General features: G+C 49.2%; 2 protein-coding genes and 1 long non-coding RNA gene across 3 annotated transcripts; all 3 read left to right on the top strand.

Moving 5' to 3' along the window:
- Window positions 1-2,166: 2,166 nt before the first annotated feature.
- Window positions 2,167-14,224, top strand: LOC146019624 (uncharacterized). The gene is made up of 3 exons (XR_014450623.1): window positions 2,167-2,382; window positions 3,742-3,902; window positions 13,899-14,224. It is a non-coding gene; the product is annotated as an uncharacterized LOC146019624 (long non-coding RNA).
- Window positions 14,225-20,433: 6,209 nt separating this feature from the next.
- LOC146019625 (protein Hook homolog 2-like) lies at window positions 20,434-21,703 on the top strand. The gene is made up of 2 exons (XM_083152131.1): window positions 20,434-20,837; window positions 21,480-21,703. The coding sequence occupies exons 1-2, from the start codon at window positions 20,690-20,692 to the stop codon at window positions 21,566-21,568; spliced, it is 237 nt and encodes a 78-aa protein (XP_083008257.1). The 5' UTR covers window positions 20,434-20,689; the 3' UTR covers window positions 21,569-21,703.
- A 5,568-nt stretch (window positions 21,704-27,271) lies between these two features.
- Window positions 27,272-28,490, top strand: LOC146019626 (protein Hook homolog 2-like). Its single transcript, XM_083152132.1, has 2 exons — window positions 27,272-27,568; window positions 28,211-28,490. The coding sequence occupies exons 1-2, from the start codon at window positions 27,421-27,423 to the stop codon at window positions 28,297-28,299; spliced, it is 237 nt and encodes a 78-aa protein (XP_083008258.1). The 5' UTR covers window positions 27,272-27,420; the 3' UTR covers window positions 28,300-28,490.
- Window positions 28,491-71,696: the final 43,206 nt, after the last annotated feature.

The raw sequence follows: 71,696 nt of genomic DNA on the forward strand, positions 1-71,696 counted from the left end.
CGGCCAATAGAATCATCCAGAGGAAAGGTGAGGAAGATGAAACATCTCTGTGCCTCTCCAGTCCGTGAGCGGGTACCAGCCCACCGCCCAGGGGCATCGGGGACAGCCCCGGACTTTCAGCATGGGCTGGTAAGTCCTGGAGGGGGGGACCCCTTCATTGGGGGGGTCCCCACTTCCCCAGGACCCCTGCCCATGCTGACCAGCCACGGGGATAATGCTTTGGCCGCGGGACCTTATATAATAAGTGTCCCCCGGCTGTGGCATTACCCTGCTGGCTGGTTGGGTCTGGTGCTGGTTCTTGAAATGCGGGGGACCCCTAGTCATTTTGTCCCCCATATTTCGGGAACCAGCGCCGGACCTTGAGCCTGGTACTGGTTTCATTAAATCAAGGGGACCCCTCTTTGTCGGGGACCGTGATTTTATGTCACCAGCACCGGGTCAATTAGCCCGGGGCTGGTTATGCTCTGGCGGGGGACCCCGCGCTGTTTTTTTTTTTATTTGAACTGTTTAACCTTTTTTTTCCAACAGAACCCTGCACAGATCTCAATGATCTGTGCAGGGTTCTGGCTAATTCGCCCATCAGAACCTGGTCTGATTTTTGGGCGAATTTTAGACACATTTATACAAATCGCATACCATTAAATATGCGATTTGTATACTTTTAAATGTGAAAACATCTGGATGCGATGTGCTGTGAAAAACAGCCATCGCATTTCCAGAATGTCAAATTTGTTGGCCAAAATCGCACTTTTTTCACATTTTCGCAGCTCATTAAATATGCGAAAATGGAAAAAACATGCGATTTCGGCCGTTTTTGAGAAAAAAATCGCAAAAAAAAAAATATGCATCCCATAGAATGTCACCCTATGTCTTCAGAAGCATGGCTCCTGTGGGAAGCATGATGGCACCAGTGGTAGGAATGATGGGTGGGGGTTGCTATTTTACAGCACAGTGTAACTGTCTATTCTGAATACAGGCAGTGTGGAACGAGGCCCCCTTGACCATTTGACACTTCCTTTTGTTGTTTATGTAATAAGCATTGAAGGAACAGGGAGCACAATCTTTATATTGTTTTTTTTTTTTTTTTAAAGTCATGTCAGAGCAAGACTTATCTAGTCCTGCAGTCTCCTGGTTTGCAGGCAGCAAGGAAAAATGAACGGGGAACCTTGTTACATAGGCAGCACCCTATCCACTCTGTAGAACTCAAAAAAATCTACATAGTCATATTATTATTTGTGTTCTGCAGCACCTGTCAATTTTATGTTTCGATCAATCTTATTTGCATCTTCCTCCTCTTTAATTACCTAACCACCATCATCTACTCCTCACATCTCTAAGCACCTTCAGCGACACATTCCTTTACTCAAGGCACACAATTCAAAAGACGAGCATACTTCCCAAACAGAAAAAAAAAAAAAAATTGCGCCATGAGCAAGGTGTCTGACTGCAATATGGAAGGTCGTGGGTTTGAATCCTGGATATGACAATATTTTGAAATGTGCACTTTAAATAAAGAAAAATGTTGATCCTATGACCCATACCCAATGCAAATATCAAAAGTTTTGGGGATCTGTGAGAGTCAGAGGCTTAGGGGGAGAATTATCAAACCTAAAGAGGGCAAGTGGAGGTGGTACAGGTAACAACCAGATATCAGTGCAAAATGTGTTTTCAGGGTGAGAATAGGATTGGGGAAGGCGACTGCTTCCCAATTTTATTTCAGAATAATATGGGTTAATTCTGAATTACATGCTAATGATATACATCACACCACCATATAGCCCCACGCCAACACATCCTCATCATGCATTTTATAATCCTTTGCATTGCAAACATTATAGGCCTGAACACCTGTTCCATATCCTGCTCATTGCCAGAGGTTCTGCTCCCATTAAAAATGTGTCCCCCCACCCTCTCAGGTGGTGGCCATTTTGGGAGGTTCTGCTCCCATTAAAAATGTCGTCGTCCCCCCCGTCTCAGGTGGTGGCCATTTTGGTAAGAACATTTTCAATGGAGGCAGGTGTGACAGGACTGCAGACAAGTATCTGCAGGTCCAGGCAGTGGCGTAAAGTAGACCCCCAGCACCCACTGCGGGGCACACATGCCTACCCTCCCGCGCGTCCGGAAACGTAGGGGGCGGGGCTTGCGCGGCAACATAACTAACTGCCGGCCACCGCGGTGATATGAGTGGCCGAGCTGCTGTCAGGAAGTCGGGAGGAGCACTGCAGGAGAGTCACCATAGCAGCAGCCAGAGCTTCCGGAGTTGGCTCCGCCCACCACACTCCGTGCCTCAGCCCTACTCCTGCGGGTCTGCCTGTTCCTGTCACCGGCTGCCCCCTCACCACACTGCCTGCTCCCATCACACACACGGTTCAACACAGCCAGGTGAGTGCTGTGTGTACTGGGGAGTGTGGGCTGTTATATATGGGAGAGAAACTGTGTGTGTGTGGGGATGTTTATAATGTAATATAGGGGAAGGCTGTTTATAATGTATTATAGTATCAGGGAGTTGTATATAATGTCATATGGGGGAGTAACTGTGCAAATTGTGCAATGTGTGTGTGGGGTTGCTGTGTATATTGTAATATGGGGGGCTGTGTATAACATACATCCCAACTTCTTGGGAGCCGGAGGAAGGACAGGGGACTGCGCGCAGGAAAACGTTGGGGGCGTGGCCTATACTAACGGGTCACCCGCGAGGCCACGCCCCCGTTTTGATGCTATGGGGGCATGACCCAGGGGCTCTGTGAACCTCTAGCCATGCCCCCATCCCCCTGGCTGCGGGAATAGACGCTGTGCTTATGTGCACAGCGTTTATTCACCGCTGCTCACCAGCCAAGAGGGGCAATACTCCCCCCCCCCTCACCGCGGGACACTGCCGGCCGCGGGAGGGACGCGGGAATGTCCCCCGAAAACCGCGGAAAGTTGTGAGATATGCTATAGGAGTCTCCCTGAAACTGGTTTTCAAAAGTAGGCAAGTATGCTGCGGGGGCCATTACAATGCCACTGCTTCCGAGAGATTCTTCTCATGCACATCCTCTTCTGGGGCTGAGTGGGCATTAATGGGTGTACACAGGAGAGACCTCCCTAGGACGCTCCATGGGCATGTACCCAGCATTGTGACCTATTGTCCTGCACATGCATAGCATCCGCCATTTTCATCGGCATCTCCTACACCAAACACGGGCAAGGTGTAAGTGCCATGACCGGTGCTGATGGCTTTTGGCACCCATTATTGGCGCAGCATTACTCTCGCCCAATGCATTCCCCAAACCTTTGCTGTCACTTCTCGGAGTGCGAAGGCTGCATTCCCATTGGTTTCTTATTAAGAGCGCCAATTGTCTGCAGTTTTTCCTTGCGAGTGGAGCGTACAATGTGATAAGCTTTGCTCCTAGGTGACAGTTAAACATGGTATTAAACTGTGTGTCACTCACTGGAACTCCAAGATGACAGGTCTGCAGAGCCGCTGAGCCGCATGCGCCACCCTGCAGCACAAACAAATCAGGCAATGGTCAGAGAAAAATGATCCTGTACTGCAGAAATATGATAGCTGGATCCCGCCGTCAATAATTTCTACAAGTTAACGTCTTATTGGCTCGTTGTGTAAATACCGGTTCTAAGCTGTGCATGTGCGTGCGTCTTACAGCAAAATAAATCTCCCACCCCCCTTCCTAGGATTTAATCTCCCTCCCAAATGTTGGCGGACAATCAAATCTCATTTATTTCTCTGTATTATTCTTACAGAATGGCTCTCTGACCAGAACCTTGGCTGTTCCCAGAACATTCCGCGCAACGGCTCAACAAAGACGGGGTGCAGAGACTGCTCCTAAGCCGCAGGGCCGGATTAACAATGGGCCTGATGGAGCTAAAGCTCCAGACCCACTCTCCAAATAGAGAAAAATCGAGTAGGTTCTTTTGAGCGCTAGGGACAAGTGTGCTGTGTATTGTACATAATGCTGCCCTCTGGTATAGGGATGCCGCCCTCAACAGAAGAAGCTTTACAGAAAAGAGAACCAGTGGGCGCCTTCTGTACACTAAAATGGTTTATTCAACAATACACATAACATATATCACAATTCACAAAAAACACATTAACAATAGCTTTGCATTCATGCAAAAAAGTATATATGTACTCTAAAAATCGCTTCAATGCAATTGCATAGGAATACAAATCTGCAGCAGATATTTACCAAGTCCCAATTGGATGGTGTGGTTGTTGGGGTAGAACCGATAATTAAAGTCCCACATGTGGTCAAGATCTTTCCAAGAGAACAAGTAGTAATATATGCAATATTGGATAAGTCCCCAAATGGATCAAACAGGGGCAAGCAGATCACTTACTCGTCGCTCTGTGTGGAAAGCCCAACAATGAATGGTGGCGTATGGGCTGTAAATCGAATGGCACTGTCTCTCACAAGATAGGTAGGTACATCAGGTAAGGTGCTTTGTGGTGTCCAATTTTAAGCAGTTGCTGCTCCGGCCGACCCGCCGCTTGCAGATGAGGATACACCGTCTCCTGTGATTGTACCTCCTTAGTGCAGTGAGCTAGTGCTCGGCTCTCATGTACAGGCGTGGGCGCACAGTCCTCCGTGTATGCGGCAGGCTGTGTGGAGATGCGCTGTAGTAGCTGGGGATATCCGTAGCAGGGATCAAGTTCTCGATGGAAGATGTGACCAAGGACCGGTGAATAATGCCGGTCGGGTGACACTGGTGTTTCCCACAGATCCTTTAGCTGCAGTGACCAAATAGTACTCCTCACGAAAACGCGTTTCGCCGCGCTCAGGCAGCTTTTTCAATTCAGGAATGAGGAGTTCCATGCTGGGGGATGGTCTTATACCTGTTAGGTGAATATACGCAGGTGGATGTCTCATTACTATAGTCCATTGTTTCATTGGCTCTAAAACTCTGTCTTTCATTTAGTATGGAAAGCAACGGTGACATATCGCAATTCTTATATCACAGTGCAATATAACCACACAAATTCTTAAAAATATATATGTACACGCATAATGTTGCACTGACAGACTAACGTTTAATTTGATATTTTATTTTTGTATATAGATTTAATTTTTGTATATAGATTTAGTTTAGTAGGAATCACCACAGGATATGAGTATATGTCATATGTATGATATATAATGTATTTAGTACGTTTAGTCGTTGTCAAATATAAATGTGTAGGTGTGTTCTAACACTCTGTATGTGTCAGACCCATATCAGTTTGATTCTGGTGGGAAGATTTCTATTTCAGAGGTTTTAATCTTAAAGGGACCTTCACTTGTCGACATAAGAATGGTAGACACAAATATTCAGTGTCTATATCCACTTGACAGCGGAGTATATATATAGCAATTGTCCTTAATCTAAGGGTAGATGCTAGTCTAAGTGTCTATGCGGCAGGACGGCTTAGATCTTCGGGAGAGAAGGAAAACTGTACAAGTATTTAAACAATTTAAAGGTATATATCCACTCGTTTATGAGAAGTCATAGAGAGTGCTATCCAAACGGATGCTCGGTGGGAGATGATACAGAAATAGCAAAAAGGCCTGACAGCATAATAACAATGAAACTAATACTAGAAATAATCAGTAATAATATTGATCATAATGAAATAAAATAAAAATACAGTAATAATATAAAAATATACATAAAAAATACACATAAAAAATATAAAGATTTATATAAATAAATAAAAAAAAAAAAAAAAGATAATAAATAATAAAAAATAAAAGTAAGAATAATACTGCTGCATAAATACAGGGAGAGGGGAGAAGGAGAGAGGAAGGAAAGTACATCTAGGGTGACATTCTATGCTATGCGAGTATCGTTATTTTGCGGTAATTAGACCACAAAATGGCGATATCGCATTTTCCCATTAAATCGTTGATTTAATGGGATGCGCACAGGGGCTGAAATCGCATATTATGTGCGTTAAGGTCTGGTGAATAAAAATGCGAGATTAATTCGCATTTTTATCGCTTCCAGATGTTTTCGCACAGAAAAGTATACAAGTCGCTTATTTAATGCTATGCGCATTTGCACATCGCATTTTTTAAGTGACTAATTATCGCACTTATTTCAGACCAGGGTCTGTTAGGCGAATTAGCCAGAACCCTGCACAGATCGCAATGTTCCGTGCAGGGTTCTGCTGTAAAAAATAAAAGAAATGGTTAAATACAAAAAAAAACGAGCGCGGGGTCCCCCGCCCGAGTCTAACCAGCCCCGGGCTCACTGAGCCGGTGCTGGTGACATAAAATCAGGGTCCCCGACAAATAGGGGTCCCCTTGATTTTATGAAACCAGCACCGGGCTCAAGGTCCGGCGCTGGTTCCCAAAATACGGGGGACAAAGTGACTAGGGGTCCCCCGTATTTTAAGAACCAACACCGGACACAACCAGGCAGCAGGGTAATGCCACAGCCGGGGGGGAGACTTTTTATACAAGTCCCCCCGGCCAAAGCATTAACCGCCTGGCTGGTCAGCATGGGCAGGGGTCCTGGGGAAGTGGGGACCCCCCCAATGAAGGGGTCCCCCCCCTCCAGGACTTACCAGCCCATGCTGATAGTCCGGGGCTGTCCCCGATGCCCCTGGGCTGTGGGCATGGGGCTGATGCTTTGTGTAAAAAAAAGAATGAAAACTATTGTTTTACACTGGCGAACTATGAGTCCCAGCAAGCCTACCCCGCATGCTGGGACTTGGGGAACCACAAGTCCCAGCATGCGGGGCATTAAAGGGCCCGCTGGCACTTGTAGTTCTGCAGTGTAAAAAATAGTGCACAAAATCACACTGACACCCTGTAAAATAAAACTTTAATACACACAAAACACACATACACTGATACTTACCTACCTTGAGCCCGTAGGTCGGTCCCTGGATCCTGGGTCCGTCCTCCGGGGCTCCAGGGCAGAAGAGTCCGGTTCCGGGGCCTTGGTCCTGGTTCCGGGGCTGGTCCTGGGGTTCCGGGGCTCCTGGCATGAAGAATCCGGGGTCCGGGATCCGTGGTAGTCCCCAGGGGTACCTAAGGAGGAAAATCCAACTCACCTGCTCCCCGGCGGCGACCTCCGGTGACAGCGCTGCTCCAGACTGGTACCCAGCTTGCAGGAGTTTGTCCGGCGCTGAGATGTTTCCTCCTCGCCGTCTCTGCACAGAATGATTTCTCGGCCAATCAGGAGCCGAGAAAGTCGGCTCCTGATTGGCCAGAAATCATTCTGAATAGAGACGCCGAGGAAGTAACATCTCAGCGCATCCAGAGCAGAGATGTTACTTCCTCGGCGTCTCTATTCAGAAAATTTCTGGCCAATCAGGAGCCGACTTTCTCGGCTCCTGATTGGCCGAGAAATCATTCTGTGCAGAGACGGCGAGGAGGAAACATCTCAGCGCCGGACGAACTCCTGCAGCCGGGTACCAGTCTGGAGCAGCGCTGTCACCGGAGGTCGCCGCCGGGGAGCAGGTGAGTTGGATTTTCCTCCTTAGGTACCCCTGGGGACTACCACGGATCCCGGACCCCGGATTCTTCACGCCAGGAGCCCCGGAACCCCAGGACCAGCCCCGGAACCAGGACCAAGGCCCCGGAACCGGACTCCTCTGCCCTGGAGCCCCGGAGGACGGACCCAGGATCCAGGGACCGACCTACGGGCTCAAGGTAGGTAAGTATCAGTGTGTGTGTGTTTTGTGTGTATTAAAGTTTTATTTTACAGGGTGTCAGTGTGATTTTGTGCACTATTTTTTACACTGCAGAACTACAAGTGCCAGCGGGCCCTTTAATGCCCCGCATGCTGGTACTTGTGGTTCCCCAAGTCCCAGCATGCGGGGTAGGCTTGCTGGGACTCATAGTTCGCCAGTGTAAAACAATAGTTTTCATTCTTTTTTTTACACAAAGCATCAGCCCGATGCCCACCGCCCAGGGGCATCGGGGACAGCCCCGGACTATCAGCATGGGCTGGTAAGTCCTGGAGGGGGGGGACCCCTTCATTGGGGGGGTCCCCACTTCCCCAGGACCCCTGCCCATGCTGACCAGCCAGGGGGTTAATGCTTTGGCCGGGGGAACTTGTATAAAAAGTCTCCCCCTGGCTGTGGCATTACCCTGCTGGCTGGTTGTGTCCGGTGCTGGTTCTTAAAATACGGGGGACCCCTAGTCACTTTGTCCCCCGTATTTTGGGAACCAGCGCCGGACCTTGAGCCCGGTGCTGGTTTCATAAAATCAAGGGGACCCCTATTTGTTGGGGACCCTGATTTTATGTCACCAGCACCGGCTCAGTGAGCCCGGGGCTGGTTAGACTCGGGCGGGGGACCCCGCGCTCGGTTCTTTTTTTTACAACCTTGCGCTGTCCTGCAAATGTTCGATTTTCAGACATGAAAATCGCACATTTTCAGGACTAAAAACAGCGCACCACTTCGCTGCAAATCGCCCCTATTCGCACTTTTCAGCCTCCAATGCGCATCACATTAAATATGCGCATTTAGGCTGAAAAATGCGATTTTAAAATAGGCGATTTGCGGCGATGTGGTGCGCAAATAAAACATGCGCATTTAGCGCATAGCATAGAATGTCACCCCTAATGTTTTTTCTGGGTGCCTGGCATGGGCCCAATTGTAAGGGGCACATGTCGCGCACTACCTAAAGGACTATTCATAGATAACAGTGAAGGACTGGTCTACTGAGAGATGTCAGACATCAGGAGGGCAGGGTTCAAATAAATTCAAGGTCTATAGTTTCGTTTAGGCCATGGGGTTAGTGTCTGCAGCTTCAGTATCCATGCCGCTTCCTGTCGGCACATATTCCTGGACCGATCTCCTGCACGGCTTGTTGTAACTATATGTTCTAAGCCCACGACTCTTAGGTTAGAGGGGTCACTATTGTGAGTCTCCGCGAAGTGGCGGGGGACACTGTGGTTTGTACATTTCTTTAGGATATATCTCCTATGCTCCAACACTCTAACCTTGAGAGGTCGAATAGTGCGGCCTACATAGTACATATTGCAAGAGCATATGAGTAGATATATTACGTAATTGGTGGTGCAGTTTATAAATGATTCTATATTGAAAGTTTTTTCTAGATTTGTGGATGTAATGTTTTATGTCTTGTTAATTACGTGCTTGTATGCACTGTGTATGGTTGTATCTATGGAATCCTACTATTTTGGGGCCCACGATTGTACTTTGTACTCCTACCTTTTTAGTGTCTGATTTGAAGAAACATGGTGTTAGTATATTTTTTAAATTGCGTGCTCGTTTGAAAATAATAGTTGGCTCTTTTTCTAAATTGCTCATAAGGATAGGATCCGTACTAAGCAATCTATAGTTATTGAAATCTATTTGAATATATTTGAAATCTTGTTAGCCGCCACATTGTATTTTGAGATGAAGCATACTTTACCAATCTTTCCATCCTTACTTTTATTTTTACCACTCTCTCTCTGTTTATTTTTGCTGTCGATTATTGTACTCCTATCTAGATAGGACTTTAAATATCGGTTCTACCTCAACAACCACACCATCCAATTGGGACTTGGTAAATATCTGCTGCAGATTTTTATTTTTATTCCTATGCAATTGCATTGAAGCGATTTTTAGAGTACATATATACTTTTTAATTTTTTTGCATGCATGCAAAGCCACTCTCCAAATAGGACTCCTTTGTAGAAGAGGACTGGGGCTTTCCAATGAGCCCAGCCTCGCGTTGCTAGCCCCCTGTAAACCGGAGATACCGCCGGGCAAACCTGGAACGTTTTCCCCATAGGATAACTTGGTACCCGCTAATTCAGCCACCCCCATCCAGTTCTGAAGGCTGCCAGTTCATCACCTGGCATCACAGAAGCTCAAAGTTGATCTCATTTGAACCCAAATCGCTGGTCCTTCAATACATCTCATATAAATGGGGCAGTTGGTTCCAAAGATATATCTGGTTAAATTATATAGCTGGTTAAAGGGGGGGGGAGGTTTCTCTCCCCTTCATACTAGAAAATGCAGGGACTAGGCTGGTGTAAAAGGGGCCAGCTCGGGAATGTCCCTGCATGATCCTGAGACCATTGGGCCTTATTTTAGTTCACTCTTTCTGATAAAATCCTTCTTAGATGGGCAAAACCATGTGCACTGCAGGGGGGCAGATGTAACTTGTGCAGATATAATTAGATTTGGGTGGGGTTTTTCTTCAAAGTGAGATCTATATTGCAGTGTAAAAATAAAGCAGCCTGTATTTTCCCTTCACAGAAACAAAATAACTCACCCAAATCTAATTCTCTCTGCACATTTTACATCTGTCCCCCTGCAGTGCACATGGGCCCTTATTCTGATCGGTGCGGAAATTCCCGCATGCGGACGGACCGCCGATGTTGATCGTCTGCGCATGTGCAGAGGTCACTCTGCGCATGTGCAGGCGATTTCGCCGCACGGATTCTTTACACGCCGCACAGGGGGCGTAGAGGGGCGTGAGGGGCTACTTGGTCTCATTACCCTATGCATACGCCCCGCGTTTCATGGGCGTTCCCATGCAAACGCGGGGCGTATGCATGGTAATGAGGCCGTGACGCGTGGGTACGGGGCGGGCATCTGACATTGCCGGATGTCAGCTGCCCGCCCCCATACATGATTTCACACGGACAAGTGTCCGTGTGGTCTTGTGTTGCGGGACCTGGTGGAGCGTGCGGCCCTGCATTCGATGTTCGGCGACCATCGAATGCAGGGGCTGCTCCCACCATGGAGGAGGCGTATCCCCGTACACATTCATGCGGGTCGCCACATATCCGCGTACGTACGGAGGTGGCGATCCGTATGGAAGGCGGGGATTCGCCTGCACGGTCCTGGCCGCATATTCTGATCGGGCCGCACCGATCAGAATAAGGGCCATGGTTTTGTCCATCTAAGAAGGATTTTGTCAGAAAGAGTGAACCAAAATAAGGCCCCATATTCCTGGGTAAGTCCCTGTATTTTCTGGTGTGAAAGGGGTATTATTTCAAATAGCCGGGACCTGCAGTGCTCCGAATACAGCAGGGAGGCCCCCGCTCTCTTTTTCCAGCTGTCAATAGCTATCACTTCTGCCTGGTGGCGGCTGTCCCCCAGTTACCACGAGCATGTATTCCCCCTTGGCAATGAGGATGTAATCCCATATGGCACAAGTACCTACCCTCTCACCAGAAATTCACCCAACACATTAGGGCGAATTAGTATAAGAACAGTGGGTACTTGTGGATTATCACGGCTCCCATTGCATGCCATTGCATGCCATATATAGTGGCATGCGATGGGATGCAATTTTTGCCGTTTTAACGTTTTTGACAAAATCGCATGCAATCGCATGCGATCGCATGCGATCGCATGCGTTTTTTAAGAGAAAAGCATCCAAATGCATTGAAATTAGTATCAAACATGTTCAATGGCCCCCAAATGTCATATTTGAGGCTGTACTACCCCCACTATCAACGCGAACCCGAAGCGTGGCGAGCGCAGCGAGCCCGCGAGGGGCGGCGGTACGCTCCCTACGACCTTTTCATACCCCCACTATCCACGTTGGCATGGAGTTGAGAATAGAAAGTGTGGCGAGCCCGAAGCGTGGCGAGGGGATGCGGACACCTGTGAAGCCCGCGAGGGGACGCGTATACCTGTGAAGGTATCCGTGTCCCCTCGCGGGGCTCGATGCGCTCGCCACGCTTCGGGCTCGGTGGCTCGCTGCACTCGCCACACTTTCTATTCTCAACTCCACGCCGACATGGATAGTGGGGGTATGAAAAGGTCGTAGGACGCGTACTGCCGCCCCTCACGGGCTCGCTGCGCTCACCACGCTTCGGGTTCGCGTTGATAGTGGGGGTGGTACAGCCTCAAAAATGACATTTGGGGGCCATTGAACATGCTTGATACTAATTTCAATGCATTTGGATGCTTTTCTGTTAAAAAACGCATGCGATGCGATTTTTTCATGTGCGATGGCCATCGTGGGAGCCGTGATACTCCACAAGTACCGAACAGTGTTTTTAAAGACCATACACGTTATAAAAATATTTTCTTAAAATGTAGATTGGTTACCGAGGGCGAGATTTATTAAGCTTGGTGAAGTGATAAAGATTCTGGTACTTGATCACTGACCAATCAGCTCCTGACTGTTAAGTTACAGGCTGGGTTTAAAAAGGGACAGCCAGGAGCTGATGGGCCGGTGATAAAGGACCAGGCATTTTATCACTTCTCCTCCCTTATGCTTCATACATCTACCCTAGTCTGTAACTTGACAGGAGCGGCTTGGCCGGTGATAAAGTACTAGACACTTTATCACTTCAAGTATCCACAAATGGCAAGAAAAAGAGGGTGGTGAATCCAGCCTGTATTTTTAGGGTCTGAGCACAGGAAACGAGTATTCCAACACCCGGGGGATCCCCAGAAAACACCCCCATGGTGCGAGCGACTAATCTTCGCTCACTACCTTCAGGCGGAAGCCTGAATCGGCCCCATAGTCACTTTAGATCAGGCATGGCCATACTATGGTCCTCCAGCTGTTGTGAAACTACACATCCCAGCATGCCTTGCCATGGTTTTAGAATTCCCTAATAGCATGATGGGACTTGTAGTTTCACAACAGCTGGAGGGCCATAGTTTGGACATGCCTGCTTTAGATAGAAGCAGTGCAAATGTGAAGAATCCATGTATTAGTCTTAGGAAGGCAGACCGGGTCCGCCATGAAGGAAATACAAATCTGGTTGGTTGGCCGTCTTTACCGCTGTTTATAAATGTCGCCCAGTATATATCCGGCTCGCAGTCCGACATCTGCCATCAACAGTGATTCTCTGCTGCATTCATACTGGGATTTCTATCTCTAATAAAGACCAGTCCTGCCAATAATGGCGAGTATTGGTAGTGTAAATACCCGTATATTGTACAGAAATCGCCCAGTGTGGTGTCTGTCCTGTGGTGATCGGGCTTCTAAATCTCCCGCTTCATTGAGTGATTTTACCCTCTAAAAAGGTTTTAAGCTGAGGTTGGTTTGGCCTCTCCGGAGATGTGGGTGAGTTTAATCCCTGCCTTGTTCCTGCAACCTAACTATAACCTCCTGCATGTCTGCCACAGCTACCAGCCGCCACCTAACCCTGAGCATCACCCCCTGCAGCGCTGTGTTGGGGGGGGGGGGGGGTGTGTGTGTGATGCTGAAACGTGCCTTGCCTGTGTATTCTTATCTGTGTAACCAGCCTGTGTCATTCTGCCGTTTACTAAATGATCCAGTCAGGAGGGCTCAGGAAAGATTCATTCATCATTCATTCCAGACTGTTTGAAACCAGTTTACACAAAAGCCATATACATAGTCCGAACCTATAAGCCAGGGGTTCTCAAACTCGGTCCTCGGGACCCCACATGGTTCACATTTTACAGGTCACCCGATAGGTGCAATCATTACTTATTGACACGTTTTAAGAGATCCACAGGTGGAGCAAATTATTTCACTTGTGATTCTGTGAGCAGACCTGCAAAACATGCACTGTGTGGGGGTCCTGAGGACCAAGTTTGAGAACCTGTGCTATAGGCACAGACTTTTTTTTATTATCTTTAAGTATGGTAGGGATCTAAACCTGTGGAACACATGGGATGGGGGTGAAGAGTCTGCAGATTGCTGCATGTACGTTCCCTGTTCTATCCCCCCCCCCCCCCGCTGCATCTTGGAACCTTCATCCTGTCACATGGCCAGTCAGCACTGCTGAGAGTTGTATCTTGCCACAATGTCCTGCAGAGATCACAGTTACTATGTTCATAGTCTTTGGGCCGATCCATTGTTTGAGGATTTGGTAGGGAACCCCATATTTGTTACTACCACTTTCCTCTTAACCCCTTATTTATGTGCTCTTTATAAACCCTTCTTACTCTGTGGGCCTTGCTCCTCTCCCTCCTGTGTTGCCCGATCCCCCCCCCCCCTCATTCGCTTCATCAGGTGTCGGTGCTCATGGAAGAGAAGAGGAGTCTAATGAGCGAAAACAGAAACCTGAAGGAGCAGCAGGAACAGTCGGAAGAGGGCACGGGGACACCAGTGTTTGGCAAGAAGCTGCTTCTGCTGCAGAGTCAGATCGAGCAACTGCAGGAGGGAACTACCGGTAACGGGAGAAGGGTGGGGCCTAACTGTCAAGAGGACCAGCGCTTGCTTTACGCATGGCTGTAGGAGCTTTGCGATCCGGTACATGTGGGGCTTGCTTGATGGCGGTTTTTGCTGCCTATATGGGAACATGTAAATTATAGGGATTATAGCAGTTGCAACATATTTTTATTAACCCCTTCAGTGGTGATCCAGGCAGCTTTCAGGTTATGCTTCAGTGCTAACACTTCCAGGATTGCCATTGTCTTTTCCCCCTCCTTGGCTCTGGGCAGCACCGCTGAGCTGAGCAATGAGCTCCGCTTCAGCCGCTGCCTGTCTGCGGCTGCCCGGCCCCAGCTCCTTCCTTCCTGGCTGTTTGCGGCTTGACCTTGCTAACGTCACGCCATACACAGCCAGGTTGCTGGGGTAAGTTCCGGAAAGCGCTGCCCGGCCTTGGGACACTCATCTGTGTGTTGTTTTTTTTTAGGGAGCCCCCTCCAAAAATCCTGCCCTGTGGGGAGCACTCCCTAAACAAAAACAAACTATGACTATGTGGTTAAATGTCCAGAATGAATGGCTGTCCATGTGCCCCCAGTGGCTTTGGATGATCTCTGTGAGAGGCCGCATAGAAGGTAACTTGTGATGTTTCTGGGCTTACTTCAGGCTGGAGAGCGCGAGAGATGACTACAGACAGCGATGTCAGGATCTGGATCGGGAGGTTTATGATCTGCACATGCGTAACCAAGATGTAACCGGGCTGGCTTATGAGGCGCAGTCCCTCCGGGATGAGATGGACGTACTCAGGTGAGCAGTGGTCCAGGGAATGGGGCTCTCAGGCCTGGAATTGCAGAGAGATCACCTGCTTTATGACTTATTTATCCCTTGCCTGATGTGTGGCCACAACTTGTAATTTAGTGAGACTAGATTGACTCTAGGCCAGTTGGATTATCAGACTATGCACAGCAACACAGAGTATTTCAGGAGTTGAGCTAACCTGTACTTGTTGAAGTCTTGTATTTGTAAAGTAAAACAGCAGGAGTGGAATGGATGCATCAAGAATCCAGAGGCTAAAAGTTGTATGGTAGAAGGAGCAGAGTCCCCAACAGAATAGTGATATGAGGAGGCAGCAGGAGGCCACAGGCTAAAGGCCCCCATACATTAGTCCAACTTGTCCAAGTTGGACCTGATTTCCCCTGCAGCTCCCCCCCTGGAGGGGTCAGACACGATTAGGCACTTGATGTGCCATGTTTTGAATGCGATTTATCATATGCAACTCCCGGGGATCTGCAGGGGGAGAGGCGGACAAAGAGGCAGCGGATAGGGGACGCTGGTGAGCCAGGCAATTGGAGAGGCGGGGCAGCGGACACAGATGCAGCGGGTGGGGGATGCCGGGGGGGGGGGGGGGGACTGGGAGCTGGGCAGGAGGATCAGGAAACTGCAAGGGGAAAAAACACCCCAATACTAATTAATGGACCGAATCAAATGAATCGGCAATTGGTTGAGAGAGCAATCAGCCAATCACTGGGTGCCCATTCATTTGTATTGTTTTTTTTTTCTTTCCTTGCAGCTCCCTGATCGTCCTGCCCAGCTCTCCGTTCACAGGCGTCCCCTGCCCGCTACCGCTGTTTTCGCTGCCTGCTTGTCACTGCCCTTGCAGTGTCCCCCCGCCCAGAGGCTGCACATAAGTTTTAGAAAGTGTTATGTGCAGCCGGCCCGACTCGGATCCGGTGCGCAGAGTTACATCAGAAGGAGCAGGGTACCCAGCAGCACATAGTAATGATATGAGTGGGGAATAGTGGTAGCAGGTAGACTAAGAGCCAAACAGGCACTGTATGTACTAGAAGGGTAACAGAACTGAAAGAGGCCACCTTCCCTGTCAGTTCCATGTGTTCTATACAAGGGCGTAGCTACTATAGCGGCAGGGGGTGCAGCTGCTATGGGGCCCAAAGCTAAGAGGGGACCCCTTCCCTGTCAGTTCCATGTGTTCTATACAAGGGCGTAGCTACTATAGGGGCAGGGGGTGCAGCTGCTATGGGGCCCAAAGCTAAGAAGGGCCACCTTTCATGTCGGTTACGTTTATAGGTATGTAGGTGTGTTTTTTTTTCTTTAATACAATGTATTAAATGAATCGCCATAAAATTCGACACAACACAACAAAATACAGTAGCAGTAATATCACAATAAGTCAGATCCAGTTTTATTAGACTTAAAGATAAGGGGAAAAATTCTCACAATGACCGTGCGGCGAACCGTCAAAGGCAATAGAACCAAGATTAGGTCGAGAAGGAGAAGACATAAGGAAAGAGTGTGTGTGTGTGTGTGGGGGGGGGGGGGGTGTTTTGAGAAGTCGGCATGGAGACCAGATCTTGTTAAATGTTTTGGAAGTATGTATTATGGCAGCCATATATTCCTTAACACTTTTGTTGGTAAGCTGCTCAATCAGAGGTGTGTCACTCAGGTGCCAAAAGGGAGGGGCAATTCTGTCTAGGAAAAAAACATTTGGTATCCCAATTGCACACTGAGTGAAACATATGAAGTTATGTTTCACTCAGTATGCAATTGGGATACCAAATGTTTTTTTCCTAGACAGAATTGCCCCTCCCTTTTGGCACCTGAGTGACACACCTCTGATTGAGCAGCTTACCAACAAAAGTGTTGTGCAGTTGAGAGGCATAGATGGGTCAGCATTAGGAGGGATTGCTGACACCTGAGTGCCATTGGAGAAGCCAGGGGTATCTCCAGGTAAGCTGTCTCTCAGATGTAGTAAGCCATTATCATGTGGCCTTATACTGGGCTATTAAGCCCAGACATATATGTTACTGCGTATGGGATGGGTTTGGGAGTGTGGTCCCCCTCATGTTGATATGGCTGGTCTGCTCCAGGTTAGCACACCCTAACACTTTTCCTATCACATTGTATATATTTTGTATTTTAATCACACCTTCACTTCCCTACATAGCACCTACGTGCTTCTTATTAACCCCTACTAATTTTCATTTGTGTGCTGCCCTGGAGTACTCAGCCTGTGTCGGCATGTTGGGGGCCCACACCCCAGACCCATACCCAGTATTAGGGACCCCCAGTGACAGAGATGCCTTGACGTACGGCCTGGGGGCTTAGCCCTATATCTGCAGATATACGCAACCAAAATCTCTGTGTTATGAAGTTATGTTTCACTCAGTGTGCAATTGGGATACCAAATGTTTTTTCCTAGCCATATATTCCTTACCTGGTATGTTTAGAAGATTGAATATAACGGCCTGCATGGGGAATGTGGGGGATTTTTCCAGCTGCATAGTTATCATTTATAGATCTGAATGAAGCTAAACATTTCTCCACTTTCCAGACGATGCTGGTCTAGAGCGGTAAAGTGGTTAAATAGCCCCCCCCCCAACAAAAAAAAATTTGTAAGCTCCGCTGAGGCAGGAACTAGGGTGTACCCAGCTTAATTCTTATCAATGAGATGGGTGTAACTATAACTATAAACCTTTCAAAAATAATTAACAGCTCTTCCAACACACCCATGAGGTGGCTGCCCAGTGTCGTTTTTTTTGTGGGGTGTCGCCAGTAGCCCTAATCCCCAGATGACATTGTAGTTCAGACCAAACTACAGACAAGGAAAGTCGTGACTGCTTAGAGTCGGTTAGCAGAACTGTACCGGACAGGTGGAACACGGTACATCTCCGGAGAAGTAGCCGAGGACGGAGCAGGCAACAGGTGCAACAGGTGTCTATTCTTTGTCGTGCAGTTCGCCATTAACTGATGATATGGTATCTAGCTCCATTGGCACGTTATGATAGCTTTTACCCCATTTAGGGCACACAAATTGAATGTCATCAAAGAGGCTTTGGTCCATGGCAGGAATCGGTTCTTTGTAGGCTTCGCTGTAAGACACGGGACATTGTTGATCTGTACCATGCACATGTGCCTTGCACATGTGCCGTTTGAGTGGAGACGCTGTTTTTCCAGTCTCTATGTTTTGCCATGCAACTGAAGAGAAGTAGGGGTGTTCTCGCACGTTGCCGTTTACCCCGAGCCGGAGGGTCTGGTCCTTGCACAGGAGTTGGGATATAATGTCCTTTGTTGCGGGATCAGTAATACCTGCGTACGACGGTTCTTTCTTAAGGGTATTTCTCATGATCTCTTCCTTATCCTTTCCAGGAAAAGGGTGCATTCGTAGGGTGAGCATATATAATATCACACCGAATGCAAACCAGTCCACGCCTGCACTAAATGGTGCACCTAATAAAACTTCTGGAGCCTTATAGCCACGTGTCCCAACAATCATACTGTCCTTGGTTTCTCCATATACATTCAACGTGGCCAGACCAAAGTCTGTGATCTTTACATGTCCACTCTTTGTCAGCAAAATGTTCTCAGCTTTTAGGTCTCTGTGGATTATTCCTCTGGAGTGCAGGAACTGCAATCCACAGACCAGTTCTGTGGCAATAAATTTTATTGCCAATGGGTTCAGCATGTTCGTGACCCCAAAATCGAAGAGGTCCCCTCCGCCAACCAGTTCCATTACATAATAAAGATAGCTGTTTGTTTGGAAGGCTGCGTATCCACGGGTCAGGAAAGGACTCTCATGTGCCACTTGAAGTACCCGACACTCGGTCATAATGTACTCCCGTTCCAGTGATGCTCTCCTCTTTGCACTTTGAATGAGTGCTCTTTTCTTTAGGATCTTAACTGCTACTCTTTTCTTATGAACAGAGTCTGTGGCGAGCATCACTTTGCCGTAACCTCCCTTTCCAAGAAGCGAGTGGAAAGTAAATGTTCCCACTGTTAAGGGGACAGTAACGCTCTCTTCTGCAGTTTGCTGACCTTCTGCAGTTTGCTGACCTTCTGCAGTTTGTTGACCTTCTGCAGTTTGCTGACCTTCTGCAGTTTGCTGACCTGGTAGGGTGTCTGGTTGTCCTCTGCCAATTGCTGTTATAAATTGACTCTTTTTCTCTTTAATAAAACCAGCAAATCTATTCCAGTTTCTTTGCAAAGCTACATTCCTTAACTTCTTATCGCACCTCTTTTCCTCTGGTAAGTTTGTCTGGCCTGCCCAATGGCTGCATCCTTCCCCTGGGTCTTCAGCAATGGCCATGTTTCTCGTTTTTCTCACTTGCCAAAATCTGGGACATCTGCGACATGATTTAAGGAACTGATCTCTTTTCTTTGTCATAAAGGCTACCAATCTCTTCCAGCCTCTCTGTACACCTGGTACCAATGAGGAATTTCTTCTCATGTGTCTCGCTGCCTGCTTTGTTTTCCTGCTCACTTTCCTTCTCCTCTGCATTTTCTTTCCTTTCTTTATCCATGCTTTCTTTCTCTTAATAGGACCCATGTTATGTCACAAGACTAGGGCTCTTAGAGAAAAAAACAAATTTGCACTATCGCAAAAACAAATTCGCACTATCGCAAAAACAAATTTGCACAAATCGCAACTGTGACCTCCAGTAAGAACTGTATATCACATCTGAGACTCTGTGTCTTCAGCAGCTGTGTGATGTCATCAAAAACTGTGATGTCACAATGGAGCATAGTTCTAAAGGTCACCTACATTATGACAGCTGATATGAGGTGTTTTTTTTGTTTGTTTGTTTTTTTTCTTTACAAATTCTAAAACTTATTTTCACCAGTTATGAAATTAACTATTAGAAAACCTAAATGTGTTCTTTAATATTGCCAATGTTTTCCACCAGTCCTACAAGGAGTTATTTGCTCAATGTAGCTTATATCTATCTAGTGCTTAGTGCTGCTTCAGTAATCCGGAAGCCCTATTTGGCTTAATGGGGACAACCGATAATGGGGCAGATGTATTAAGCCTGGAGAAGAGATAAAGTGGAGATCAGGCAAAAGGAGATAAAGCACCAACCAATCCAATCCCAACTGTCATTTTCAAACACAGTTCATTGGCCATTTACTAAATGGTCCAGTCAGGAGGGCTCAGGAAAGATTCATTCATCATTCATTCCAGACTGTTTGAAACCAGTTTACACAAAAGCCATATACATAGTCCGAACCTATAAGCCAGGGGTTCTCAAACTCGGTCCTCGGGACCCCACATGGTTCACATTTTACAGGTCACCCGATAGGTGCAATCATTACTTATTGACACGTTTTAAGAGATCCACAGGTGGAGCAAATTATTTCACTTGTGATTCTGTGAGCAGACCTGCAAAACATGCACTGTGTGGGGGTCCTGAGGACCAAGTTTGAGAACCTGTGCTATAGGCACAGACTTTTTTTTATTATCTTTAAGTATGGTAGGGATCTAAACCTGTGGAACACATGGCATGGGGGGATGGGGGTGAAAAGTCTGCAGATTGCTGCATGTACGTTCCCTGTTCAATCCCCCCCCCCCCCCCCCCCCCGCTGCATCTTGGAACCTTCATCCTGTCACATGGCCAGTCAGCACTGCTGAGAGTTGTATCTTGCCACAATGTCCCGCAGAGATCACGGTTACTATGTTCATAGTCTTTGGGCCGATCCATTGTTTGAGGATTTGGTAGGGAACCCCATATTTGTTACTACCACTTTCCTCTTAACCCCTTATTTATGTGCTCTTTAATAAACCCTTCTTACTCTGTGGGCCTTGCTCCTCTCCCTCCTGTGTTGCCCGATCCCCCCCTCATTCGCTTCATCAGGTGTCGGTGCTCATGGAAGAGAAGAGGAGTCTAATGAGCGAAAACAGAAACCTGAAGGAGCAGCAGGAACAGTCGGAAGAGGGCACGGGGACACCAGTGTTTGGCAAGAAGCTGCTTCTGCTGCAGAGTCAGATCGAGCAACTGCAGGAGGAAACTACCGGTAACGGGAGAAGGGTGGGGCCTAACGGTCAAGAGGACCAGCGCTTGCTTTACGCATGGCTGTAGGAGCTTTGCGATCCGGTACATGTGGGGCTTGCTTGATGGTGGTTTTTGCTGCCTATATGGGAACATGTAAATTATAGGGATTATAGCAGTTGCAACATATTTTTATTAACCCCTTCAGTGGTAATCCAGGCAGCTTTCCAGGCTATGCTTCAGTGCTAACACTTCCAGAATTGCCATTGTCTTTTCCCCCTCCTTGGCTCTGGGCAGCACCGCTGAGCTGAGCAATGAGCTCCGCTTCAGCCGCTGCCTGTCTGCGGCTGCCCGGCCCCAGCTCCTTCCTTCCTGGCTGTTTGCGGCTTGACCTTGCTAACATCACGCCATACACAGCCAGGTTGCTGGGGTAAGTTCCAGAAAGCGCTGCCCGGCCTTGGGACACTCATCTGTGTTTTTTTTTTTTTTAGGGAGCCCCCTCCAAAAATCCTGCCCTGTGGGGAGCACTCCCTAAACAAAAACAAACTATGACTATGTGGTTAAATGTCCAGAATGAATGGCTGTCCATGTGCCCCCAGTGGCTTTGGATGATCTCTGTGAGAGGCCGCATAGAAGGTAACTTGTGATGTTTCTGGGCTTACTTCAGGCTGGAGAGCGCGAGAGATGACTACAGACAGCGATGTCAGGATCTGGATCGGGAGGTTCAGGATCTGCACATGCGTAACCAAGATGTAACCGGGCTGGCTTATGAGGCGCAGTCCCTCAGGGATGAGATGGACGTACTCAGGTGAGCAGTGGTCCAGGGAATGGGGCTCTCAGGCCTGGAATTGCAGAGAGATCACCTGCTTTATGACTTATTTATCCCTTGCCTGATGTGTGGCCACAACTTGTAATTTAGTGAGACTGGATTGACTCTAGGCCAGTTGGATTATCAGACTATGCACAGCAACACAGAGTATTTCAGGAGTTGAGCCAACCTGTACTTGTTGAAGTCTTGTATTTGTAAAGTAAAACAGCAGGAGTGGAATGGATGCATCAAGAATCCAGAGGCTAAAAGTTGTATGGTAGAAGGAGCAGAGTCCCCAACAGAATAGTGATATGAGGAGGCAGCAGGAGGCCACAGGCTAAAGGCCCCCATACATTAGTCCAAGGGGTCAGACACGATTAGGCACTTGATGTGCCATGTTTTGAATGCGATTTATCATATGCAACTCCCGGGGATCTGCAGGGGGAGAGGCGGACAAAGAGGCAGCGGATAGGGGACGCTGGTGAGTCAGGCAATTGGAGAGGCGGGGCAGCGGACACAGATGCAGCGGGGGGGGGGGGGGGGGACTGGGAGCTGGGCAGGAGGATCAGGAAACTGCAAGGGGAAAAAACACCCCAATACTAATTAATGGACCGAATCAAATGAATCGGCAATTGGTTGAGAGAGCAATCAGCCAATCACTGGGTGCCCATTCATTTGTATATTTTTTTTTTCTTTCCTTGCAGCTCCCTGATCGTGCTGCCCAGCTCTCCGTTCACAGGCGTCCCCTGCCCGCTACCGCTGTGTTCGCTGCCTGCTTGTCACTGCCCTTGCAGTGTCCCCCCGCCCAGAGGCTGCACATAAGTTTTAGAAAGTGTTATGTGCAGCCGGCCCGACTCGGATCCGGTGCGCAGAGTTACATCAGAAGGAGCAGGGTACCCAGCAGCACATAGTAATGATATGAGTGGGGAATAGTGGTAGCAGGTAGACTAAGAGCCAAACAGGCACTGTATGTACTAGAAGGGTAACAGAACTGAAAGAGGCCACCTTCCCTGTCAGTTCCATGTGTTCTATACAAGGGCGTAGCTACTATAGCGGCAGGGGGTGCAGCTGCTATGGGACCCAAAGCTAAGAGGGGACCCCTTCCCTGTCAGTTCCATGTGTTCTATACAAGGGCGTAGCTACTATAGGGGCAGGGGGTGCAGCTGCTATGGGGCCCAAAGCTAAGAAGGGCCACCTTTCATGTCGGTTACGTTTATAGGTATGTAGGTGTGTTTTTTTTTTCTTTAATACAATGTATTAAATGAATCGCCATAAAATTCGACACAACACAACAAAATACAGTAGCAGTAATATCACAATAAGTCAGATCCAGTTTTATTAAACTTAAAGATAAGGGGAAAAATTCTCACAATGACCGTGCAGCGAACCGTCAAAGGCAATAGAACCAAGAGTAGGTCGAGAAGGAGAAGACATAAGAAAAGAGTGTGAGGGGGGGGGGGTGGTGTTTTGAGAAGTCGGCATGGAGACCAGATCTTGTTAAATGTTTTGGAAGTATGTATTATGGCAGCCATATATTCCTTAACACTTTTGTTGGTAAGCTGCTCAATCAGAGGTGTGTCACTCAGGTGCCAAAAGGGAGGGGCAATTCTGTCTAGGAAAAAACATTTGGTATCCCAATTGCACACTGAGTGAAACATATGAAGTTATGTTTCACTCAGTATGCAATTAGGATACCAAATGTTTTTTCCTAGACAGAATTGCCCCTCCCTTTTGGCACCTGAGTGACACACCTCTGATTGAGCAGCTTACCAACAAAAGTGTTGTGCAGTTGAGAGGCATAGATGGGTCAGCATTAGGAGGGATTGCTGACACCTGAGTGCCATTGGAGAAGCCAGGGGTATCTCCAGGTAAGCTGTCTCTCAGATGTAGTAAGCCATTATCATGTGGCCTTATACTGGGCTATTAAGCCCAGACATATATGTTACTGCTAATGGGATGGGTTTGGGAGTGTGGTCCCCCTCATGTTGATATGGCTGGTCTGCTCCAGGTTAGCACACCCTAACACTTATTTTTTCCTATAACATTGTATATATTTTGTATTTTAATCACACCTTCACTTCCCTACATAGCACCTATGTGCTTCTTATTAACCCCTACTAATTTTCATTTGTGTGCTGCCCTGGAGTACTCAGCCTGTGTCGGCATGTTGGGGGCCCACACCCCAGACCCATACCCAGTATTAGGGACCCCCAGTGACAGAGATGCCTTGACGTACGGCCTGGGGCTTAGCCCTATATCTGCAGATATACGCAACCAAAATCTCTGTGTTATGTTTCACTCAGTGTGCAATTGGGATACCAAATGTTTTTTCCTAGCCATATATTCCTTACCTGGTATGTTTAGAAGATTGAATATAACGGCCTGCATGGGGAATGTGGGGGATTTTTCCAGCTGCATAGTTATCATTTATAGCTCTGAATGAAGCTAAACATTTCTCCACTTTCCAGACGATGCTGGTCTAGAGCGGTAAAGTGGTTAAATAGCCCCCCCCCAACAAAAAAAATTTAGTAAGCTCCGCTGAGGCAGGAACTAGGGTGTACCCAGCTTAATTCTTATCAATGAGATGGGTGTAACTATAACTATAAACCTTTCAAAAATAATTAACAGCTCTTCCAACACACCCATGAGGTGGCTGCCCAGTGTCGTTTTTTTTTGTGGGGTGTCGCCAGTAGCCCTAATCCCCAGATGACATTGTAGTTCAGACCAAACTACAGACAAGGAAAGTCGTGACTGCTTAGAGTCGGTTAGCAGAACTGTACCGGACAGGTGGAACACGGTACATCTCCGGAGAAGTAGCCGAGGACGGAGCAGGCAGCAGGTGCAACAGGTGTCTATTCTTTGTCGTGCAGTTCGCCATTAACTGATGATATGGTATCTAGCTCCATTGGCACGTTATGATAGCTTTTACCCCATTTAGGGCACACAAATTGAATGTCGTCAAAGAGGCTTTGGTCCATGGCAGGAATCGGTTCTTTGTAGGCTTCGCTGTAAGACACGGGACATTGTTGATCTGTACCATGCACATGTGCCTTGCACATGTGCCGTTTGAGTGGAGACGCTGTTTTTCCAGTCTCTATGTTTTGCCATGCAACTGAAGAGAAGTAGGGGTGTTCTCGCACGTTGCCGTTTACCCCGAGCCGGAGGGTCTGGTCCTTGCACAGGAGTTGGGATATAATGTCCTTTGTTGCGGGATCAGTAATACCTGCGTATGACGGTTCTTTCTTAAGGGTATTTCTCATGATCTCTTCCTTATCCTTTCCAGGAAAAGGGTGCATTCGTAGGGTGAGCATATATAATATCACACCGAATGCAAACCAGTCCACGCCTGCACTAAATGGTGCACCTAATAAAACTTCTGGAGCCTTATAGCCACGTGTCCCAACAATCATACTGTCCTTGGTTTCTCCATATACATTCAACGTGGCCAGACCAAAGTCTGTGATCTTTACATGTCCACTCTTTGTCAGCAAAATGTTCTCAGCTTTTAGGTCTCTGTGGATTATTCCTCTGGAGTGCAGGAACTGCAATCCACAGACCAGTTCTGTGGCAATAAATTTTATTGCCAATGGGTTCAGCATGTTCGTGACCCCAAAATCGAAGAGGTCCCCTCCGCCAACCAGTTCCATTACATAATAAAGATAGCTGTTTGTTTGGAAGGCTGCGTATCCACGGGTCAGGAAAGGACTCTCATGTGCCACTTGAAGTACCCGACACTCGGTCATAATGTACTCCCGTTCCAGTGATGCTCTCCTCTTTGCACTTTGAATGAGTGCTCTTTTCTTTAGGATCTTAACTGCTACTCTTTTCTTATGAACAGAGTCTGTGGCGAGCATCACTTTGCCGTAACCTCCCTTTCCAAGAAGCGAGTGGAAAGTAAATGTTCCCACTGTTAAGGGGACAGTAACGCTCTCTTCTGCAGTTTGCTGACCTTCTGCAGTTTGTTGACCTTCTGCAGTTTGCTGACCTTCTGCAGTTTGCTGACCTTCTGCAGTTTGCTGACCTTCTGCAGTTTGCTGACCTGGTAGGGTGTCTGGTTGTCCTCTGCCAATTGCTGTTATAAATTGACTCTTTTTCTCTTTAATAAAACCAGCAAATCTATTCCAGTTTCTTTGCAAAGCTACAGTGCTTAACTTCTTATCGCACCTCTTTTCCTCTGGTAAGTTTGTCTGGCCTGCCCAATGGCTGCATCCTTCCCCTGGGTCTTCAGCAATGGCCATGTTTCTCGTTTTTCTCACTTGCCAAAATCTGGGACATCTGCGACATGATTTAAGGAACTGATCTCTTTTCTTTGTCATAAAGGCTACCAATCTCTTCCAGCCTCTCTGTACACCTGGTACCAATGAGGAATTTCTTCTCATGTGTCTCGCTGCCTGCTTTGTTTTCCTGCTCACTTTCCTTCTCCTCTGCATTTTCTTTCCTTTCTTTATCCATGCTTTCTTTCTCTTGATAGGACCCATGTTATGTCACAAGACTAGGGCTCTTAGAGAAAAAAACAAATTTGCACTATCGCAAAAACAAATTCGCACTATCGCAAAAACAAATTTGCACAAATCGCAACTGTGACCTCCAGTAAGAACTGTATATCACATCTGAGACTCTGTGTCTTCAGCAGCTGTGTGATGTCATCGGTAACTGTGATGTCACAATGGAGCATAGTTCTAAAGGTCACCTACATTATGACAGCTGATATGAGGTGTTTTTTTTGTTTGTTTGTTTTTTTTCTTTACAAATTCTAAAACTTATTTTCACCAGTTATGAAATTAACTATTAGAAAACCTAAATGTGTTCTTTAATATTGCCAATGTTTTCCACCAGTCCTACAAGGAGTTATTTGCTCAATGTAGCTTATATCTATCTAGTGCTTAGTGCTGCTTCAGTAATCCGGAAGCCCTATTTGGCTTAATGGGGACAACCGATAATGGGGCAGATGTATTAAGCCTGGAGAAGAGATAAAGTGGAGATCAGGCAAAAGGAGATAAAGCACCAACCAATCCAATCCCAACTGTCATTTTCAAACACAGTTCATTGGCCATTTACTAAATGGTCCAGTCAGGAGGGCTCAGGAAAGATTCATTCATCATTCATTCCAGACTGTTTGAAACCAGTTTACACAAAAGCCATATACATAGTCCGAACCTATAAGCCAGGGGTTCTCAAACTCGGTCCTCGGGACCCCACATGGTTCACATTTTACAGGTCACCCGATAGGTGCAATCATTACTTATTGACACGTTTTAAGAGATCCACAGGTGGAGAAAATTATTTCACTTGTGATTCTGTGAGCAGACCTGCAAAACATGCACTGTGTGGGGGTCCTGAGGACCAAGTTTGAGAACCTGTGCTATAGGCACAGACTTTTTTTTATTATCTTTAAGTATGGTAGGGATCTAAACCTGTGGAACACATTGCATGGGGGGATGGGGGTGAAAAGTCTGCAGATTGCTGCATGTACGTTCCCTGTTCAATCCCCCCCCCCCCCCCCCCCCCCCCCCGCTGCATCTTGGAACCTTCATCCTGTCACATGGCCAGTCAGCACTGCTGAGAGTTGTATCTTGCCACAATGTCCCGCAGAGATATCACGGTTACTATGTTCATAGTCTTTGGGCCGATCCATTGTTTGAGGATTTGGTAGGGAATCCCATATTTGTTACTACCACTTTCCTCTTAACCCCTTATTTATGTGCTCTTTAATAAACCCTTCTTACTCTGTGGGCCTTGCTCCTCTCCCTCCTGTGTTGCCCGATCCCCCCCTCATTCGCTTCATCAGGTGTCGGTGCTCATGGAAGAGAAGAGGAGTCTAATGAGCGAAAACAGAAACCTGAAGGAGCAGCAGGAACAGTCGGAAGAGGGCACGGGGACACCAGTGTTTGGCAAGAAGCTGCTTCTGCTGCAGAGTCAGATCAAGCAACTGCAGGAGGAAACTACCGGTAACGGGAGAAGGGTGGGGCCTAACGGTCAAGAGGACCAGCGCTTGCTTTACGCATGGCTGTAGGAGCTTTGCAATCCGGTACATGTGGGGCTTGCTTGATGGCGGTTTTTGCTGCCTATATGGGAACATGTAAATTATAGGGATTATAGCAGTTGCAACATATTTTTATTAACCCCTTCAGTGTTAATCCAGGCAGCTTTCCAGGCTATGCTTCAGTGCTAACACTTCCAGGATTGCCATTGTCTTTTCCCCCTCCTTGGCTCTGGGCAGCACCGCTGAGCTGAGCAATGAGCTCCGCTTCAGCCGCTGCCTGTCTGCGGCTGCCCGGCCCCAGCTCCTTCCTTCCTGGCTGTTTGCGGCTTGACCTTGCTAACGTCACGCCATACACAGCCAGGTTGCTGGGGTAAGTTCCAGAAAGCGCTGCCCGGCCTTGGGACACTCATCTGTGTTTTTTTTTTTTTTAGGGAGCCCCCTCCAAAAATCCTGCCCTGTGGGGAGCACTCCCTAAACAAAAACAAACTATGACTATGTGGTTAAATGTCCAGAATGAATGGCTGTCCATGTGCCCCCAGTGGCTTTGGATGATCTCTGTGAGAGGCCGCATAGAAGGTAACTTGTGATGTTTCTGGGCTTACTTCAGGCTGGAGAGCGCGAGAGATGACTACAGACAGCGATGTCAGGATCTGGATCGGGAGGTTCAGGATCTGCACATGCGTAACCAAGATGTAACCGGGCTGGCTTATGAGGCGCAGTCCCTCAGGGATGAGATGGACGTACTCAGGTGAGCAGTGGTCCAGGGAATGGGGCTCTCAGGCCTGGAATTGCAGAGAGATCACCTGCGTTATGACTTATTTATCCCTTGCCTGATGTGTGGCCACAACTTGTAATTTAGTGAGACTAGATTGACTCTAGGCCAGTTGGATTATCAGACTATGCACAGCAACACAGAGTATTTCAGGAGTTGAGCCAACCTGTACTTGTTGAAGTCTTGTATTTGTAAAGTAAAACGGCAGGAGTGGAATGGATGCATCAAGAATCCAGAGGCTAAAAGTTGTATGGTAGAAGGAGCAGAGTCCCCAACAGAATAGTGATATGAGGAGGCAGCAGGAGGCCACAGGCTAAAGGCCCCCATACATTAGTCCAACTTGTCCAAGTTGGATCTGATTTCCCCTGCAGCTCCCCCCTGGAGGGGTCAGACACGATTAGGCACTTGATGTGCCATGTTTTGAATGCGATTTATCATATGTAACTCCCGGGGAGCTGCAGGGGGAGAGGCGGACAAAGAGGCAGCGGATAGGGGACGCTGGTGAGTCAGACAATTGGAGAGGCGGGGCAGCGGACACAGATGCAGCGGGTGGGGGATGCCGGGGGGGGGGGGGGACTGGGAGCTGGGCAGGAGGATCAGGAAACTGCAAGGGGAAAAAACACCCCAATACTAATTAATGGACCGAATCAAATGAATCGGCAATTGGTTGAGAGAGCAATCAGCCAATCACTGGCTGCCCATTCATTTGTATTGTTTTTTTTTTTCTTTCCTTGCAGCTCCCTGATCGTCCTGCCCAGCTCTCCGTTCACAGGCGTCCCCTGCCCGCTACCGCTGTGTTCGCTGCCTGCTTGTCACTGCCCTTGCAGTGTCCCGCCGCACATAAGTTTTAGAAAGTGTTATGTGCAGCCGGCCCGACTCGGATCCGGTGCGCAGAGTTACATCAGAAGGAGCAGGGTACCCAGCAGCACATAGTAATGATATGAGTGGGGAATAGTGGTAGCAGGTAGACTAAGAGCCAAACAGGCACTGTATGTACTAGAAGGGTAACAGAACTGAAAGAGGCCACCTTCCCTGTCAGTTCCATGTGTTCTATACAAGGGCGTAGCTACTATAGCGGCAGGGGGTGCAGCTGCTATGGGGCCCAAAGCTAAGAGGGGACCCCTTCCCTGTCAGTTCCATGTGTTCTATACAAGGGCGTAGCTACTATAGGGGCAGGGGGTGCAGCTGCTATGGGGCCCAAAGCTAAGAGGGGACCCCTTCCCTGTCAGTTCCATGTGTTCTATACAAGGGCGTAGCTACTATAGGGGCAGGGGGTGCAGCTGCTATGGGGCCCAAAGCTATGGGGCCACCTTTCATGTCGGTTACGTTTATAGGTATGTAGGTGTGTTTTTTCTTTTCTTTAATACAATGTATTAAATGAATCGCCATAAAATTCGACACAACACAACAAAATACAGTAGCAGTAATATCACAATAAGTCAGATCCAGTTTTATTAGACTTAAAGATAAGGGGAAAAATTCTCACAATGACCGTGCGGCGAACCGTCAAAGGCAATAGAACCAAGAGTAGGTAGAGAAGGAGAAGACATAAGAAAAGAGAGAGAAAACAAGTGAGGGGGGGGGGGGGGTATTTTGAGAAGTCGGCATGGAGACCAGATCTTGTTTTTTTTTTGCATTAGAAAAAGAACATACATACATGCAATAAAAAATAGACAAACTATGACAAACATACATACTGTGTACAGTTACAATATCTCATAAACATTTCTGTTATGACTATCACTATATTGTTCTGCCATCTTTGCTACATTAACCGAGTTCTTTTTGTTGTGGCAGAGGCCCATGGCTGCTTTAATTTGTGGCGGCACTCTCCTCTGACTACTAGCCCGATACAAACTTATCCATTTTGCTCAGTTAAATCTACCATCCAGTTATAGAGTAGTGCTTTGTTATGCCCATCGTTTTGTCTACCTTTTTATCTCTAGCACAGTGGAGGGCGTGGGGGAACGGGAAAGAACGGGGTGTAGAGAGCTTACTCCTTTAGCTGTCTAGATACGACGGTGCAATAGTGTTAGAGGTGGATAATTCTTTTTTTTTTTTTTATAAATTTTTCCATTTTATTAGCGACCTATACGGAAAAATGTGCCATAGTGTTTGAGGTGGCTAAAGGCCCATACACACTTAAAGATTTTCATTTCAAAAGACTTTGCCAAAATCTCTGAAAGATATATCTTTCACCAAAGTAGTTCGTACACACTGAGCTATTTTCACCAAAGAGCGAGAGATTTTCAGCCGGCGAAAGACTTTGATGAAAATCTTTCATTATAAAAGGATATTTACATAATGGGCGGGGTTTATATTCCAAGAGTGGGAGCAGGGGCCCTTTAATTTCAGTGCGTTTCTGTTCTTGGGTCCTGATTCAGAACTGATCGCTGGGCTGCGTATATTGGGAGCCCAGCGATCAGGTAAACGCCGCCCTGGCCATTACCGCTATAATATACATTGGTGGGCATATATATGGGATGCGGTTAATTTCCCGGCGGTCGGATTCCCGGCGGTCAAAATCTCGACGCTGGAATCCCGACCGCCGAAATCCTGAAACTTTCTCCCTCCGTGGGTGTCCACGACACCCATAGAGGGAGAATAAATTAGCGCGCCGAGCGTAGCGAGGCACCGGGCCCGCTGCGTGGCGAGCCCGCAAGGGGGGCAATCCACGCCCCCCCCCCCCCCTTGTTGGGATTTCGGCGGTCGGGATTCCGACCGCCGGGATTCCATACCGAATCTATATATACATATATATATATCTATATATCGATATATATCTATATATCGATATATATCGATATATAGATATATATCGATATATAGATATATATCGATATATAAATATATATCGATATATCGATATATATCTATATAATATATATATCTATATAATATATATATATATATATACACAGTATACACACACACACATATATAATATATATATATACATATATATATATATATATATATATATATATATATTAATATTAGGAAGCCTTGCATTGGTGTCAGTGGTTTTATATATATATATATATATATATATATAAATTGGGACACCTTGCATTGGTGGCAGTGAAGCTGCGTCAGCAGGGGGACACTTGGGAGCACTTTGCCGCTGGCACCGAGTGCTGACAGAGGAGGACAGGTCACGGTGACAGGGGGGACCGAGAGCTGCTGCGTGGCGGCGGGCTTGCTGCGGCTGCTGGCAGACGGCAGTGAGTCTTTTCCCCCCTGCTCCGTCTCCGTGCTGGGGGGAGGGGGGAGGGAGCAGGGGGAGGCGGCGGGGCAGCACCCGGGCTGAAAGTGGTTAATCTTTCAGCCCGTGCAGCGTACACATACAGCGATGATGGATAAAAAACCATCCATCATCGCTGGCATGCTGGTAAAACCAGCCGACGTGGGACCTCGCTAGCGATGATGCGGGCGCGCGCATCATCGCTAGGAGGCAATCTGTGGGGCATACACACTAGGCAATTTTCAATTGAAAATCGCTCAAAACGGCTGTTTTGAACGATTTTCAGGTGAAAATCGTCAAGTGTGTATGGGCCTTTATTCTCCTCCGTGTTTGATCAAAATAGAGCAATAAATATTCTGTGTTTTCCTATATATTAGTGTTTACTTATTTTGCATCAAGTGCATATTTTTTTTTTTTTAATTCCTTTTTTTGTCTATGTGTGTCTTTTTAATTATTATGCCTATGCACGTGGTTTCTCCAATATGCGGAGGTGATCCAATGGTGCCATATTTTTTCATACTTCTCTATTGTGTTACGGTTTAAGTGCACTGCTTTCTCACATTTAATTGTATAATTTACAAGTGCCTTCCAGCTCTCGATTTCTGGGCCCTTGCTAGATAGCCACACTCTGGCCAATATGACTTTTGCGAGTGAGCACATGTTTATTACATACTGTCTCTCTTCAGGTTTTAGCTGCACTTTATCCACTATCCCCAGTAGACAACATTTAGGAGTAAGGGTTTCCCTTCCAATCCCCGAGTCGGATATTATCTGAATAATTCCCTCCCAGTATTCAGCCATCACTCGACAACTCCAGAGCAAATGAATAAAAGTACCGGGTTCATTTTTACATTTAGGACAGATGTCCGACCTATTTTTATCAATTTTTAACATACGAGTCATTGAAAGGTATGACCTATGAAGAACAAATAACTGGACTTGCTGATTGCGCAGCGAGTTAGTGGCCCTAGAGGGGGATGTCTTTGCTAGGATCCATTCATCTTCGCTTATTTGGCCGATATCTTCCTCCCATTTGATTTGAAGGGAGCTTAAGTCGTTACTGACCTCTGAGCTAATTTTTTTATATAACTTGGACACTAGCTTTGGGGTAGCTAAGGTTTTTAACATTATTTTTAATGGGGATTCTTTGAAGATTGGTTGGGGGTCGGGTATATATGTTAGTATAGCTGATCTTAACTGCAAATAGCGAAAGAAATGTGTCCGCGGTATATTATATTCTGCCGATAGTTGCTGGAACGTTTTGAAACCTTCCTGCCCATATAGCTGGCTGACCGTCGTCACTGAGTATGGAGACCACACTGTCCTGATTTGCAGGCTTTTTAATCCCTTTATATCATCCAAGGGGTACTCTGGGTCCAGCGATCTACACCCAATCAACTTATTGGCTTCCTTCCAAATGGTTAGGGCTTGAGAAACCAACGGTGGATCAGTCGGGGTTATGTGGCCTTGCAAAAGTTTATTAAATGATTTTGACATAGGGCTCGTCATGTTGACCATAGCTAACACTAAATCGCTGTCATGTTGATCTCCACACCAGCCTTTTAACTGTGCCAACTGAGTGGCCACATAATACTTCCTAAAATCGGGCAGTCCTAGTCCACCATCCCTTTTTTCACTCATCAAAACGCTCAGCCGAACTTTCGGACGTTTATTATTCCAAATAAATGTGGAAATCATACTATTAATTTTCCGAAAGAGTGTTTTTGGAAGTATTATGGGGGCCTGATGCGTAACATATAAAAATGTCGGTAGTATAACCATCTTTATGAGATTAACCCGACCGGTCATTGTTAACGGGAGCTTTCGCCAAGAGTTGAATTTTTCCCCCATCAGAACAATTAAAGGCTGAACGTTTTGGTGAATAAAATCCTCGGGGTCACAGGACACCCAGACTCCCAAATATTTAAAGGTCGTAGTCAACTTTAACGGGTGGGCAAGGAGGGGCGGGGGGTCGTCTCTTCCCTGGATCGGTAGTATATAGGATTTGCTCCAGTTTATTCTAAGCCCAGAGTAATCCCCAAAGGCCTCAATGAGGTTCAGAGCCAAAGGGAGATCTTGGGAATAGTTGGCCAGATATATTAGCAAATCGTCCGCATAGAGCGACACAATATCCCTGTTGCCTCTGGTTTCAAATCCTCTAATGACCGGGTGTTGTCTAAGGGCACAAGCCAGAGGCTCGATTGCCATAGCAAATAACAGGGGGGATAAGGGACACCCCTGTCTTGTGCCCCTAGCGAGTGCGAAAGATGGAGATGTCCATCCATTTACTGTTATTCTTGCTGTCGAATTTTTGTATAACAATTTAACCCATTTAATATAGTTTGGACCCAGTCCGAACATTTTTAGTACCGTCCAGAGATACGGCCATTCGATGGCATCAAATGCCTTGATTGCGTCAAGTGAAATTATTGCCTCATCTCCCGCCCGCTTCTCTGATAACTGCAAATGACTAAACAATTTACATAAATTTTGGGCCGTCGATTTGCCCGGCATAAATCCGGACTGGTCCGGGTGTATGATTTTATGAATATGTTTATTCAGTCTGGTCACTAGAATTTTAGCTAGTATTTTATATTCTGCAGTCAACAGAGATATAGGTCTATATGAATCTCTATCTGTGGGGTCTTTCCCCTGCTTCAGGAGAACAATTATGTTTGCAGCTGACATCGAAGGTGGAAGTGTGTCAGCCTCAAAACATTCACTTAATGTCTCATGGAACAGGGGAGCCAGAGTGTCACTATACTTTTTATAGATTTCGGCAGGTATTCCATCTAAGCCGGAGGCTTTACCTCGAGGTAGCTGTTTTATTGCCTGTCTCACTTCCTCTAAGCTTACGGGGGATTCAAGGCTCAGTGTGTCTTCAGTACCCAGTGACGGTAGATCCACCTTACTCATATACTCCAAAATTTCACATTGGGTATGGCCTAGTCTAGAGGAGTAGATCTGACAGAAATATTCTCTAAAGGATTCACCCATTTCTTGTTTTGTATTTAATAGATTACCTTTTTCGTCCTTAATGTGACTAATGCAGTTTGGTGGCTTCTCGGCTTGTGCCAGGTAGGCCATATATTTCCCTGCTCTATCTGCCCCAACATAGTTGTTCTGAACCCGGTAAGACATAATTTTAATGTTTTCTTCTTTCAGGGTATTTAGCCAAGTGGCCAATGCTTCTTGCCATACCGCATATGTTTCAGGGGTACCTTCCCTAATATTTCTCCTTCGGGAGACATCAGGGGCCACAGCTTTACTTTGGGTAATAGGAGTGGGAGTGAGCTCCAGCACCCTAGAGGATAACTTTAACTGCCTCCCAGGCAGTCAGGCTCCTCCCCTCCTATACCCCGCCTCCAGGCCACGGACCTCAGTTTTTCTAGGGTGCTGGCAGGAGCCAGATGCACCCAAAAGAGGGGCTGCTATTTAGCAGCCATAACTTTTTTTTTTTTTTAAATTTTTTATCAGAGCAGCAGCGCTGGAGGTCTGAATAGACCCCTGCACTGCTGGCTCCAACACCCGGGTTCGGCGCTGCCTCGCCACCCGCGGGTGGGGACCAGCAGCGGCCCCCGGGCACTGGGGAGCCTGCAGCCACAGCCGGACGCCGGGGACCACAGGCGCCCGCTTCAGAAGAACCGGGACGGCACTGTGAGTAATACACGCTCCCCGCCGGGAGCGTGTGCGATAGCGCAGCGAGGCGCATAGAGATGGCTGCTACAGCCGGCGAGGGGTGACCGCCGGCTGTGCTAGCAAGCGGTCGGCCGGCTCGCCGCCCGTCCCGCTGGACCACCAGGGAAACTAGTTTGTGGGCAGCAGCGCTGGTATGCGGGGCCGCCCGGCGCGCGCCGGATCCCCGCCATTTTACCAGCGCTGCATGTGGACACCTTCCCTATGGTCATTTGTTAGCAGGGGGAGGAGGCTCCCCCCACATCAGCCCCTCCCCCGGGGACAGTAGGCAGGGAACTGTGCTTGGCGCACAGAGAGTTCCCGCCACTGACATCCCTTCCTGTCTGCCTGGCTGCACGTGAGGAGGGACACGGAGAAGCTCCAGTGCCACCCGAGGTTCCACTCTTTCACTGCCAGGAGGCTTGGGCAAGTCCCCCCTGTACCTCTCCTGCGGGACACAGGTCACAGTTATTGAGTGCTCCAGTCAGCCATAGCTGCTGCAAGAGCCTAGTGCCATTGACTTTCTATTTGCATTGTATGCCTCTGTATGCTTGCTGTATATGTGTACTTATTAACCCAATAGCTGCTGCAGTGTATTTGGTGTCTTTTTGTACTCAGCCCTCCTGTACTTACAGTAGTTATGCCGAAGAGCAAGTCCAAAAAGGGGGACGCCCCAGCATTGCTGTCATGCACAGCCTGTAATGCGGGCCTATCTCCCCTGGACTATGTACAGGACGGCGTATGCGCAGGCTGCTACAATGCGCAGGCGCTGCCCACGCCTACGGCCTCCTCTCAGGAGCCTGCTTGGGCCTCATCCCTTGTGCAGATGATGGCGCAGCTAGTTGATAAAGTCTCGGCTGCGCTGCCCCAGCGGTCCATGCCGTCCTCATCGGCAGCGAGTGCAGCCCCCCCAGCATTGGATGCCCAGGGGGAGGGTCCACTGCCCGCAGATACACGCAGGCTTTTAGTTAGAAGACCGTCGCCACTCCGCCCCCTCCTCGGGCAGGATACTGACGATGAGGAGGAGGAGGAGCAAGACGATGTCGTTGATGATGACTATGTTGAGGAGGCAGTCGATGACGCCATTGACGTCGCCGCTGACATAGGGGATACCTGTGTTGGAGAGGACCCCCCGTCTCGCCTTGATGTACCAGGCCTGATTACAGCGGTTAAGAAGGTCCTGCTAGTAGACGACCAGGCTGACCCGCCTGCGGAGTCGGGCCCTATCTTTAAGCGCCCTAAACGCTCCTTCAGTCGCTTTCCCAAGTCCGATAACCTGGACTCGGTCATTAAGGAAGCTTGGGAGGTCCCTAATAGGAAGTTTATCATTCACAAACGTTTCTCCTTCCTCTATCCTCTCCCCCAGGAGGACAGGATCCCCTGGGAGACAGCCCCCAGGGTAGACGCTCATGTGGCAAAACTGGTTAAAGCCTCCTTGTTGCCCATACCTACAGCGTCTCTTAAGGATACGGCGGATAGGAAGTTGGAAAACTTCCTGAAGCTGATATGCACCACGGCAGGGGCAGCGGGCAGGCCGGCCCTGGCGTCAGCCTGGGTGGCTATGGCTCTAACTAAATGGACCGCTGCCCTCAAATCAGGGGTGTCTGAGGGGGCCCCAGCAGATACCCTTCTGCCGACTATAGAATTGATACATCAGGCTGCCCTCTACTTAGGCGAAGCGGCGCTTGATTCCGCTACTCTCTCCTCCAGGGTGTCCGCTTCAGCAGTGGCTGCTCGCAGATCACTTTGGTTGCGCTCCTGGAAGGCGGACACGGATTCGAAGAGGGCCTTGGAAGCCCTTCCATTCGATGGTTCCCTCTTGTTTGGTCCTGAGCTGGACAGGATGGTGGCTACGGTGGCAGCATCAAAGACTGCCTTCCTACCATCCACCCCGACTACACGGCCCCGGCCGGCCTTTCAGTCCTTTCGGTTTCAGGGCCGTGGTAGAGGACAGTCCTTCTCCTCCAGATCTTCCCAGGGAGGCAGATCCTCCCGTGCTAGGGGCAGACGTCCCTGGGCCACAAGACGCCCTGACCCAAAGCCGGCGGACAAGCCCGCTGAATGACAGGGGGGGCCCCCACCGGGAGGACCCCAGGGTGGGCGGTCGCCTGTTGGAGTTTTCCCCCATCTGGTTGGAATCCACCACAGACGCGTGGGTTCAGGAGGTGGTCTCTCGGGGCTACTCCTTAACTTTTTGGCATCGCCCACCAACATCGTTCTTTTCCACGAGTCTTCCATCAGACCCGGAAAAGCGCAAAGCGCTAGAACTGGCAGTCCAACGTTTGCTTCAAACAGGGGTCATCATACCTGTCCCCTTGTCCCAAAGGGGTTCGGGGTTTTACGCCAGCCTCTTCTTGGTCAGGAAACCAAACGGTTCCTACAGGCCCATTCTCAACCTAAAGAAGCTAAAAAGTTTGTACGGGTCCCAAAATTCAGGATGGAGACTCTGCGCTCCATTGTCCTGGCCCTTCAGCCAGGAGACTTCATGGCATCCCTGGACATTCAGGATGCGTACTTACACATCCCCATTCGCCCAGAACACCAGCGGTTCCTGCGCTTTGCCATCCTGGACCAACATTTCCAGTTCCGAGCCCTACCATTTGGTCTATCCACTGCTCCCCGGGTGTTCACAAAGGTGATGGCAGTAATGGGCAGCAGTCTGCGCAATCAGGGGACCCGGATAATCCCATATCTGGACGACCTGTTGATTCTTGCTCCGTCTGCAGAACTTCTCCAGGACCACCTGAGGGTGGTAATACAGCTTCTGGAGCGACACGGCTGGATCATCAATTGGGACAAGTCCTCATTGATTCCGGCACAGTCGATGGTTCACCTAGGAGCCAGGTTGGACACTATCCATCAGAGGATCTACCTGCCGGAGGACCGTCGTCTGATTCTACAGTCCAGAGTCCGTCGGCTCCTCCATCCTCGACGGGTGTCCATACATGCCTGCATGAAGGTACTGGGTTCCATGGTGTCGACTTTCGACATGGCAGAATATGCCCAGTTCCATTCCCGCCCCCTTCAGAAGGAGATCCTCTCCAAGTGGTCGGGATCCTACCTCTCTCTCCGATCTCAGGTGATAACCTTATCACCGACAACCCGTCTCTCTCTTTCGTGGTGGCTCCTAGACCAGAACCTCACGTTGGGACGCCCATTCTGGATCCATCAGTGGACCCTTCTCACTACGGATGCCAGTCTCCGCGGGTGGGGAGCGGTCACTTGCCAGAGGTCTTTCCAGGGCCTTTGGTCTACATCGGAGGCCAAGCTCCAAATCAATGTCCTCGAACTGAGGGCGGTCTTCCGAGCCCTTTGCCTGGCAGAACCCTGGCTGAGGGGTCGTCCGGTGCAGGTCCAGTCGGACAATTCCACCACAGTGGCTTATATCAACCACCAGGGGGGCACCCGCAGCAGGGCGGCAATGATGGAAACATCCCGCATCTTTCAGTGGGCGGAAAAGAAGATTCCAGCTCTATCGGCGGTCTTTATTCCGGGAGTCCAGAATTGGGAAGCGGACTACCTAAGCCGTCAAACACTGAATGCCGGCGAATGGTCCCTCCATCAGGAGGTTTTCCAGATGCTGGTACATCGGTGGGGCTTACCCGAGGTGGACTTGATGGCCTCTCAACACAACCACAAGGTTCCCTCTTACGGAGCCAGGGCCCGCGACCCGGCCGCCATCTTGGTGGACGCTCTGTCCGCTCCGTGGCCGTTCAGGCTGATGTATGCCTTCCCGCCATTCTCCCTCCTCTTGCGACTGATTCGCAAGCTGAAGGCGGAGGGAGGCACATTGATCCTCGTGGCCCCGTATTGGCCCAGGCGAGTCTGGTTCTCAGACCTCCAGGCTCTGTGGGTGGCCCCCCCGATCCGCTTGCCTCTGCGTCGGGACCTTCTCTCTCAGGGTCCGTGTCTGCATCCAGACCTGAGGCGTCTGGCTTTGACGGGGTGGCTGTTGAGACCTCCCTCTTGAGATCTAGGGGGTTTAATGCTCGAGTAATTTCCACTAGGCTTAGAGCAAGAAAGGCTTCCTCTGCGAGAGCTTATCATCGGGTTTGGAGGGCTTACTTCGTTTGGTGTAGGACTCGCCACTTCAATCCTAAGTCTTACCGACTGGCTCGGATTTTATCCTTCTTGCAGAAGGGCCTGGAGGCTGGATTGCGCTTATCTACCTTGAAGGTTCAAGTCTCGGCTTTGTCCATCTTGTTTCGCCGACGATTAGCACTGTTGCGGGATGTCCGCAGGGGGTTCTGCGTATCCAGCCTCCCTTTGTCCCCCCGGTTGCTCCGTGGGACCTTTCCCTTGTGCTATCTGCACTCCAGAAACCACCGTTTGAGCCTTTGCGGTCAGTGGACCTGTGTTGGCTCACCTGGAAAACGGTTTTCTTATTGGCAATAGCATCAGCTCGGAGGGTGTCCGATCTGTCTGCCCTGTCTGCCCTGTCTTGTAAGTCCCCCTTCCTGGTCTTACACAATGACCGGGCGGTTCTTCGTACTGTCCCTTCTCACTTACCAAAAGTGGTGTCCAGTTTCCACGTTAACCAGGAAATCGTGGTTCCGGCCTTTCAAGGGCCAGATGCATCTTTGGATCAATCATCCTTGGATGTTGTACGGGCGCTGCGCATCTATGTGCGCCGCTCCCGGTCCTTTCGCAAGACGGACTCCCTCTTTGTGCTGTATGGCTTTCAAAAGAGGGGATGGCCGGCCACTAAACAGACTATTGCCTGCTGGCTTCGTTCTGTCATCCGGCAGGCATACCTGGGTGCCTCTCTCCCGGTTCCGGCTGGTATCCGGGCACATTCCACTAGGTCTGTGGGAGCGTCTTGGGCTGTTCGGGGCGGTGCTACAGCTGAGCAAGTTTGCAGAGCTGCGACATGGTCGTCAGCTGCTACTTTTGTGCGTTTTTACGCTTTTGATACTTTTGCCTCCCAGGACTCTGCCTTCGGGCAGAGCGTGTTGGCTGCGGCGCAGGCGCGTCCCCACCCATAGGTGGCTGCTTTAGGACGTCCCAAAGTAAAGCTGTGGCCCCTGATGTCTCCCGAAGGAGAAAATGAGATTTATGTCTTACCTGGTAAATCTCTTTCTTCGAGGACATCAGGGGCCACAGGGATCCCTCCCTGCCGCGCCTGCTTCAGTTACGTTACAAGTTACGTTTCACTGGTTATATATATTACTCCTCTGTTGAGGGTACTAACATGTTTCAGAATGTGTCTCTGTGTGGTGCTTCTCTTCCTTCTCTCCTGTCTCCTGCCATGGCTTGTTAAAAAACTGAGGTCCGTGGCCTGGAGGCGGGGTATAGGAGGGGAGGAGCCTGACTGCCTGGGAGGCAGTTAAAGTTATCCTCTAGGGTGCTGGAGCTCACTCCCACTCCTATTACCCAAAGTAAAGCTGTGGCCCCTGATGTCCTCGAAGAAAGAGATTTACCAGGTAAGACATAAATCTCATTATCGGGCTTCTTGGAGTTCACATTCTTTTTCCCTATCCCCAATCAGGGCCCTACTCCCCCTCTTTACCTCGGCGATTTTTTTTTTTTAGAGTACCTCGTATATGGGCTTTGAGGGTTTCCCATACTACTTCAGGTGCTGCAGACCCCCTGTTCAGTTTCCAGAATTCCCCCCACTGGTCTTTAAGGGTCTCGGCATCGGCCATCCCCTTTAGCCAACCCGCCTTAAATTTCCAGAAGCCTTGTCCTGAGTCCTGCCCGTTTACTAGCTCAATTACTACCGGGGAATGGTCAGAGATCCCTCTAGGTTTATATATTCAATCCCAACAACCTGTGGAATTAAGCTCTGGGAAACCAGGATCAGATCAATACGTGAGAATGCCCTGTGGGAGGAGGAAAAACAGGAATACTGTACCCTGTTTGGGTTTTTTTCCCTCCATATATCCACCCATCCAAGGTCCCTCACGAATTGATCAAAGCCTTTATTTCCCCTAATCACACCCTGTGGGTTACTCCGCCACCTGTCAGCTATTGGGTCCATTATGTTGTTAAAATCGCCCATACAGATGACAGACGACAGAGGAGACCCTGCTGAAAATTCGGCTGCTTTTACAAGCACATCAAAAGAAAAAGGGGGAGGAATATAAATTGCAAGAATCACTAGCTGTTTGTTGTTAACTTGACAGTCAATAAATACATATCGCCCAGCATTATAAATTTTTATCCTATTGCAGATAAATGTTAAAGTGCGCTTTACTAACAAAGAGACTCCCCTTGACGAAGAGGTAAAGATTGAATGATATGCGTTGCCAACCCAGGGTTTTTTCAGTGCCATCACTTTCCCTCCTACCAAGTGGGTCTCTAACAGGCAGATAATATCTGCATTATACTGCCGTAATTGATTAATGACAAGGGACCTTTTAACTTTATCATTTACCCCCCTGACGTTCCAAGAGAGCAGCTTAGTCACCCCGGGTTGGAAAGGCATTTCAAGCTTTTATTTAATCGCTGATTTCTTATTTGCTGAATTTTAAACGGGCTTTCGCCATTGGCCAGTTCTGCCGCCACGGCACATATAAGTGATATCAACAATGTACACATTAACATACAACATAACACAAACCCCCCTTCCCCCCACCCCCTCCCTATACACCATCCCCCCCTTGGCGTATCTATTTCCCAACCCATCCGCTACCACCTCGTCTGGTGGGGTTTTAACTTCTAGCCACCATCGTACGGTGAGCTCCCTGGATTAATTATGACTTTCAATAATTATGTGCTTGCAAGCTGACGTGCCCCATGGACCCATTTATCAATCCATTTGGCTGCTTCATTCGGCGAAGGGAAGAAGACGGTTTCACCCTCTGCCTCCACTCTCAGTTTGGCAGGGTATAACATAGAATATTTCAGGCCTTTGTCCCTTAATCTTCTCTTTACTTCGATATATTTGGCCCTTTCTTTTTGAATCTCCGTGGCGAAGTCAGGGAAAAAAGATAGTCTTGATCCGTTATATTCCAACGGCCCCTTTTCTCTAGCCAATCGGAGCAACGCATCTCTATCTGCGAAGTGTAACAACTTTCATTATGATTGTCCGCGGAGGAGCTCCTGGGGGTAACGGTCTAGCGGGAACCCTGTGGGCCCTTTCAATCGAAAAGAATTTTGAAAAGGATTCGCTGCCTAGTTCTCCTATTATCCAGTCTTCCAGGAATTTGATAGGGTTGTGCCCCTCTACACGCTCTGGTAAGCCGATCACTCTTACATTATTCCTACGATTTCGCCCTTCAATATCAGCGACTTTGCTCTTCATATCGCGAAGTTGTAACTCAATGGCTCCTACTTTTTTGATGAGATGTTCCGAGCTATCTTCCAGATTTGAGACTCTTGTCTCTGCCTCTTTTATTTGCTCTTTGACGCTTTTAATGTCCTGCCGCACATTCGCGACATCTGCTTGAATATCGGTGAGTTTTTCAATAAGCCTTTGTTCACTGCCTTTTATTGCGTCCATCAATTGTTGCATTGTAACCTCTGGGCTTTCTGTCTCGTCTTGAGATTTATTTCCCTTCACGGGGGTCGATGTTGGAGTGGCCGATGGCGTCTGCGGCTTTGTAGTTACTTGTGTTCTCGCATATTTTTCCAGCCGCGCGGCCGCAGTGCTAGTACCTGTCTTCCCCATTATGAAACACCTTCTCGGGACGTTTATATGAAGCGGAGCTGCAGGATCGTTCTTGTTGGCAGGGTTTAACAAGGCTGAATACCCTGGAGCGATGCGGGAGGAGCAGGCAGTTCAGACGGCGGATAGGTTAAATAACTGGAGTTAGGGAGAGAGACGGGATCTGAGCCGCTGGATAAACGGTGGTGCGACAGCCACCCTCTGATACACCTCGGAATCTGCCCCTTCAGACAAGAAAGAGGATGCTAGGGTATTATATTGTTCCCAGTGGATTTCTCCACTTACACCGCGATTATCCTGGATACCTCCAACTGCTAACCTATACAGGGTACACTGAGCCTGTAATACACCGTCTTCAATGTCCTCCAATACACAGTCCCAAGATTAAACTTTTTGACACAATGTCAATTTCAGCAGTGGTTGGGTGACTTTAAGGGAGGGAGGCAGTTTATGATGGTGTCTACCTTGTGATCTGGGTTAGCTTGTTGTAAGTAAGAAGCTCACTTATAAGATAGTCCAGAAAATTGGCTTATGCCACAATATCTACTTTCACCATAATTAGGTACTTTTCAGAATGGCGGCAGATTATGGAAATGTCAACACTTTTCAAGGTCTAGCAATTTTCGCAGCTGCCAAGTTTATCATGCGGGAGGAGGGCTATTTATGTAGGCAATGTTTCACCTGGCTGATTTTAACTTGCTGTAGCTGGGGGATCCACCAATATCGCCGTCTCAGTAATTGATTTTTAACCCGGTGACTAATTCAGCAGAGGTTGAGTACTTTTAGGTGGAGAGGCAATTTATGGCTGTGTCTACACCATAACCGTGTCGACTTCACCACAATTATAGACCAAACACTGCTTGCAGGGTAGTGAAGCTTCAATTAGTCTCTTATGAGGTAAGGCACATTGGTTTTATTGCCTACCTTACAATAACTGGACAGTCAATACAACCTGCAACGTTAGTTCAGTTTATAGGGTTTTACCTTCCTTCCAGTAGCTGCCCTTCTCTTGCCTCCTCCTCCAACTTAGCCTCCCAAACTGCAGTGTTGCTCCCTCTTGGGCTCCAGTTGCGTGGCAGCGTTTAAGGTTTATTTGCTGCTCAGGTGCTTCCACCCTTGGGGCTCACCCTCCTCGCTTCTGCCGCTTTACTCCAAGCGCCTCCGGCCACTCGTGTGTGCAAACACACGCTACTTTCTCTTTCAATGGTCCTGGTGACACAGCTCAACACTGGGATGTAGGAGGGTCCGAAGGAGCCAGGCACCTATCCTAAAGTTTTAGAGGGTAGGCTCCTCCCCTACTGCATCCCTGGACTCTTCAGTTCGTGTTAGGTGCCCACTGGAGTGGGTGCTATTCTAAAGGGCTGCAGGAGCAGCCGAAGAATTAGAGTAGTTAGGGGATTTTTATTGTTTTATTAACTTTTACCCTAGCTAGGAGGGCACAGTGTGAGGATTCTCATAGTGAATCCTCACACTGCTAGCGCAGCAGGAGCTGACAGAAGCGCGTCCTGTCAGCTCACTGTGCACAGGGGAGACACTGTCTGGTCTCCCTGTGCAGCGCTTATAGCCTTTTCTAAAAGGCTGCCTGGGCTCCGGAGTACCCTGAAACCGGCTCCACATTTAGGTGGGGATCATGGGGGACAGGCGCTCCGTGATGGCGGCGGCCATTTTATGCGGAGCTTACACGCTGAGCTCCTAGATGAGAGGACAGCAGCGTTGTGACAGGCATGTTCCAAGTGATCCCCAGTTGAGGGGGAGACACTGGAACTAGGAAATCCTACCTGAGGAGCGGCTGGCTGGGGGTGGTTGGCGCCAAAAGGTCACGGACCCCGCAGCAGCAGGGACCTGTGGTCTCTTCCTTCACTCTGACTTTGGCGCCTTTCAGAACGCTTGCAGCGGAGCTGAGCTGGCTTACTGATCCTGGCAGAGTGACTTGGATTTCCTGGGCATCGCTTCCCCGCAGTTGAAACCAACAGACAGATAAGTGACTGGGTGCATTGCCTCTGTATAAACGCTTGTACATTGTTTGCACTGTGTATACTGATAGATATACATTTATCACTTGCATCATGTCTGAGCATCAGGCTGTGGTTTTGGGGGAGGGAGCTCTTAGTGCACTGAGCGCGTGCAATGTTTGCACACAAAAGTTTGTCCCTGAGCAGATGGCCAAGGGGGGCTTATGTATTACTTGCGCTGATGTGAGACCCATGGGCAGTGAACCCCATAGGGCAGAGCAGATGGAACCTGCGTGGGCCAGGGCCCTAGGCAGGTCAGTTAACGCTTTGGTGCAGCTTTTGGACAGGCAAAGTGATGGGCTGGTAGAATCACAGAGACCTATGCCATCATCTCAGCAGTCGTCTGGCTCCTTGCCTCTTACCCAGGCAGATCCTGCGCTGATTCAGGTGATGCAGGATACTGCTAAGGGGATCAACAGGTTCAGTGAAATGCTGGACAAAATGGATGATGTGGCAGGGACCCCTAGAAGGTCTTATGCTTTGACTACTGTGGTAGATGAGGAGGAAGGAGAGTATACTGACATCCCCTGGGATCAGGGTGATGATTTGGAAGAGAACTCTGCTGCTGGTATAGAGGATCTCATTGTAGCTGTGAAGCAGGCTTTAAAGCTGTCTGTGGAGGATAAGACTCCTGTTAAAGGTGTTTTTAAGCGACAGCGGAAGGAGGCTGTTACTTTACCTTCAGATGAGGGGTTACAGGAATTGTTAGAAGGGGCTTGGAAAACTCCTGATAAGAGGCTTCAGATGCCTAAGCGATTCCTTAATCTGTACCCCATGCCAGAGTCTCATGCGGAGCTCTGGGAAAAGGTCCCAGTGGTGGACGCTTCAGTGGCACGGTTGTCCAAGGCTACTGTATTACCAGTACAAGGCGGTGCAGCTTTTAAAGATTCTGTGGATAAAAAGCTGGAGGGAAACCTCAAGGCTATCTTTGAAGGGGTGGGGTTTACCTTACGGCCCCTTATTGCTTCAGCCTGGGTCTCTAAGGCCATGATAGAGTGGGCTGGTGAATTATGCACCATGCTGCAGGCTGACCCTGGTGCGTTACTCCTTGCAGAAAAGATTAAGGCAGCGGCAGAATATGCAGTGGAAGCAGAGGAGGAAGCTATTAAAATGGCAACCAGAGTGTCCACAGTCTCCATTAATGCCAGGAGAGTGCTTTGGCTTAAAGCCTGGGAAGCAGACAACGAGTCCAAGAAGGCTCTGGAAACATTAGCCTTCAAAGGAAAGGTACTCTTTGGTACCGAATTAGAGGAGATTATAAAACAGGCCACGGGCGGCAAAAGTACATTCCTGCCGGCCTCCTCAGCAAAGCAGACGTCCAGATTTTCTGCTTTTAAGCCGTCCTTTCGGCCCTCCCCTAGAGGTGGTGCGTCCTTTCGAGGACAGTCTTTCAGGGGAAGGTTTCAGTTCTCTAGAGGCAAGACACAAAAGTCAAAATTTGGCTCTTTTCACAAGAAGCCTGCCACAAAAGGAGAGGATAAACCCTCTGCATGACTGTCAGGGGCTTCGCCCGACAGTGACAAAAGTGGGGGGGCGTCTCACACTCTTCAGGGACGCTTGGGCTTCTCTAGGCCAGGATGCCTGGGTGTTAGATATTATAACACAGGGTTACAAAATCCCTTTCAGAGGGCCGCCTCCGAAGAGGTTCATTCCCACATCCTTACCAAAGAAGGCACGGCTTCGTACAGCTCTTGTGAGAGCAGCTCACTCCCTTTTGGAAAAAGGGGTGGTTACACCAGTCCCCAGGGCAGAGTGGAAGAAAGGCTTTTACTCCACGCTGTTCCTGGTGCCCAAACCAGACGGGTCTTTCAGACCAATACTAAATTTGAAGTCTCTAAATGTTCATTTATGGGTAGACCATTTCAAAATGGAGTCCCTACGGTCAGTACTCCTGAGTCTGGACCAGGGAGAATTTTTGGCGTCCATGGATGTCCAGGACGCATATTTGCACGTCCCTATACACCCGGAGCATCAGACCTTGTTGAGGTTTGCCATAGGAGACCTGCATTTACAATTCCGGGCGTTACCCTTTGGGCTAGCAACCGCGCCAAGGGTATTCACAAAGATAATGTCAGTGATGGCGGCGGTGCTGAGGCTCAGGGGAATCACAGTAATACCCTATTTGGACGATCTCCTGTTCAAAGCCAGCCATGCTGCAGAGTCACTTGGCAGAGGCCATCAGTTTTTTGCAGGCTCACGGCTGGATTTTAAATTTGCAAAAATCTCAGTTGGTACCGTCACAAAGGCTCCAATTCTTGGGAGTCATACTGGACACCCATCTTCATCGGGTATTCCTCCCGGAGGTAAAGGCCAGGGATCTGGTCACCCTAGTCCAGGAGATTCTCAGGGCTCAGAGCATTTCAGTATGGAGGTGCCTCAAGCTCCTGGGGAAAATGGTGGCGTCATTCGAGACGCTTCAATTTGCCAGGTTCCACTCTCGGAGGTTCCAATGGAACATTTTGTCAGCCTGGTCAGGAAACACTTTGACCATGAAATCCGAGATGATAGTGCTGTCTTCGGACACTCGGGAATCCTTGAAATGGTGGACAGAAGTAGATTCCCTTCAGTGGGGTCGGTCATTACAGACCTGGGACTGGTTGGTAGTAACTACCGACGCCAGTCTCAGGGGCTGGGGGGCAGTAGCCCTGGATCTCAGGCTTCAGGGCCTGTGGACGGCAGAGGAATCAGCGTTACCAATCAACATCTTGGAGCTGAGAGCTGTCTGGAAAGTGATTTCCTTGGCGGGAGACAGGTTACAGAACCTCCCTTTGAGGATTCAGACCGACAATGCCACAGCTGTGGCGTATCTGAATCACCAGGGAGGTACACGCAGCAAATTGGCCATGTGGGAGGTGTCCAGAATCTTCCTATGGGCGGAACAGAATGTTCCAGCTGTATCGGCTATATTCATTCCAGGAATAGAGAATATAGAAGCCGACTTCCTGAGCAGGGAGGAGCTCAAGGAAGGGGAATGGAGCTTACACCCTCAGGTGTTTCACCAGATCACTTCGATGTGGGGAACTCCGGATGTGGACCTGATGGCATCCAGGGTCAACCGTCAAGTGCCCAGGTTCTATGCCAGAACAAGGGATCCACTAGCGGAGGCAGTGGATGCCATGACTATTCTCTGGCAGGGAGATCTCCTTTATGCATTCCCACCAGTACCAATGTTACCGAGACTTCTGAAGAAAATACAGGGGCAGAAGGTTCCAGTGATCTTAGTGGCCCCAGATTGGCCAAGGAGGTCCTGGTTCTCGAGGCTTCAGAGGTTGTCTGTGGACTCATGGCGTCTACCTCTGAGACCAGACCTTCTAAGACAAGGCCCATTCAATCACCTGGATTCAGATCGATTGATTTTGACGGCCTGGCTATTGAAACCACCATTTTGAAAAGGAAAGGGTTTTCTGAGGCAGTAGTACAGACGATGATAAAAGCCAGAAAAGCTGTATCTTCGGCAAATTATTATAGAGTCTGGAAGACTTACATTCGATGGTGTGAGAGAAGAAAGGCTCATACATCTCATTTTAAGCTATCAAGAATGATGGAATTCTTACAAGATGGTTTTTCATCGGGTCTAAGCCTTCAGTCACTGAAGGTGCAGATTTCGGCCTTGTCCATCTATTTCCAGAAAAAGATAGCCATTTTGCCGGAAATTCAAACCTTTTTACAAGGAGTATCCAGGTTGAAACCTCCATACAAGCAACCAGTAGCACCTTGGGATCTATCACTGGTTTTGGAATGCCTTCAAAAGGCACCATTTGAACCTTTAAGGTCGGCTGACTTTAAGTTTCTCACGTGGAAGCTAGTGTTTTTGTTAGCAGTAGCATCTGCTAAAAGAGTTTCAGAGTTGGGAGCCTTGTCATGTAAATCTCCCTTCTTAATTTTTCATGATGACAGGGCTGTTTTAAGAACAGTGCCTCAGTTTTTACCGAAGGTGGTATCTACCTTCCATTTAAATCAGGAGATAGTTCTACCTGTGTTTCAACCCCCAGAGGGTTCTAAGAAAAGGGACAAGTTGAGAACTTTGGATGTTGTGCGTGCGTTACGCATATATGTGGACAGAGTGAAGAGTGTCAGGAAGACTGACACATTGTTGGTATTGTATGACGTACACAAAATTGGTTGGCCTGCATCTAAGCAGACTATTGCTAGGTGGTTGCGGTCTGTGATAGCCTTTGCATACACCAAAGTGGGTAGACCGGTACCGGCCAAAATAAATGCGCATACCACCAGGTCAGTTGCCACCTCTTGGGCGGTTCGACATGGGGCCACAGCTGAGCAGGTTTGCAGAGCTGCCACTTGGTCATCTGTTCACACATTTGCCAAATTCTATAGATTCCATGAGTTCGCGTCGGAGGACGCATCATTCGGGCGAGCAGTGCTGAGAGCTGCAGACCTGAGCGTACCCTCCCAAAGGACCGGCTCTGGAATGTCCCAGTGTTGAGCTGTGTCACCAGGACCATTGAAAGAGAAAAAGGGATTTTTGTAAGAACTTACCGTTCGAATCCCTTTCTCTGATATGGTCCTGGTGACACAGCGATCCCTCCCTTACGCTCAGTAAGTATGCCAGAAGTTTCATGATGTTCATGTTAAAATGGTTAAAAGTTAACAGTTTCTGTTATAAAATGTGCATATAATATGTGCAGGCGTTTGTACTGAGTTAATGTATTCCAGTGGCTTTGAAAGATTGAACTGAAGAGTCCAGGGATGCAGTAGGGGAGGAGCCTACCCTCTAAAACTTTAGGATAGGTGCTTGGCTGCTTCGGACCCTCCTACATCCCAGTGTTGAGCTGTGTCACCAGGACCATATCAGAGAAAGGGATTCGAACGGTAAGTTCTTACAAAAATCCCTTTATCCTCCAGACCTCACCCGGCCGCTGCTGCCCAACTGCAGCTTCTCTCGTCTCCTGCCGCGTCACAGCCGCGTTATCTCCGTGCGCCTGTCCCCGCTACTGTCTGTGTGCGGCGTGACTTGCCTCACGTCTCCCAGTGGCGTCTCCTGCTGCCGGCTCGTTTCAATGCTCCACTCGCCTCTCGCCCTCTCCACAGCCCTCACGCCGGAGGGGGATCCAGCCCAGCTGAGATACAGGTACAAGGGGTACAACTCCGCACTTCTCTACTCTCAGCAGCCGGGAACCGGGTCAACTTCTCTTTAGCATGCCGGGGTTAGGAGTTATTATCGGCGGGCATCCATAACACCAGGATATTTGTTTTTCCAGGGAGCTCTCCTACCTCCTCACCTCACTCCCGCGCTGCCGTGGCCACCGAGACCAGATCTTGTTAAATGTTTTGGAAGTATGTATTATGGCAGCCATATATTCCTTAACACTTTTGTTGTGGGGCTTGCTTGATGGCGGTTTTTGCTGCCTATATGGGAACATGTAAATTATAGGGATTATAGCAGTTGCAACATATTTTTATTAACCCCTTCAGTGGTAATCCAGGCAGCTTTCCAGGCTATGCTTCAGTGCTAACACTTCCAGGATTGCCATTGTCTTTTCCCCCTCCTTGGCTCTGGGCAGCACCGCTGAGCTGAGCAATGAGCTCCGCTTCAGCCGCTGCCTGTCTGCGGCTGCCCGGCCCCAGCTCCTTCCTTCCTGGCTGTTTGCGGCTTGACCTTGCTAACGTCACGCCATACACAGCCAGGTTGCTGGGGTAAGTTCCGGAAAGCGCTGCCCGGCCTTGGGACACTCATCTGTGTTTTTTTTTTTTTAGGGAGCCCCCTCCAAAAATCCTGCCCTGTGGGGAGCACTCCCTAAACAAAAACAAACTATGACTACTGTATGTGGTTAAATGTCCAGAATGAATGGCTGTCCATGTGCCCCCAGTGGCTTTGGATGATCTCTGTGAGAGGCCGCATAGAAGGTAACTTGTGATGTTTCTGGGCTTACTTCAGGCTGGAGAGCGCGAGAGATGACTACAGACAGCGATGTCAGGATCTGGATCGGGAGGTTCAGGATCTGCACATGCGTAACCAAGATGTAACCGGGCTGGCTTATGAGGCGCAGTCCCTCAGGGATGAGATGGACGTACTCAGGTGAGCAGTGGTCCAGGGAATGGGGCTCTCAGGCCTGGAATTGCAGAGAGATCACCTGCGTTATGACTTATTTATCCCTTGCCTGATGTGTGGCCACAATTTGTAATTTAGTGAGACTAGATTGACTCTAGGCCAGTTGGATTATCAGACTATGCACAGCAACACAGAGTATTTCAGGAGTTGAGCCAGCTGGACTTGTTGAAGTCTTGTATTTGTAAAGTAAAACAGCAGGAGTGGAATGGATGCATCAAGAATCCAGAGGCTAAAAGTTGTATGGTAGAAGGAGCAGAGTCCCCAACAGAATAGTGATATGAGGAGGCAGCAGGAGGCCACAGGCTAAAGGCCCCCATACATTAGTCCAACTTGGACCTGATTTCCCCTGCAGCTCCCCCCCTGGAGGGGTCAGACACGATTAGGCACTTGATGTGCCATGTTTTGAATGCGATTTATCATATGCAACTCCCGGGGATCTGCAGGGGGAGAGGCGGACAAAGAGGCAGCGGATAGGGGACGCTGGTGAGTCAGGCAATTGGAGAGGCGGGGCAGCGGACACAGATGCAGCGGGTGGGGGATGCCGGGGGGGGGGAGGACTGGGAGCTGGGCAGGAGGATCAGGAAACTGCAAGGGGAAAAAACACCCCAATACTAATTAATGGACCGAATCAAATGAATCGGCAATTGGTTGAGAGAGCAATCAGCCAATCACTGGGTGCCCATTCATTTGTATTGTTTTTTTTTTCTTTCCTTGCAGCTCCCTGATCGTCCTGCCCAGCTCTCCGTTCACAGGCGTCCCCTGCCCGCTACCGCTGTGTTCGCTGCCTGCTTGTCACTGCCCTTGCAGTGTCCCCCCGCCCAGAGGCTGCACATAAGTTTTAGAAAGTGTTATGTGCAGCCGGCCCGACTCGGATCCGGTGCGCAGAGTTACATCAGAAGGAGCAGGGTACCCAGCAGCACATAGTAATGATATGAGTGGGGAATAGTGGTAGCAGGTAGACTAAGAGCCAAACAGGCACTGTATGTACTAGAAGGGTAACAGAACTGAAAGAGGCCACCTTCCCTGTCAGTTCCATGTGTTCTATACAAGGGCATAGCTACTATAGGGGCAGGGGGTGCAGCTGCTATGGGGCCCAAAGCTAAGAGGGGACACCTTCCCTGTAAGTTCCATGTGTTCTATACAAGGGCGTAGCTACTATAGCGGCAGGGGGTGCAGCTGCTATGGGGCCCAAAGCTAAGAGGGGCCACCTTTCATGTCGGTTACGTTTATAGGGGCATTATATCCATTTATCTGCTGGGGGCATTATATCCATTTATCTGCTGGGGGCATTATATCCATTTATCTGATGGGGGCATTATATCAATATATCTGCTGGGGGCATTATATCCATTTATCTGCTGGGGGCATTATATCCATTTATCTGATGGGGGCATTATATCAATATATCTGCTGGAGGCATTATGTCCATTTATCTGCTGGGGCATTATATCCATTTATCTGCTGGGGGCATTATATCCATTTATCTGCTGGGGGCATTATATCAATTTATCTGCTGGGGGCATTATATCCATTTATCTGCTGGGGGCAGTATATCCATTTATCTGCTGGGGGCATTATATCCATTTATCTGCTGGGGGCATTATATCCATTTATCTGCTGGGGGCATTATATCCATTTTATCTGCTGGGGGCATTATATCCATTTATCTGCTGGGGGCATTATATCCATTTATCTGCTGGGGGCATTATATCCATTTATCTGCTGGGGGCATTATATCCATTTTATCTGCTGGGGCATTATATCCATTTATCTGCTGGGGCATTATATCCATTTATCTGCTGGGGGCATTATATCCATTTATCTGCTGGGGGCATTATATCCATTTATCTGCTGGGGGCATTATATCCATTTATCTGCTGGGGGCATTATATCCATTTATCTGCTGGGGGCATTATATCCATTTATCTGCTGGGGGCATTATATCCATTTATCTGCTGGGGGCATTATATCCATTTATCTGCTGGGGGCATTATATCCATTTTACTGCTGGGGGCATTATATATATATTTTACTGCTGGTCATATACTGCTTACTAATTGTATGCTGATTTAAATAAAAAACTATACATTACTGTATATTTTGTATTTTTTATTTTGCATATTTTGAAGCTTTTCATGCATATTTTAAGTATTTTTCATGCATATTTGCATGCATATTTCGAGCTTTTTTTGTTGCATATAATCCTGTCTCTACTAATTACCCAGCCTAGGCTTGCCGTGCAGGGGGAATAATGCATAGAAACATAGAAAGTGACGGCAGATAAGAACCACTTGGCCCATCTAGTCTGCCCCTTTTTTAAACATACACACAGTAGTACAAACGTTTTCAATCACTATAGAGTGGTCACGTCTCTAAAATTTGGGATCCCGGTGGTCAGTATACCAACATCAGAATCCAAGCCGCCGGTACTCCGCCTGGGGGTGTGAGCCAGTGGCGTAACTATAAATTTTGCTCCCCCCTGCCAAAAAGTTTGTGGCGCCCCCTGGGCTCCTCTGCAGCGTGTTTCCCCAGTGGAGAAGCTAAAGCAGGATAGAGGAAGAGAGACCAGCAGACACTGCTGCTTCCCTTGGCTCCGGCGCATCCCAGGCCGCCCTAGCACGCCCATCCGCCCACCCATTCTGTACACAGTAGCCAATAGCCTGCTCTGTGTACAGTCAATTGAATCAGTGGGGGGATTTGTCGACTCTTTCATGGCTGACTCACCTCCGGTGCTCAGCCGGCAGGCAGCAGCATGTCAGTGCGTCAAGCGGGTGCTGGCGCCCACACAGACCCCACTGCCGCTTGCTCCCCCAAGCGGCTGCTGGGGCTGCCTTACAGTAGTTACGCCACTGGGGTGAGCGCAAACAAATCCCCTTGCAGGATTGCTGTGTTTGCCACGCTGCAGGCTTAGAGGCTGACTGCATTCGCCACAGGTTCTATTTACCTCTATGGGGGTCGGGACCCCCACAAGAGAGAATAGTCCTTTTGGTTGGGATCCCGACTGTTAGACAGTCCTCCAGTATACCCCCTCTTAGCCATGGCTGCATCCAATCCAGTACAATGTACACCGCAGTGTAAAGTTCAAATGCTTTCATTTTCCAGTTTGAATATTGGGTCCAGACCCCAACTGCTTTATTTTATCAGACAAGGACATGTTGAGTAGTAGATTACAGCAGCATCCGTGTACTCAGGACAAGCAGCATTTGTACAGAGTATATGGGTGACATTCTATGGTATGCGGTAAAATCCACATTTTTTTTATCGCACCTAATCGCACTTTTGAAAATCACAAGATTGGGACGTTTTTCGCATATTTAATGAGATGCGAAAAACGGGCCAAATAGTGCGATTAGGTGCGATTTGATGCAATTTCTTTAGTCCTGAAAATGTGCGATTTTCAGGTCTGAAAATCGCACGTTTGCAGGAAATCGCAATTTAAAATAAAAAAAAAAACAGCGCGGGGTCCCCCGCCAGAGCATAACCAGCCCCGGGCTCATTGACCCGGTGCTGGTGACATAAAATCACGGTCCCCGACAAATAGGGGTCCCCTTGATTTAATGAAACCAGCACCAGGCTCAAGGTCCGGCGCTGGTTCCCGAAATACGGTAGACAAAATGACTAGGGGTCCCCCGCATTTCAAGAACCAGGACCAGACCCAACCAGCCAGCAGGGTAATGCCACAGCCGGGGGACACTTATTATATAAGGTCCCGCGGCCAAAGCATTATCCCCGTGGCTGGCCAGCATGGGCAGGGGTCCTGGGGAAGTGGGGACCCCCCCAATGAAGGGGTCCCCCCCCTCCAGGACTTACCAGCCCATGCTGAAAGTCCAGGGCTGTCCCCGATGCCCCTGGGTGGTGGGCATCGGGCTGATGCAAAGTGTAAAAAAAAGTGGATTTTGGTCTTACCTGGAAAATCCTTTTTTCTGAATCCATGGTGGACACTGGGACAGTGGGGTGTGGGTGGAGCTACAGCGACAGGCACCAAGGAGATTAAATTTCTTTGGGTGCAGCCCAGGCTCCTCCTCCTCCACGCCCCCCCTAGGCTTCAGTTGTTATAAAGCTAGCCCGGTAGGGACAGGAAGAGAAAGAGTAGAAACCATACATACCGACGAGAATTCTTGCGACCAAGAAAAAAGACAGAAAGAAACCCCTCTCATTGTCAGCTTTGTGCGTGAGGTGGGTGCCCAGTGTCCACCATGGATTCAGAAAAAAGGATTTTCCAGGTAAGACCAAAATCCACTTTTTTCTTTCATACTCATGGTGGACACTGGGACAGTGGGACGTCCCAAAGCTGTCCCCTCAAAGGGTGGGACGCACCTGAGCTGCACTGAGGACACGACGGCCAAAAGCAGAATCTGCTGTGGCAAACGTGTCGAATTGATAGAACTTTAGGAAAGTGTGAGGCGAAGACCACGTAGCCGCTCGACACAATTGCTCTGCTGATGCCCCCTGACTCGCCGCCCAAGAGGATCCCACTGAGCGAGTAGAGTGGGCCCTAATTGTAACCGGAACAGGTCTATTTGCAATTAAATAAGCCTGCTTAATAGTTAGGCGCAGCCAGCGGGCCAGAGTCTGCTTTGAAGCCGGCCAACCACGCTTTGCCGGGTCATACAGCACGAACAGAGCCTCTGATTTGCGTAACTCTCTAGTACGACTGACATAAATCCGGAGAGCTCGAACAACATCTAGCGAGCATAACTCCGATGAGTCCTCCGATGGAGAAAAAGCAGGAACAACAATATCCTGGTTTAAATGAAACCGTGTAACTACTTTAGGGAGAAAATCCTTCCGAGTCCTTAGAACAGCCCTATCCCTGTGGAAAATCAGGTAGGGTGAAACATGTGACAGTGCGGATAACTCCGACACACGTCGAGCAGAAGCAATTGCCAACAAAAACAAAGTCTTCCAGGATAACCACCGCATGTCTACTGAATCCAAAGGTTCGAACGGTGCACCCTGAAGAGCTGACAAGACCAAAGGTAAATCCCACGGTTGTGTGGGGGCAGAAACTGGGGGCTGAACATGTAAAACCCCCTGTAAGAAAGTTTGGACAGCCATTCGTTTGGCCAGGCGCCTCTGGAAGAGTACAGAAAGCGCCGACACCTGCACCTTCAGGGATGCCAGACGCAATCCCAGTTCCAGGCCCGACTGAAGAAAAGCTAAGACCCTGGAGAGCCGAAACTCCCGAGGCGACCAATTCCTCTGACTGCACCAGGCGTAGAAAACCTTCCACACTCTATGGTAAACACGTGAGGATGAAGGTTTACGTGCGGCCAACATGGTCCGAACCACTCCTGGAGCAAATCCTTTTTCCCTTAAGATCTGCTTTTCAATCTCCACGCCGTCAAAGCTAACGTCTGTAGGTCTGGATGTAAGCACGGGCCTTGAGACAACAAGTCCGACCTCCGAGGAAGAGTCCACGGAGGTTCCAGGGATAGTGATAGCAGATCCGTGAACCAACCTCTCCTCGACCAGTATGGTGCTAGAAGTATAAATGTTGCTGGTTCCTGTTTGATTCTCCGGATGAGCCGCGGCAGGAGAGCCACTGGTGGGAAGACATATATCAGGGAGAAGGGCCAAGGGGCGGACAGGGCGTCTGTTAACACCGCTCCTGGATCCCTTGAGCGAGCCCCGTACCGAGGCAACTTGTGGTTGTACCTGGAGGCCATGAGATCTATCTGGGGAAGGCCCCAGCGATCCACTATCTGATTGAATACGTCCTCGTGAAGACTCCACTCTCCTGAATGTATGTCCTGCCTGCTCAGGAAATCGGCCTCCCAGTTTTCTATTCCGGGAATGTGAACTGCCGCAAGTGCCAGAAGATGATCCTCTGCCCACTGAAGTAGAGGGAGTACCTCCCGTATTGCTGCTGCACTCCTGGTCCCGCCCTGGTGATTTATATATGCCACAGCCGTGGCATTGTCCGACTGGACCTTCACCGCTTTGGACTGGACTAAGTGCTCTGCCTCCTCGAGGGCTCGGGAAATGGCCCTTATTTCCAAGATGTTTATGGGAAGCTTTGCTTCTCCCCTTGACCAACGACCCTGAAAAGAGTGTGGACCCAGGACCGCTCCCCAGCCTCTGAGGCTTGCATCGGTGGTCAGAATTTCCCACTTGTGGGTTGAGAACTGACGACCCCTTCGCAGGTTCTCTGGGCGTAGCCACCAAGAAAGAGAGAGCCTTGTCCGAGTGGACAAGGGAAAAGTCTGAGTCTTGAGACCCTCCTGTGAGCGGTTCCATCTCCGAAGCAGTTCCAGCTGCAGCTGCCTTGAGTGCAGCTGACCGAACTCCACCATTTCGAAGCAAGATACCAGCTTCCCCAGAATCTTCATACTGTGGTGCACTGACACCCTGTGAAGCTTCAGGAATGCTTTCAACATTACATGAAGCGAAGCGATCTTTTCCTCTGGTAGATAGACTCTCTCGGCTACTGTGTCTATCCGCGCTCCCAGATGGATCATGTTCTGGACCGGGGTCACGCTGGACTTTTTCCAATTGATGAGCCACCCGTGTGACTCCAGGAAGTTTACTGTGATCTGAAGGTGAGTCCGGAGAACTTCCTGAGATTGTGCTATGATCAGTAGGTCATCCAGATAAGGAAGGATTCGAATCCCCTGGGACCTCAGGGCCCCTGCCATCACGGCCATGATCTTTGTAAAGACCCTTGGTGCCGTGGAAAGGCCGAACGGCAACGCCCTGAACTGATAATGGCAGTTCTGGATTGCGAATCGCAGGAAACACTGGGATTCCTCCCTTATCGGGACATGCAGATATGCATCCCTGATGTCTAGGGATGTCATGAAGTCTCCCGGCTCCAGGGCCTGGAGGATTGACCTCAGGGACTCCATCCTGAATCTGGGCACTTTTATGGATTTGTTGAGGCTTTTCAGATTGAGGATGGGCCGGTAGGAACCGTCCGGTTTCCCTACCAGGAAGAGATTTGAGTAAAATCCTTTTCCCTGTTGACTGGAGGGTACCGGCACTATAACATCCCTGTCCAGAAGGGACTGGATGGACTCGGAGAGAGCCTTTGCTCTGTCCTGGTCCTGTGGCAGGCCTGTTTTGAAAAAACGAGCTGGGGGTCGCCCCTGAAACGGTAGTGAATACCCCTGCAAAATTATGGCATTGACCCATCTGTCTGATGAGGTCTTCTGCCATATGGTGGAGAAATGCAGGAGGCGACCGCCCACCCGGAGATCCTGGTGGGCCGCCCCACCCTCATGCCGCGGGCTTTTCAGCCTGCTTGGGAGTCTGACGGCGTCCTGTCCAGGACTGCCTTCCCCTTGTACTGGGGGCTCTCTTCTGCTGGGACGGTCTGGCCGAAGGCTGACCTCTAACCCCTCCCCTGGGGTCGAAAGGAGCGAAAATTTACCGCCGTGCCTTTTGGAGGTGCAGACGGGAGGAAAGCTGTTTTCGAAGTGGCCACTGTGGTCACTATCTTGTCCAGCTCTGGGCCGAACAACACGCTCCCTGAAAACGGTAAGGCCTCTAAGGCTCTTTTGGAGTCCGCATCGGCATTCCACGTACGCAGCCATAGGGCCCTGCGAGCCGCCACTGAGGAAGCCGAGATCCTTGATGAGAGTGAGACTGCGTCCACTGCTGACTCCTCCAGGTAAGTAGCCGCCTCTCTGATCAGGTCCACTGAGGACAGTAGTTCAGAGCGGCGTGTACCGGAAATTATGGCCTCCTGTAATTCATCAGCCCAGGAGGCTATGGCCCTCGAGACCCAAGCTGAGGCCATTGCCGGGCGTGCAGAGACCCCCGCATTTATGAAAATGCCTTTTAAGCAATTGGTACTTATGTAGTATCTGGGCTGCCGATTTTGTGATTGCATGCCTTACCTTAAGGCATACAATCAGATGCGATGCGATGCGATTCGATGCGATTTTGCATAGGATTCAATGTTAAGAAGGTCCTGTTCATTTCCCCACTATCCAAGCATATTTCTTAAAAAGTATTCTGTGTCCCCTCGCGGGGCTCGCTACGCTCGCCACGCTTCGTGCTCGGTGGCTCGCTACGCTCGCCACAGGTTTATATCCAACTCCATGCCCACTTGGATAGTGGGGAAAGGAAAAGGACCCCTTTTTCCCATTGAATTCTATGTTAAAATGGACTCAGACCATTTTAACATTGAATCCTATGGAAAAATCTTGACCATCGCATCGCATATGATTTGGTCGCATGCGATGCGATACGATGCGATGCGATCCGATCCGATTTCTAAATCGGACGCCCAGATACTACATAAGTACCAAGCAATTTTCTATTTTTCTATCCGTGGGGTCCTTCAAGGAGGCCACCGTAGGGATAGGTAACGTGGTGGTTTTTACCAACCTAGCCACATGGGCATCCACCTGGGGGGCCGATTCCCACTTGCTGCGGTCAGCCGCATTAAAGGGGAAAAAGGATAGAAGGCGCTTTGAGACTAAAAACTTTTTGTTTGGATGAGCCCAAGCCTCCGACAAAACCCCATCCAATTCAGTACTAGGAGGGAATGTTGCTATCTCCTTTTTCTTCTTTTTGAAGACAGGAGTATCTGATGATGCAGGCTGATCCTCCTGTACCTTAAGCGAGGAGCGAACAGCTTTTATAAGGGCATCTACCCGTGACTGAGTCATACGATCCTCCTTAGAGGAGTCTGGCTCATCCTCACCATCATCATCCACATCATCGTCATCGGTGCCAACCGCACCATCCTCATCCGTATCTCCATCGTCAGTGTCATGAGAAGCGGGCAAAGCCCTGCGCCTACCTGGTGCCTTCAGAATAGACTGAAGGGAGTTAGACACCTGTACTAAACCTTGTACAGAAGAAGATAAACCCTGAACCCAGGTAGGTTCTGGGGCAGGTACTGAGGACACAGCCTGTGGTGTGGCCTCAGAAGCAGACTTGTGCGGCCTGACTGCAGCTAACTGCGTGGCTAAGTCTCTCATCGCTGTGGAGAGAGTTAATGCCCAAGCTGGCTCAGTAGCTTCCTGCATAGGATGACTGGCAGGCGAGGGTGCATTTACAGAGCAACGGTCACATAAGCCCGGGTCTGTCTGCCTCTCTGAGGAGAAATTCTCCTTACAATTGCCACATGTGTATGCATGCAGAATAGGAGCAGTACCCTTTGAGGGTTTTGCTGTGGGCTTCCCCTTTTGTGACATATTATAAATCACAAGCCCCAACACAAGTCTGACAATGACAGGCTGTCTTTCAAATAACAGACAAACTGACCACTTAAGCCCTAACAAAGAAGTTAGGGTTAAGCAACAAACACAAGCACACAATTTTCCGCTGTATCAGAGCTAAGTATAGCTTGATATCAGCGTTAGGGGAAAGATAAAGAAAAAACCTGATCCCTGTGTCGCGGAGCAGGAGTCTGGGTGCACTTCTCCGTCTCAGCGCTGTGCCTGTAATGGCGCGCAGACGCTGCGAAGGCGGGGAGAAGCAGAGCTGAGCGCGGGAAGCGTGATTGACAGCTCTGTATTACGGAGGCGGACGTTGGGGACCTATCCGCCTCCCCCTGGAACCCCAGTGCTATACGCCCTAAAAAATGGCGCTCCCCAATAGAACAAACACTGGTGGTCTAGCGGCCCACGGAAACGACCGGGTGCCTGCTGCCAGGACCAGCCGGGGGATGCACCCTTCCCCCGGCGGTATCGCCGCACGGCGTCCCGCTCAGCCGAGACGGGACCCGCTTACCTTCTGACTGGACGCGGCGCCCTCAGTGTGCTGTGAGGTGTCCGGTGTGTCACGTCATAAGACTAGCGCGCCGGACCCAGCCAGGTAGGAGCAGCTGCTAACTGGCGCTGTCTCCTGTAGGTAAAAAATAATAAAAATTAAAAACAAGGGTACGGAGCCCTCCTTAGTACCTGTGCCTACCGGCACCAAGGAACAACTGAAGCCTAGGGGGGGCGTGGAGGAGAAGGAGCCTGGGCTGCACCCAAAGAAATTTAATCTCCTTGGTGCCTGTCGCTGTAGCTCCACCCACACCCCACTGTCCCAGTGTCCACCATGAGTATGAAAGAAAAAAAACTAATGTCTTCTACTGTAGAACTATGAGTCCCAGCAAGCCTACCCCACATGCTGGGACTTGGAGAACTTCAAGTCCCAGCATGCGGGGCATTAAAGGGCCCGCTGGCACTCGTAGTTCTACAGTACAAAAAATAGTTAAATAAAACACACTGACACCCTGAAAAATAAAAGTTTAATACATACATAACACACACATACTGATACTTACCTACCTTGAGCCCGTAGGTCGGTCCCTGGGTCCGGGGCTCCAGGGCAGAAGAGTCCGGTTCCGGGGCCTTGGTCCTGGTTCCGGGGCTGGTCCGGGGTCCTGGGCTGATGTCTCCGGGGTCCAGGATCCAAAGTAGTCCAAAAGGGGTACCTAAGGAAGGAAATCCTACTCACCTGGTCCCCGGCGACGACCCCGGCATCTTCTCCGGCAGACGCGCTGCTCCCGGCTGGTACCCGCTCACGGACTGGAGAGGCGCAGAGATGTTTCATCTTCCGCGCCTCTCCTCAGAATGATTCTATTGGCCGCCTAGCGGCCAATCAGGAGCCGAGAAAGTTGGCTCCTGATTGGCCGCTAGGCGGCCAATAGAATCATCCAGAGGAAAGGTGCGGAAGATGAAACATCTCTGTGCCTCTCCAGTCCGTGAGCGGGTACCAGCCCACCGCCCAGGGGCATTGGGGACAGCCCCGGACTTTCAGCATGGGCTGGTAAGTCCTGGAGGGGGGGACCCCTTCATTGGGGGGGTCCCCACTTCCCCAGGACCCCTGCCCATGCTGACCAGCCACGGGGATAATGCTTTGGCCGCGGGACCTTATATAATAAGTGTCCCCCGGCTGTGGCATTACCCTGCTGGCTGGTTGGGTCTGGTGCTGGTTCTTGAAATGCGGGGGACCCCTAGTCATTTTGTCCCCCATATTTCGGGAACCAGCGCCGGACCTTGAGCCTGGTACTGGTTTCATTAAATCAAGGGGACCCCTATTTGTCGGGGACCGTGATTTTATGTCACCAGCACCGGGTCAATGAGCCCGGGGCTGGTTATGCTCTGGCGGGGGACCCCGCGCTGTTTTTTTTTTTTATTTGAACTGTTTAACCTTTTTTTTCCAACAGAACCCTGCACAGATCTCAATGATCTGTGCAGGGTTCTGGCTAATTCGCCCCTCAGAACCTGGTCTGATTTTTGGGCGAATTTTAGACACATTTATACAAATCGCATACCATTAAATATGCGATTTGTATACTTTTAAATGTGAAAACATCTGGATGCGATGTGCTGCGAAAAACAGCCATCGCATTTCCAGAATGTCAAATTTGTTGGCCAAAATCGCACTTTTTTCACATTTTCGCAGCTCATTAAATATGCGAAAATGGAAAAACATGCGATTTCGGCCGTTTTTGAGAAAAAAATCGCAAAAAAAAAAATACGCATCCCATAGAATGTCACCCTATGTCTTCAGAAGGATGGCTCCTGTGGGAAGCATGATGGCACCAGTGGTAGGAATGATGGGTGGGGGTTGCTATTTTACAGCACAGTGTAACTGTCTATTCTGAATACAGGCAGTGTGGAACGAGGCCCCCTTGACCATTTGGCCTGTACCCAGAAGGGTGGACACATTATCATTATATAAATGTGACCACTAATATTTTATATCTGTAGGAGTTGTTGTTTCAGTGTGCTCAGATCTGCAGGACCCTGCTCCTTGCCTGCGCACGCTGGAAGGGCATCTACGAATAAAGTGTTGGCTTCACTGCATCTCAAGGAAATCCTATGTCCGGAATTTGACACTTCCTTTTGTTGTTTATGTAATAAGCATTGAAGGAACAGGGAGCACAATCTTTACATTGTTTTTTTTTTTTTTAAGTCATGTCAGAGCAAGACTTATCTAGTCCTGCAGTCTCCTGGTTTGCAGGCAGCAAGGAAAAATGAACGGGGAACCTTGTTACATAGGCAGCACCCTATCCACTCTGTAGAACTCAAAAAAATCTACATAGTCATATTATTATTTGTGTTCTGCAGCACCTGTCAATTTTATGTTTCGATCAATCTTATTTGCATCTTCCTCCTCTTTAATTACCTAACCACCATCATCTACTCCTCACATCTCTAAGCACCTTCAGTGACACATTCCTTTACTCAAGGCACACTATTCAAAAGACGAGCATACTTCCCAAACAGAAAAAAAAAAAAAAAATTGCGCCATGAGCAAGGTGTCTGACTGCAATATGGAAGGTCGTGGGTTTGAATCCTGGATATGACAATATTTTGAAATGTGCACTTTAAATAAAGAAAAATGTTGATCCTATGACCCATACCCAATGCAAATATCAAAAGTTTTGGGGATCTGTGAGAGTCAGAGGCTTAGGGGGAGAATTATCAAACCTAAAGAGGGCAAGTGGAGGTGGTACAGGTAACAACCAGATATCAGTGCAAAATGTGTTTTCAGGGTGAGAATAGGATTGGGGAAGGCGACTGCTTCCCAATTTTATTTCAGAATAATATGGGTTAATTCTAGGGTTACCACCTTTGTGTTGAGAGATTCCCGGACATTGACCCGCCCCTTGACCCGCCCACAGCCCCACCCCTTGACCCGCCCACAGCCCCGCCTCCTGGCCCGTCATTTTTCTTCTTTATTTTTTACAGGTGTCTTTTACAGGTGTCTGCCAGGCCACGGACTCTGTCTGGACTGGACAGTCAAGTCAGGTCAGATCACAGACAGACTCAGTAGTCTGATTCACAACATGCCCACTGTGACTGCCCCCACAGCCCGCTGCCCGCGCATACCCCACTGCCAAACATACAGCACTAAATAATAATACTACTGTGTGTGCCCACAACATCCTGCCCACCACACTGTCACTGCTGCTGAACTTACAGTACTGCTGAGTGCTGAATAATACTCAGTCTACTGCGGATGCATCATTCATCATTCCCACAGCGCTCACCGCGTCCGACTCGAGTCTGGCAGCCGCACTCTCCGTCTCACGTGTCTGGCGGGCGGGTGTGTGTCACGCGGCAGCGCTGCAGGAGGAGCCGGGGGGAGGAGTCGGACACCACGTCACACAGTGACACACACAGTGTCCCGCCTCCCTCCTCCTCCTCCCAGCGAGCGCCGCGGCAGAGTGACCGAGTGTCACTCAAAATGAATAGCTGCTGAAGAGGACGGGTCCCCCGAGTCTTCCGACGTGTGTGTCACCGCCCCACGGCCGCCGCCCCCTGCTTCCTCACGTGGTGGGTCAGGTGGGCACTGCTGCGGGTTAGTTATGTGAATACAGTGTATTACACTGTCTGTGATGGCTGCCCGCACCGCCTCAGTAATGTAATCGGCGGTGCCGGCGCAGCGGCTGGGCGGGGGAGATCAATTCCCGGACTATGTATAGTCCGGGACAGCCACCCTTCCGGACTCCGGACACCGGTGTCAATTACCGGACTGTCCGGAGTAATCCCGGACGGGTGGTAACCCTAGTTAATTCTGAATTACATGCTAATGATATACATCACACCACCATATAGCCCCACACCAACACATCCTCATCATGCATTTTATAATCCTTTGCATTGCAAACATTATAGGCCTGAACACCTGTTCCATATCCTGCTCATTGCCAGAGGTTCTGCTCCCATTAAAAATGTGTCCCCCCACCCTCTCAGGTGGTGGCCATTTTGGGAGGTTCTGCTCCCATTAAAAATGCCCCCCCCCCCCCCCCCGTCTCAGGTGGTGGCCATTTTGGTAAGGACATTTTCAATGGAGGCAGGTGTGACAGGACTGCAGACAAGTATCTGCAGGTCCAGGCAGTGGCGTAAAGTAGACCCCCAGCACCCACTGCGGGGCATACATGCCTACCCTCCCGCGCGTCCGGAAACGTAGGGGGCGGGGCTTGCGCGGCAACATAACTAACTGCCGGCCACCGCGGTGATATGAGTGGCCGAGCTGCTGTCAGGAAGTCGGGAGGAGCACTGCAGGAGAGTCACCATAGCAGCAGCCAGAGCTTCCGGAGTTGGCTCCGCCCACCACACTCCGTGCCTCAGCCCTACTCCTGCGGGTCTGCCTGTTCCTGTCACCGGCTGCCCCCTCACCACACTGCCTGCTCCCATCACACACACGGTTCTACACAGCCAGGTGAGTGCTGTGTGTACTGGGGAGTGTGGGCTGTTATATATGGGAGAGAAACTGTGTGTGTGTGTGTGTGTGTGAATGTAATATAGGGGGAGGCTGTTTATAATGTATTATAGTATCAGGGAGTTGTATATAATGTCATATGGGGGAGTAACTGTGCAAATTGTGCAATGTGTGTGTGGGGTTGCTGTGTATATTGTAATATGGGGGGCTGTGTATAACACACCTCCCAACTTCTTGGGAGCCGGAGGAGGGACAGTTGTCTGCGTGCCGGAAAACGTTGGGGGCGTGGCCTATACTCACGGGTCACCCGCGAGGCCACGCCCCCGTTTTGATGCTATGGGGGCATGACCCAGGGGCTCTGTGAACCTCTAGCCATGCCCCCAGCCCCTTGGCTGCGGGAATAGACGCTGTGCTCATTTGCACAGCGTTTATTCACTGCTGCTCACCAGCCAAGAGGGGCAATACTCCCCCCCTTCGCTGCGGGACACTGCCGGCCGCGGGAGGGACGCGGGAATGTCCCCCGAAAACCGCGGAAAGTTGTGAGATATGCTATAGGAGTCTCCCTGAAACTGGTTTTCAAAAGTAGGCAAGTATGCTGAGGGGGCTATTGCAATGCCACTGCTTCCGAGAGATTCTTCTCATGCACATCCTCTTCTGGGGCTGAGTGGGCATTAATGGGTGTACACAGGAGAGACCTCCCTAGGACGCTCCATAGGCATGTACCCAGCACTGTGACCTATTGTCACATGCACAGCGTCCGCCATTTTCATCTCCTACACCAAACACGGGCAAGGTGTAAGTGCCATGACCGTTGCTGATGGCTTTTGGCACCCATTATTGGCGCAGCATTACTCTCGCCCAATGCATTCCCCAAACCTTTGCTGTCACTTCTCGGAGTGCGAAGGCTGCATTCCCATTGGTTTCTTGTTATGAGCGCCAATTGTCTGCAGTTTTTCCTTGCGAGTGGAGCGTACAATGTGATAAGCTTTGCTCCTAGGTGACAGTTAAACATGGTATTAAACTGTGTGTCACTCACTGGAACTCCAAGATGACAGGTCTGCAGAGCCGCTGAGCCGCATGCGCCACCCTGCAGCACAAACAAATCAGGCAAAGGTCAGAGAAAAATGATCCTGTACTGCAGAAATATGATAGCTGGATCCCGCCGTCAATAATTTCTACAAGTTAACGTCTTCTTGGCTCGTTGTGTAAATACCGGTTCTAAGCTGTGCATGTGCGTGCGTCTTACAGCAAAATAAATCTCCCACCCCCCTTCCTAGGATTTAATCTCCCTCCCAAATGTTGGCGGACAATCAAATCTCATTTATTTCTCTGTATTATTCTTACAGACTGTTGTGGCTCTCTGACCAGAACCATGGCTGTTCCCAGAACATTCCGCGCAACGGCTCAACAAAGACGGGGTGCAGAGACTGCTCCTAACTAAGCCGCAGGGCCGGATTAACAATGGGCCTGATGGAGCTAAAGCTCCAGGCCCACTCTCCAAATAGAGAAAAATTAAGTAGGTTCTTTTGAGCGCTAGGGACAAGTGTGCTGTGTATTGTACAGAATACTGCCCTCTGGTATAGGGATGCCGCCCTCAACAGAAGAAGCTTTACAGAAAAGAGAACCAGTGGGCGCCTTCTGTACACTAAAATGGTTTATTCAACAATACACAACCTATATCACAAAAAACACATTAACAATAGCTTTGCATGCATGCAAAAAAGTAAAAAGTATATATGTACTCTAAAAATCGCTTCAATGCAATTGCATAGGAATAAAAATCTGCAGCAGATATTTACCAAGTCCCAATTGGATGGTATGGTTGTTGGGGTAGAACCGATAATTAAAGTCCCACAGGTGGTCAAGATCTTTCCAAGAGAACAAGTAGTAATATATGCAATATTGGATAAATCCCCAAATGGATCAAACAGGGGCAAGCAGATCACTTAAACATCCTAGCATCTGATGTGTGACCTTGTGCATGTATACATTTACATATTTCAACACTTACTTATATAAACCTGAAATAACGACTCGGAGACTTGGATCTGGCAGAAATTGTTAGCTGAATTTATTTAAAGCATTTTAAGCTAATTGTTTGTATTAGAATTTCTTAATTAAATGGTGGCCCAGAAAGAACGGCTAGTGATCTAAGCTCCACCCCACGACTGACGTATGTAATAACGTATTACCTACACAAGCGGTATGGCTCCACCTACTCCATTGACTGCCAACCCGACCGGGTGGTCTCGCCGTCCCCCGAGCGGGTGATCTAGCGCCGGCCTATAGTCAATGAAGGTGAGCGCACCGAAAACAACCGATGTGATGTATAAACATCGCTTACTGAAGACCTAAATCAATTAATCTGCCGTTCTTTCCCGCCTTTCAGCCAACGCGTTTACGCCCCCCATTTACCCCCCCCTTTCCAACTCGCAATAGGGCGGGTAGGGTGGGAAATTCCACAGGGAAAAGAGGAAGACTCCTCCTTCCCTGTCCCTATTATCCCAGCTAACTCTGCCCTCCCCTGATTCCCTATTGGCTCCGGGTCACATGCTCCATTGTGTACACCCAGCCTTGGATGTTTAATTCACTCCTTTCCTATGGGAGTCACTGCGTTATTCTAAACATCCTAGCATCTGATGTGTGACCTTGTGCATGTATACATTTACATATTTCAACACTTACTTATATAAACCTGAAATAACGACTCGGAGACTTGGATCTGGCAGAAATTGTTAGCTGAATTTATTTAAAGCATTTTAAGCTAATTGTTTGTATTAGAATTTCTTAATTAAATGGTGGCCCAGAAAGAACGGCTAGTGATCTAAGCTCCACCCCACGACTGACGTATGTAATAACGTATTACCTACACAAGCGGTATGGCTCCACCTACTCCATTGACTGCCAACCCGACCGGGTGGTCTCGCCGTCCCCCGAGCGGGTGATCTAGCGCCGGCCTATAGTCAATGAAGGTGAGCGCACCGAAAACAACCGATGTGATGTATAAACATCGCTTACTGAAGACCTAAATCAATTAATCTGCCGTTCTTTCCCGCCAAAGCGGGGGGGTCCTGGTCCCAGGACACCCCCGCCCCGCCACCAGCCTATAGCACTGAAGTTACCCCAAGGAACAGATCCTCCAAGAACATAGCTAGCCCTTCTTTCACCAGATGTACCCCGTCCGGCCTGAAGAGATGTTGGCACTGATACTTAATTCGGTCATGCTTTATGACCGTCCCTCCGGCAGCTATGAGCCACCGTGCCACTGCTGCATTAAGTTTCTTCCTAGCCTCATTTATTGCTCTACCATCTCGTGCCCCTCTCCAATGCAACCGGGGTATGATATATGACCAAATTATGGTGCAGGTAGGCCATGCTGCGTTAATGGCCTCCAGATCCCTCAAGATCTGTGCCCGCAGCTCCAGTTGGGACATTTTTCCCAGATCGTTGCCGCCTAAGTGAATCACCAGGATATTGGGCAACCCATATAAACGTACGTTCACCATCAGGAATGGCTTAAGCTCACGCCATCCCATGCCTCGAATACCTAACCACCTTACCATGTGTGAGCCAGCGAATGCGGGCCCGCCCTTTGACTCTACCATTTTTGCGGCCCAATGCACAAAAGAGTGACCTACCATCCACACCCTGCGGCTATCGCTTGCCAGACCTATAGGAAGAAATGTGTGAGAGGAGTTATTATTGATTCGAAAGGACTGCCTGCTATGCCTATTTAGGAGAATCTGCCAAAGAAAGAAAAAATTTTTGCTGCCCAATTTTGGTTGCATAGAAATTGGTAAAGTACCAATAGAACGCCCGTTACTGAGACAAGAGGGGTAGGGTTCTGGGGATGGGGTTTACTCGGCCGGAGGACAAAAACGTCTGGACCTGCTGAGGGACACTTGACTATGGAATTCTGTCCGTCAGTTCAGGTAAAAAAGCGTGAAAACTCCGGACGCTCTGCCCAACAACAGAGCGTAGTTAATCCCCGAGTAGGATGGGCACATTTACACACAAACATCTACCCAGCGCCAGCGCAATTGTGCAGGCGCACTGCCCTCATGGCAGTAGGTGAGGGCGGATGTATTTTTTGTAACTGGCGGAACGCCATCGGCCTAGCGTCCTAATTTCGTCCGGCGTCCGCCCTGCTCCTGCTGCTGTTGTTGCGGCCCCTATTCTGAATGAGTGGGTCCCGAATTCCCCTGGGGAGAGGCCTAAACCCTTTATGCTTTTCCGCAACATCCAGTTGAATTGGTACCTGGTTAGTGGTGAACTCCCGTAGTGCAGTAGGTAGGATCCTCCCCCCTCTGGTCTGACTGTAGCGTATTGGTATGCTAATGTTACTGGACACACACGCCCCGATGAGGCGGGGCCCAATGCTATCCACTTTCCTTTCCCCTCTTGGTCCGTCTTGGACCTCCTTATTCTGCACCATAGCGACCCGCTGTCTAATCGCACATCTGATTGTAGTAAGTTGGAATTCCGTGTTTTGGATGGGGCGACTAGCTCAGACACGCGGAATGCCCCATGGAAGGCCATAGAAAAAGCCAGGCGGAAGAGCAGCGTCTCGAATGCGGACTCTGCATACTGCTTTAATTCCCCCAATATCCTTTGCAGGAGGGAGCAATCTATTGGGCGCCGAGCATCGTGACTAACTGCCGTTGCCCGCGCCCACCCCTTCATGGCTTTACTTATTAGAAAACCCTTAGTGACATCGTCTTGCCCTTTTAGTTTTGAAAAGAAGGAAATGCCTGCTAAATAGCGCTGCGCCACCGCCCTGGACCTACCCGAGCTGTGCAGGCGCCACATGAAAGATAACATAAGATTTTCTCTACGCATACCTGAGTGCCCTGCCCTTCCCGCGAATGATTCCCACTCTATCCATGCTTGGCGATATGTCTTGAGTGTAGCCGGCGCTACTGCGAGTTGCGCTAGCCCCTCCAGGCCGGCTCGACTACCTGCCAAACATAAGAGGGGCAAGGGACCCCGACAATGTTAGCTTCGGGTGCCAGTTTGCGAAACCTTTCCCATTGAAACCTTGACAGTGCATCCGCAATTTCGTTCTCCACCCCTGGCACGTGTCGTGCCCTGAACAGGATGTTAAAACGCAAGCACTGTAGCGAAAGCTGCGCCAGTATGCGCAGCACCATGATGGATTTTGCCTTCTGGTTATTGATGGCGTGCACCGTGCTGTAATTGTCGCACCAAAATAGCAAGCTGCGGTCCCGCAGCTGTTCCCCCCAAATTTCCATGGCAACCATTATGGGGAACAGCTCCAGGAGTAGCATGTCCCTGATCCACCCGTCCTGGCCCCACTGCCGGGGCCAGGCGGTTGCACACCACTGTCCCTCCAGGTAACAACCGAAACCTGTTGATCCAGCTGCATCTGTGTAGAGCTGCAGGGTTGAGTTGTCCACAGCGGGGGTAAGCCAGATCCGCACGCCGTTGAACTCCTTAAGAAAGGAGGCCCATACAGCCAGGTCTCGCCTGATTTCGGCGGACAAGCGAACGAAGTGGTGTGCTCTGGCAATCCCCGCTGTGGCCCGCTCAAGCTTCCTGCAGAATAGGCGACCCATAGGTATGACCCTGCATGCGAAGTTTAGTTGTCCTAACAGCGACTGTGCCTGACGCAGTGTGATCTTATGGGATGTTAGGCATAATGCTATACTGTCCCCTAGCTTGGCCACTTTGTCCGGTGGCAGCCGGCAGTAACCCCTCACTGTGTCAATCTGGATCCCCAGGAATGACAAACATGTGACAGGTCCCTCCGTTTTCTCTTCTGCTATCGGCACGCCGAATTGTTGGAAGAGGGAACGGATATTGGACAGTAGGTGCGAACATTGGTTGGAGCCTGATGGTCCGACGCAGAGGAAGTCATCCAGGTAATGCGCGATCCCGCGCATTCCTGTGGCCTCCTCCACGCACCAGTGTAGAAATGTGCTAAACTTCTCGAAGTATGCACATGATGCCGAACATCCCATTGGCAAACACTTGTCAATAAAGTATTCGCTTTCAATGCGGAAACCCATCCACCTAAAAGCATCTGGGTGGAGGGGAAGTAGGCGGAATGCTGATTCTACATCGATCTTAGCCATGAGAGCACCCACGCCGAACGACCTTACCATGGCCACTGCATCGTCGAATGACTGATATGTCACTGAGCATTGTTCCATGGGGATGGCGTCGTTGACGGAGAGGCCGAATGGGTAAGATAAATGCTGTATCAGCCTGAATTTCCCAGGGTCCTTTTTCGGTACCACCCCTACTGGGGAAATTACCATGTTCGCCATCGGTGGTTCCGAAAAAGGGCTGACCATTCTGCCTAACTTGATTTCTTTTTCTACCTTTTCCCTGAGTATGGTGGGGAAGTTGTGGGCTGACTGGAGGTTTCGATAGGGGCCCCCCCTCACCTCCCCCCGTATGGGCAAGCTGAAACCCTGGCTAAAACCCCTCTGTAAAAAACCGGCCACTTCCCTGTTAGGGTACCGCTGCAGCCAACCGGCCATGGCTGACAGCCGTACCGGCGTATGTGCTCTACCGACCAGGGGCTGGGTTCTTGACGGGAGCGGCTGCTTTCGTTCCTGCCTGCT

Source organism: Crinia signifera, chromosome 7 (assembly GCF_055691185.1).
Source record: "Crinia signifera chromosome 7, ASM5569118v1, whole genome shotgun sequence".
In the NCBI taxonomy this organism is placed as follows: domain Eukaryota; kingdom Metazoa; phylum Chordata; class Amphibia; order Anura; family Myobatrachidae; genus Crinia; species Crinia signifera.

Coding starts and splice junctions, on each gene's coding strand:
- LOC146019625 (XM_083152131.1), top strand. CDS start 20,690: ATGGAAGAGAAGAGGAGTCTAATGAGCGAAAACAGAAACCTGAAGGAG. Junction 20,838..21,479: donor ACTGCAGGAGGAAACTACCG/GTAACGGGAGAA, acceptor GGCTTACTTCAG/GCTGGAGAGCGCGAGAGATG.
- LOC146019626 (XM_083152132.1), top strand. CDS start 27,421: ATGGAAGAGAAGAGGAGTCTAATGAGCGAAAACAGAAACCTGAAGGAG. Junction 27,569..28,210: donor ACTGCAGGAGGAAACTACCG/GTAACGGGAGAA, acceptor GGCTTACTTCAG/GCTGGAGAGCGCGAGAGATG.